Raw genomic sequence first — 72089 nt, forward strand, 5'->3', positions numbered from 1 at the left:
AGAAATGAAGAACCCCAGGGTTAGTAGAAGGAAAGAAATCTTAAAAATTAGGGCAGAAATAAATGCAAAAGAAACAAAGGAGACAATAGCCAAAATCAACAAAGCTAAAAGCTGGTTCTTTAAGAAGATAAATAAAATTGACAAACCATTAGCCAGACTCATCAAGAAACAAAAGAAGAATCAAATCAACAACATTAGAAATGAAAATGGAAAAGTCACAATAGACAACACAGAAATACAAAGGATCATAAGAGAATACTATCAACAACTATATGCCAATAAAATGGACAACTTGGAAGAAACGGACAAATTCTTAGGAAAATAGAACTTTCCAAAACTGAACCAGTAAGAGATAGAAAATCTTAACAGACCCATCAGAAGCACGGAAATCAAACTGTAATCAGAAATCTTCCAACAAACAAAAGCCCAGGACCAGACGGCTTCACAGGCGAATTCCACCAAAAATTTAGAGAAGAGCTAACACCTATCCTACTCAAACTCTTCCAGAAAATTGCAGAGGAAGGTAAACTCCAAAACTTATTCTATGATGCCATCATCACCCTAATACCAAAACCAGACAAAGATGCCACACAAAAAAGAAAACTACAGGCCAATATCACTGATGAATATAGATGCAAAAGTCCTTAACAAAATTCTAGCTAACAGAATCCAACAACATATTAAGAAGATCATACATAATGACCAAGTGGGCTTTATCTCAGGGATGCAAGGATTCTTCAACTTTCACATATCAATCAATGTGATACACCACATTAACAAATTGAAAGATAAAAACCATATGATTATCTCAATAGATGCAGAGAAAGCCATTGACAAAATTCAACATTTATGATAAAAACTCTCCAGAAAGCAGACATAGAAGGAACATACCTCAACATAATGAAAACCATAGATGATAAATCCACAGCAAATATTATCCTCAAAGGTGAAAAATTGAAAGCATTTCACCTAAAGTCAGGAACAACACAAAGGTGCCAACTCTTACCACTACTATTCAACATAGTTTTGGAAGTTTTAGCTGCAGAAATCAGAGCAGAAAAAGAAACAAAAGGAATCCAGATGGGAAAAGAAGAAGTAAAACTCTCACTGTTTTCAGACATGATCCTATACATAGAAAACCCTAAAGACTCCACCAAAAAATTACTAGAGTTAATCAATGATTATAGTAAAGTTGCAGGATATAAAATTAACACACAGAAATCCCTTGCATTCCTATACACAATCAGATAAGATCAGATCAGTGGCTTAGTCGTGTCTGACTCTCTGCGACCCCATGAATCGCAGCACGCCAGGCCTCTCTGTCCATCAACAACTCCCGGCTTTCACTCAGACTCACATCCATCGAGTCAGTGATTCCATCCAGCCATCTCATCCTCTGTCGTCCCCTTCTCCTCTTGCCCCCAATCCCTCCCAGCATCAGAGTCTTTTCCAATGAGTCAACTCTTTGCATGAGGTGGCCAAAGTACTGGAGTTTCAGCTTTAGCATCATTCCTTCCAAAGAAATCCCAGGGCTGATCTCCTTCAGAATGGACTGGTTGGATCTCCTTGCAGTCCAAGAGACTCTCAAGAGTCTTCTCCAACACCACAATTCAAAAGCATCAATTCTTCGGTGCTCAGTCTTCACAGTCCAACTCTCACATCCATACATGACTACAGGAAAAACCATAGCCTTGACTAGATGAACCTTTGTTGGTAAAGTAATGTCTCTGCTTTTGAATATGCTATCTAGGTTGGTCATAACTTTCCTTCCAAGGAGTAAGCGTCTTTTAATTTCATGGCTGCAGTCACCATCTGCAGTGATTTTGGAGCCCCCAAAAATAAAGTCTGACACTGTTTCCACTGTTTCCCCATCTATTTCCCATGAAATGATGGGACCAGATGCCATGATCTTCGTTTTCTGAATGTTGAGCCTTAAGCCAACTTTTTCACTCTCCTCTTTCACTTTCATCAAGAGGCTTTTTAGTTCCTCTTCACTTTCTGCCATAAGGTGGTCATCTGCATATCTGAGGTTATTGATATTTCTCCCAGCAATCTTAATTCCAGCTTGTGTTTCTTCCAGTCCAGAGTTTCTCATGATGTCCTCTGCATATACGTTAAAGAAGCAGGGTGACAATATACAGCCTTGATGAACTCCTTTTCCTATTTGGAACCAGTCTGTTGTTCCATGTCCAGTTCTAACTGTTGCTTCCTGACCTGCATACAAATTTCTCAAGAGGCAGATCAGGTGGTCTGGTATTCCCATCTCTTTCAGAATTTTCCAGTTTATTGTGATCCACACAGTCAAAGGCTTTGGCGTAGTCAATAAAGCAGAAATAGATGTTTTTCTGGAACTCTCTTGCTTTTTCCATGATCCAATGGATGTTGGCAAGAGAAATCAAGGAAACAATTCCATTCACCATAGCAATGAAAAGAATAAAATACTTAGGAATAAATCTACCTAAAGAAAAAAAAGACCTATATATAGAAAACTATAAAACACTCATGAAAGAAATCAAAGATGATACAAATAGATGGAGAAATATACCATGTTCATGGATCAGAAGAATCAATATAGTGAAAATGAATATACTACCCAAGCAGTTTATACATTCAATGCAATCCCTATAAGCTAGCAACAGTATTTTTCAGAGAACTAGAACAAATAATTTCACAGTTTGTATGGAAATACAAAAAACCTTGACTAGCCAAAGCAATCTTGAGGAAGAAGAATGGAACTGGAGGAATCAACCTGCCTGACTTTAGACTCCGCTACAAAGCTACAGTCATCAAGACAGTATGGTACTGGCACGAAGACAGAAATATAGATCAATGGAACAAAATAGAAAGCCCAGAGATAATCCATGCAGCTATGGACACCTTATCTTTGACAAAGGAGGCAAGAATATACAATGGTGAAAAGACAATCGCTTTAACGAGTTGTAATGGGAAACTGGTCAACCACTTGTGAAAGAATGAAACTGGATTGGAACACTTTCTAACACAATACACAAAAATAAAATGGATTGAAGATCTAAATGTAAGACCAGAAACTATGAAACTCCTAGAGGCAAACATGGGCAAAACACTCTCTGACATAAATCACAGCAGGATCCTTTATGACCCACCTCCCAGAGTAATGGAAATAAAAGGAAAAGTAAACAAATGGGACCTAATTTAACTTAAAAGCTTTTGCACAATGAAGTAAACTATAAACAAGGTGAAAAGGCATCCTTCAGAATGGGAGAAAATAATAGCAAATGAAGCAAATGACAAAGACTTAATCTAAAAAATATACAAGCAGCCCCTGCAGCTCAACTCTATAAAAATAAAAGATTCAATCAAAAAATGGGCCAAGGAACTAAACATTTCTCCAAACAAGACATACAGATGGCTAACAAACACATGAAAAGATGCTCATCATCACTTATTATCAGAGAAATGCAAATCAAAACCACAATGAGGTACCATCTCAGGCCGGTTAGAATGGCTGCTATCCAAAAATTTACAAACAATAAATGCTGGAGAGGGTGTGGAGAAAAGGAACCCTCTTACACTGTTGGTGGGAATGCAAACTAGTACAGCCACTATGGAGGACAGTGTGGAGCTTCCTTTAAAAACTGGAAATAGAACTGCCATTCGACCCAGCAATCCCACTGCTGGGCATACACACCAAGGAAACCAGAATTGAAAGAGACACGTGTACCCCAATGTTCATCACAGCACTGTTTACAATAGCCAGGACATGGAAGCAACCTAGATGTCCATCAGCAGACTAATGGTTAAGAAAGTTGTGGTACATATACACAATGAAATATTACTCAGCTATTAAAAAGAATGAATTTGAATAAGTTCTAATGAGGTGGATGAAACTGGAGCCTATTATACAGACTGAAGTAAGTCAGAAAGAAAAACACCAATACAGTATATTAACACATACAAATTCCATATGGAATTTAGAAAGATGGTAACAATAACCCTATATGCGAGATAGAAAAAGTGACACAGATGTAAAGAACAGAGTTTTGGACTCTGTGGCAGAAGGTGAGGGTGGAGTGATTTGAGAGAATAGCCCTGAAGCATGTATATTACCATATATGAAATAGATCACCAGTCCAGGTTTGACAAATGAGACTGGTTGCTCAAGGTTGGTGCACTGGGATGACCCTGAAGGATGGGATGGGGAGGGAGGTTGGAGGGGGGCTCAGGATGGAGAACACATGTACACCCATGGCTGATTCATGTCAATGTATGGCAAAAACCACTAAAATATTGTAAAGTAATTAGCATCCAATTGAAATAAATAAATTAAAAAAAAATGAGAACATTAACAATTTTAGTCTTCTTTCCAAGTTTGCTCATCACTGAACTTTGTTAACCATGTTATAATATTTATACTATGCAAATTTATTATATTAAATTAAGCTTGCTAACTTTAATCCTTAGTACTATACTTAAGTAAACTCAAGGCTCACATGATTTCTAAAATCTTTGTTTATTCTCCTCTTAACTGCCTGGATACTCAATATTAAATGTTGTTTTTCTTTTTATTTCCCCAAGAAAGGCCAGTTGGTATTATCTTCTATGAATTCTTACATATTTGAAGGTATTTGCCTATTTGATTCATGTTTAAGTGACACATTTTCTGCTTGTGTAATAAAGTTTCTTGATATATAAAGAAGCAAGAGAAAAATTCAAATATTATAACATATACCTTGATGATGTTTTACAAAAAAAAAAAAGTAATAAATATCTAAATGACATATTTTCTAGCAATCCAGAAGTTCCCCATTCACCTTTCAGTCCACACCTTCACCTATTGAAGAGAAACACAATCTTCACATAACGGTGCATGTTTAACTGTTTTGGTTATTTTTGAACTTTTAAAAGTTAATCATATAACATATACCCTTTTGTATCTGCCTTTTTGTTCTCAATATTCTGTTTGTGAGATTATTCCATACTGCCACATGGAGTATATATAGTCTCATTGTTGCATTGTGTTCCATTCCATGAATATTATGTAATTTTCTTAAGAATTCAGCTGTTTTTGATTATGTGCATTGTTAATAGTTTGGGGCTTTTATGAATCATGTAGCCAGAAATATTTCTGCACGTATCTTTTAGTGATCAACCCACTCCAGTACTCTTGCCTGGAAAATCCCATGGACTGAGGAGCCTGGTAGGCTACAGTCCATGGGGTCACAAAGAGTTGGACACGACTGAATGACTTCACTTCACTTCATGCTAACCATAAGAGTAAGATAACTCTTTAGTCATAGAGTATCTATCTAACTTAGTTGGTACTGCAAAACATTTTCTAAATTAGATGAACTAGTTTATTCTTATTTGTGAATAGGTTGTAGGTCTTTTTTTTTTAAGTTTAACTATTCTCTTGGTTTGTCTAGTCAAGGCTATGGTTTTTCCTGTGGTCATGTATGGATGTGAGAGTAGGACTGTGAAGAAGGTTGAGCACCTAAGAACTGATGCTTTTGAACTGTGGTGTTGGAGAAGACTCTTGAGAGTCCCTTGGACTGCAAGGAGATCCAACCGGTCCATTCTGAAGGAGATCAGCCCTGGGATTTCTTTGGAAGGAAGGATGCTAAAGCTGAAACCCCAGTACTTTGGCCACCTCACGAGAAGAGTTGACTCATTGGAAAAGACTCTGATGCTGGGAGGGATTGGGGGCAGGAGGAGAAGGGGACGACAGAGGATGAGATGGCTGGATGGCATCGCTGACTCGATGGATGTGAGTCTGAGTGAACTCCGGGAGTTGGTGATGGACAGGGAGGCCTGGCGTACTGCGATACATGGGGTTGCAAAGAGTCGGATATGACTGAATGACTGATCTGATCTGATCTGATTCTCTTGTTAAGGGTACCATTGTTCATGCATAATAATTTGCATTTACAAATCCCCAAACTCCTCTCCCTTGACAACCATGTCTGTTTTTTATGTCTGTTAGTATGTTTATATTTTTTATATAAATTCATTTATGTCATTTTTAGATTCCACATGTAAGGGATATCATATGGTATTTGTCCTTCTCTTTTTAACTACTTAGTATGATAATGTCTAGGTGTATCACGTTACTTCAAATGACAATACTTTATTCTTTACTAAGTAATATTCCAATGTATATATGTATCACTTCCTTATCTGTTCATCAATTGATAATCATTTAGGTTGATTCCTTGTTTGGCTATTGTAAATAGTGCTGGTATGAACATAGGGATGTATGTATATTTTCAAATTATAGTTTTCTCCAGATATATGCCCATAAGTAGGATTGCTAGATTATATGACAACTCTTTTTTTTTTTTTTTTTTTAGCTTTAGAGGAACCTCCATACTGTTTTCCATAGTAGCTGTACCAACTTACATTCCAACAGTGGAGGGGAGTTTCCATTCCTCCACATCCTCTCTAGCACTTGTTATTTGTATACTTTATACTGCTAGCTATTCTGACTGCTCTGAAGTGGAATCTTATTGTAGTTTTGATTTCCATTTCTCTAATTATTGGTAATAATGAGTGTCTTTTCAAATGCCTATTGGCCATTTCTATGTCTTTGGAGAAATGTCTATAAAGGTATTTTGCCATTTTTAAAAATTGTTTTCTTTTTTGTTGTTGTTGTCGTTGTTGCTATTGAGTTCTATAAACTGTTTAAATAATTTTGAAGGTAAGCCCTTGTCAGTCAAATCATTTGTTTTTTTTTATCAAAAACATGCAAACATACATTCTTATTATAACTTATTAGAGCCTAATATCAATGCCTCTCACCGTTTCGCAAACAAAGCAAGAATCTAGAATATTGTATCTTTGTTGTTGTTGTTGTTCAATTGCTCAGTTGTGTCCGACTTTTTGTGACCCCATGGACTGTAGCACATCAGGCTTCCCTGTCCTTCACAACTTCCCAGAGCTTGTGCAAACTCATCTCCATTGAGTCAGGGATGTCATCCAACCATCTCATCCTCTGTTGTAAAGTTCTCCTCTTTCCTTCAATCTTTCCTAGCATCAGAGTCTTTCCTAATGAGTTGGCTCTTCACATCAGGTGGCCAAAATATTGTAGCTTCAGCATCAATCCTTCCAATGCATATTCAAGATTGATTTCATTTAGGATTGACTGCTTTGATCTCCTTGTAGTCCAAGGGACTCTCAAGAGACTTCTCCAACATCAAGTTCAAAAGCATCAATTCTTTAGCACTCAGCTTTCTTTATGGTCCATCTCTCATATCCAGTGATTTTGGAGCCCAAGAAAATAAAATATCACTGTTTCCATTGTTTGCCCATCTGTTTGCCATGAAGTGATGGGACCAGATGTCATGATCTTATTTTTTTTACATGTTAGTTTCAAGCCAGCTTTTTCACTCTCCTCTTTCACCTTCATCAAGAGGCTCTTTAGTTCCTCTTCACTTTCTACCATAAGGCTGGTGTCATGTGCCTATCTGAGGTTATTGATATTTCTCCTGGCAATCTTGATTCCAGCTTGTGCTTCATCCAGCCTGGCATTTTGAGTGATGTACTCTGCATATAAGTTAAATAAGCAGGGTGACAATATATATCCTTGACATACTCATTCCCCATATTTATATCAGTCCATTGTTCCATATCTGGTTCTAACTCTTGATTCTTGACCTGCATACAGGTTTCACAGGAGGCAGGTAAGGGAGTCTGGTATTCCCACCTCTTTAAAAATTTCCCACAGTTTGTTGTGATCCACACAGTCAAAGGCTTTAACATAGTCAGTGAAGCAGAGGCATATATTTTTCTGGAATTCTCTTGCTTTTTCTATGATCCAGTGGATGTTGGCAATTTGGTCTGTGGTTCCTCTGCTTTTTCTAAATCCGGCTTGAATATCTGGAATTTCTCAGTTCACTTGAACTTGCTGAAGCCTCTCTTGAAGAATTTTAAGCATTGTGCATTTATTATGTATTTTAATACAACATATACTTTAAATCTCATAAGAATATTAGATGTGAATATATATGTGTGTCTATCTGTATGTGTGTGTGCTCTACTTACTTCTGAATGTACGCTTTTCCATCTGCTATTGTTTTCCTTATGACTAAAGAACTTCCTACAAAACTTTTATTATTTTGTTTATTGGAGTTCTCCAAGTTCTATATCCCAATTTTATCTTTCTAAATTTTTATATTTTGTTTCTTATATTTTCCTTTATTTAATGACTTGGAATTTTAGGCTTGTGCTGATTTATTTTTTGTAGTATATTAGAAAAAATCTTGTGTTTAAACTTTCTTTTGTAATATTGTGTTTCATTTTTGCTCATTTGAAAGTACTGTGTCCTGCCTTACACTTTGCTCCTTTTAATATTTCTTTTAGAGCTTGTTATAAATTCAATCCTTGTTCTTTGGTGGTGTGCTAGTCATATTTAATTAAATGAGGCTTATACTTAGGTGTGGAGAAGGCAATGGCAACCCACTCCAGTACTCTTGCCTGGAAAATCCCATGAATGGAGGAGCCTGGTAGGCTGCAGTCCATGGGGTCGTGAAGGGTCGTGACTGAGCGACTTCACTTTCACTTTTCACTTTTATGCATTGGAGAAGGAAATGGCAACCCACTCCAGTGTTCTTGCCTGGAGAATTCCAGTGATGGTGGTACCTGGTGGGCTGCCGTCTCTGGTGTCGCAGAGTCAGACACAACTGATATGACTTAGCAGTATGCTTAGGTGACACTCTAATTATGACTTTGGCTGCAAAATCGATTTATTTAATGATAAAAGATAAAGAAAGGGCAGACTCTTAATGAAAATATACACACAATTGTATATTTATGTAGAAAAGTTCAGTAAAATATCTATTTATATGATTTGAATTTTCTTTGATTCAATAAGAGTCAGGAACCATTCAAAAAATATTTCCATCAGTTTATATAATATAGTATATCACAGTAGTTTTCCAGCTTTTTGATGTTAGTACAATTTTTACAATCTTAAATATTTTAAAACTATTATTTAAAATTCAAAATTTATTTTGCAGATTAGCATACATATGGCATAACATTTTATAGCCACATATGTCACTTTTGTACCTTGTTAAAGTGGAAAAAATGAAAATAGTCCCAAATACAGCCCAAGAATTTTGCTATTCTACAACATATAAAAATAAGAACTGATGTCTAAAACACTATTTAATTTGTTATATGTATGTTTATGGTTTTTATAAATACATATATTTTATATATAAATAAATGAACATCATATATATTACACAAAATATAAATACTTATTATACAAATATAAGTACATGTAACTGTATATATTAAATATACAGCTATCTTCTATAAGTATAAATATATATATATAAATTATGCTTAGTAACTAAAGCATTAACATTTTAGCTTACTTGGAAGTGGAAGTGAAGTCGCTTAGTCTTGTTTGACTCTTTGTGACCCTGTGGACTGTAACCTATCAGGCTCCTCCAACCATGGGATTTTCCAGGCAAGAATGCTGGAGTGGGTTGCCATTTCCTTCTTCAGGGGATCTTCCCAACCCAGGGATCAATCCTGGGTCTACTGCATTGCAGGCAGACGCTTTACCATCTGAGCTACCAGGGAAACCCCTTAGCTTACTTAAATATTACCAAAAGATTATTATATTCAATAAGTGGTGCTATATTAAAAAAAATGGACAATTCCATGTAAAAGAATGAAATTAGAAAATTACCTAACACCACATACAAAAACATTCAGAAAACTAAGATCATGGCATCTGGTCCCATCACTTCATGGCAAATAGTCAGGGAAACAGTGGAAACAGTAGCTGACTTTATTATTTGGGGCTCCAAAATCACTGCAGATGGTGATTGCAGCCATGAAATTAGAAGAAGCTTACTCCTTGGAAGGAAAGTTATGAGCAACCTAGAGAGCATATTAAAAAGCAGAGACATTACTTTGTCAACAAAGGTCTGTCTAATCAAGGCTATGGTTTTTCTAATAGTCATGTATGGATGTGAGAGTTGCACTATAAAGAAAGCTGAGCATGGAAGAATTGATGCTTTTAAACTGTGGTGTTGGAGAAAACTCTTGAGAGTCCTTTGGAGTGCAAGGAGATCCAACCCATCCATCCTGAAGGAGATTGGTCATGGGTGTTCATTGGAAGGACGGATGTTAAAGCTGAAACTCCAATACTTTGGCCACCTGATGAGAAGAGCCTACTCATTTGAAAAGACCCTGATGCTGGGAAAGATTGAGGGCGGGAGGAGAAGAGGATGACAGAGGATGAGATGATTGGATGGCATCACTGACTCAGTGGACAGGAATTTGGGTGAACCCTGGGAATTGGTGATAGGGAGGCCTGGCGTTCTTTGGTTCATGGGGTCGCAAAGAGTCAGACACGACTGAGCGACTGAACTGAACTGAACATACAAAAATAAACTAAAAATGAATTAAAGACCTAGATGTAAAACTAGAAACCATAAAAACTCCATGAGAGAACATAGGGAGAACATACCCTGACATAAATTGTGAAAATATATTTTTGAATTTGTCTCCTAAAGGAAATAAAAGTAAAAATAAACAATGGTATGTAATTAAAATTTTTTATATAGCAGAAGAAACAGTTTTAAAAACAAAGACAGCCAACTGAATAGGATAAAATGTTTACAAATTATATGACTGATTATGGTTTAATATTCAAAATATAGTAATAGCACATATAACTCAACATCAAAAGAAAACTCAATTCAAAATTGGGCAGAAGATCTGAAGATTTTTCCAAAGAAGAAATGCAGATGGCTAACAGCCATATGAAATGCTCAACATTGCAAATCATCAGGAAAATTCAAATCAAAACTACAGTGAGATGTCACCTTACTGTCAGAATGGCTATAATCAAAATGAACATAAATAGCAAATATTGATGTTAAAGTAGAAAAAAGGAATTCCTCAGACACTGTTGATGGAAATGTAAATTTGTTCAACCACTGTGGAAAACAGCATGGAGGTTTCTCAAGAAAACAAAAGTAGAATTACCAAATGACCCAACAATTTCATTTTTGGTATTTAAAATGATACATGTACTCCAGTAGTCACTGTTGCTTAGCAGCTTCAGTAGTGTCTGATTCTGTGAGACCCTATGGACTGTAAATGCACAGGCTCCTCTGTTAATGGAATTTTCCAGGCAAGAGTAATGTAATGGGTTGCCATGCCCTCCTCCAGGGGATCTTCCCAATCCAGTAGTCACAGCAACATGATTTACAGTTGCCAAGTTATGGAGCATTCTAATGTCCATCAACACATGAATTGATAAAGAAGATGTGGTATATACATACAATGGAATACTACTAAGCCATAAAAAGAATGAAATCTTGCCATTTGCAGCAACATGAATGGATTTTGAGGGCATTGTGCAAAGTGAAATAAGTCATACAGAGAAAGACATATTATATAATATCACTTATATGTGAAAACTAAAAAAAATACAGCAAAATAATGATTATAATAAAAAAGAAGCAGACTCATAGAGAGCAAATTAGAGGTTATCAGTGCTAGAGGGAGGGCTTCCCTGGTGGCTCAGAGGTTAAAGAGTCTGCCTGCAATGCAGGAGACCTGAGTTCAATCCTTGGGCTGGGAAGATCCCCTGGATAAGGAAATGGCAACTCACTCCAGTGTTCTTGCCTGGAGAATCCCATGGACAGAGGAGCCTGGTGGGCTATAGTCCACAGGGTCGCAAAGAGCTGGACATGACTGAACGATTTCCCTTCACTTTAGTACTAGAGGAAGGAGGGAGGGACAGAACATGGTTAAGGAATTAAGAGGTACAAACTATTATGTCTAAAATAAGCTCAAGGATATACTGTAAAACAAAGGGAATATAGTTAATATTTTATAATAACTATCAGTTCAGTTCAGTCACTCAGTGGTGTCTGACTCTTTGCTACCCCATGGACTGCACCACGCCAGGTCTCTCTGTCGAACACCAAATCCTGGAGTTTACTAAAACTCATGTGCGTTAAGTCAGTGATGCCATTTAACAATCCCATCCTCTGTTGTCCCCCTCTCCTCCCGCTTTCAGTCTTTTGCAGCTTCAGGGTCTTTTCTAAAGAGTTAGTTCTTCTCACCAGGTGGCCAAAGTATTGGAGTTTCAGCTTCAGCATCAGTCCTTCCTGTGAATATTCAGGACTGATTTCATTTAGGATGGACTGGTTAGATCTCCTTGGCGTCCAAGGGACTCTCAAGAGTCTTCTCCGGCACCACAGTTCAAAAGCATCAGTTCTTCCGCACTTAGCTTTCTCTATAGTCCCAATCTCATGTCCATACACGACTACTGGAAAAACCATAGCTTTGACTAAACGGACCTTTGTTGGTAAAGTAATGTTTCTGCTTTGTAATATGGTGTCTAGGTTGGTCATTACTTTCCTTCCAAGGAGTAAGCGTCTTAATTTCATAATGAGGTCACCATCTGCAGTGATTTTGGAGCCTGCCAAAATAAAGTCAGCCTCTGTTTCCACTGTTACCCCATCTATTTTATCATAAAGTGATGGGACCAGATACCATGATCCTAGTTTTCTGAATGTTAAGTTTTATGCCAACTTTTTCACTCTCCTTTTTCATGTTCATCAAGAGGCTCTTTAGTTCTTCTTCACTTTCTGCCATAAGGGTGGTGTCATCTGCATATCTGAGGTTATTGATATTTCTCCCAGCAATCTTGATTCCACCTTGTGCTTCATCCAGTCCAGCATTTCTCATGATGTACTCTGCATATAAGTTAAATAAGCACAGTGACAATATCCAGCCTTGATGTAGTCCTTTCCTGATTTGGAACCAGTCTGTTGTTCCATGTCCACTTCTAACTGTTGCTTCCTGACCTGCATACAGATTTCTCAAGAGGCAGGTCAGGTGGTCTGGTATTCCCATCTCTTTCAGAATTTTCCACAATTGTTGTGATCCACACAGTCAAAGGTTTTGGCATAGTCAATAAAACAGAAGTAGATATTTTTCTGGAGCTCTCTTACTTTATTGATGATCCAACAGATGTTGGCAATTTAATCTCTGGTTCCTCTGCCTTTTCTAAAACCAGTTGGAACATCTGAAAGTTCACAGTTCACATACTGTTGATGCCTGACTTGGAGAATTTTGAGCATTACTTTGCTAGTTTGTGTGATGAGTGCAATTGTGTAATAGCTTGAACATTCTTTGGCATTGCCTTTCTTTGGGATTGGAATGAAAACTGACCTTTTCCAGTCCTGTGGCCACTGCTGAGTTTTCCAAATTTGCTGGCATATTGAGTGCAGACCTTTCACAGCATCAACTATAAATGCAGTATAACTTTTAAAAATTATGGATCACTATATCGTACCCCTGTTACTTATATAATATTGTGCATTTCTAACTCAATAAAAAAGAAAAATAAATACTTATTAATTTTAGTCTAAATTTTTAAATTAACTAAGGAGTGATCTTAGAAATTTTCTAGCAAACATACTACAAACCATAATTACTATTATAAAGACATTTTGCAGAATAATGACTCAATCTTATTGAACATATACTTCTACTTTTTCACCATCCTACATATTATAAACTTAATATACATACTCCACACTGATAAACATAAGGAAAAACTGTTTTCTAATAAAAATTATTAATATGCCCTGGGTTATCAGGAGACTTATTAGAACTTGCATTTTCATATAAAAAAGTTCTTGGGGTTAAAATTTCTAAGAAAGTAATTTTTATATGTCTTATACTGTAAAAGTGTTAAATATTAAAGTTTAATATTCTTAAATTAAAATATCTCCAAATAGGTTTATTTTCAATTTTTCTTGAAATATTAGACCTATACCAACTCTATTGTTTACAAAGCATTTAATACAAAACTACTTGAATTTGAGCCTTTATAATCTAATTTAGTAATAATTTCTCAGATTAGGATAATGTTTCAACTCACAAGATAAAATGATAAAGACCCATATCAATTCGGACCTAGGGACACAGGACTTATGCCATTACATTTTAAAACATCCATAGCAGATCGAAATAATTACAGAAACATAACTCTTTTATCCAGATTTCAAAGCCGTATTTTCCCTTCCAGGAGGCATGGGCATTGTTTTCCCAATTGATTTGTTCTCCCATATAGAAAGCAATTTTAAAAGATCACCAAGCAGGATTCTCTAGTAGCTTTCACCCAAGAGATAACATACATCCATCATTCATTCAACACAGACTAGACCACTAAGAAATTAGCTCATAAAAGCAGAATCCTAATTTGTGCTGCCACCAGATAGGAATAATTTTTCAATCCTAAACAAATCAGAACTACAACGAAACTTGGACTAGAACTGAAACAAAATGTAAAACAACCCAAAATGAGGAAAAATAACAGAAAGAGAGAATCAAGGACTTAACAGTCCTAATGCCCCTTGGGAATTACTCTGGGAGCCAGGATGAGATGAGCCATCAAGTACTATTCTCAGGGGACTCAATGTAATCTTTTCTGGCAGGCAAGTCTACTCTGCAGAATTTACTAAACTGTTGAAGAGTAATATTCTAGAGTTAAAAGCAAGACTCTTTATATAAGTATAGAATAAGAATATTTCAACAATTTTATTAACCTCATTCATCAATAAGGGAACCAATAAAATGATAATACTGATTCAAATGTTAATTCAAGGAAGAGAGATTTATATCATCAAAGGGTTCTTGAAAAGTATTTGATAATAGAAATAAAACTGTCCTTTAAGCCTTAAAAGTGAAACCCTGAGTCCTTTAGGCTTATCTTTTCCACCTGACAGAAACCTGTAAGTTAACATTTAATTTCACAGTTACAGGGATCTAATAGAATAGTAAATAGCAAAATAAAACACAGGTGCATTCTCCTAGATAATTAAATAATTCTAGAGTGAACCTATTAAACAATGACATTGAGAGGACATGCTGTCATCTGCTTGCTTTATTTCCAAGTTGTGGATATTTCTTCACTTAACAAAACTAGTGGTAAAAAGAATCTTGCCACACATAAAAGGCTTAAGCAAGGTCACTCAAACACAGAAAGCAACTCATTTTAATTTTCACAATTGGGATATTATATTACATAAGTGAAAATAGTGTACCTAGTGCCAGCCTGTATCTTTTCATTAAAATGTAAATCACTAGTTATGTCAAAATGTAAACAACAACTTATTTTACACAATTACATATACTCCTTGTCCGTTTCCTTGACTCAGTAAAATGGCACACACACACAAAAAAACAGGTTGGGTTTTATGCCCACCTTACTGATTATATTCCATTTTGAGCCAAAGTATAAGAAATATAACTGCTTACTGGGTTATATTTTAAGGACCTAGATTAAGTACATAACTATAAAAATAAACAGCTTATATATTATCAAAATATGTGACCATGTCCATTTATGCATCTCTATGCTAAAGAATTGTGTAATCAGTTGAATTTCAGAAGAGATACCACCTTTAGATCATATTTAAACAGAACCTAATTTCCCAAATTGAGAAAAACATCCTGAACAGATTAAAAATAACTTTCTATACCCAACACATCTCTTTCCACACACATAAATGGCATTTTAAACACCTGCTGTTGTGAATGATCTTATTATCACTAACAGCCTAACCTAGGAATGGCAGACCTTCCTGTTCAAATAGTCCACCTGTTTTTAATTAGTTGAACCATCAATGTCTACCTATAGCAAGCCATTTGAAGTTATAATGGCAGCTGCTGTAAGGGCAGAACTTTAATTTAACCAATCACATGTTTCATTTTCCAGCCCTATCTATTACATATATAGTCTATTACCCACTATGCAATAGCAAAATAGGTGTTTCCAGAGAGATTCCATATAGTTGTAGGATAATTTATATTTTATGCAATATTTAAAAGATTCTTTAAAATATAGAAAGAATAGGAACTGTTCACTTATGAGATAATTTTTATATTTATTTCATTTATTTCTATTATATGACATTTCTAGATTTAAACAGATGCCAAGGCAAAAGAATTTGGAAAGAGAATTATTTTATCTTAAGAAATTTTTTAAAGTGGATACATGTTTTGAATATACAGGCTTAACGAATGAAAAAAAAAAAGCAGTGATTAAAAGGAAGCAAAATTTTAAAAGCAAATAAAAGTCTCCATGAGAGGATCCATCTTTTGGATATATGGCTATTTTGGATATGCTGCATTGGCAGGAAGATTCTTTACCACTGAGCAGGAGATACCAGAGAAACCAGTTTGATCCCTGGGTCTGGAAGATACCCTGGAGTAAGAAATAGTAACCCACTCCAGTATTCTTTCCTGGAAAATTCCATGGACAGAGGAGCCTGTGGGCTAAAGTCCATGGAGTTCAGAGTCTGACATGACTGAGCATGCATGCACTTCACCACTTGGTTATCCTGCTGTGCAAGACCACGAAAGAAAGAGAATTAGCTCTAGGAAGACAGGTGAAGCCAATCAAAATTTTATGTAGTTTGCTGCAGAAAGGGAGGAGAAGACAATGGCACCCCACTCCAGTACTCTTGACTGGCAAATCCCATGGACGGAGGAGCCTGTTAGGCTGCAGTCCATCGGGTCACCAGGAGTCGGACACAAGTGAGTGACTTCACTTTCACTTTTCATTTTCTTGCATTGGAGAAGGACATGGCAACCCACTCTAGTGTTCTTGCCTGGAGAATCCCAGGGGTGGGGGAAGCCTGGTGGACTGCCCTCTATGGGGTCGCACAGAGTCAGACATGACTGAAGCGACTTAGCAGCAGCAGCAGAAAGGGAGGGCATACTTCTGGGGACTCTTGAGAGGCTCTGGAAAGGGAGTTGGCTGTGTGGTGGATGGTTCTAAATGGGGATTAGGAAAGTGAGGAGCAGTTCTAGATTGGATATGATTGAGTAATGACTGTGTGTTTGCAGTTAGCAATAATATTCAGAGGTGCTGACACAGAAATAATATCTAAAGTTGTAGAAGTGGATGAGATAATTTCCATGGAGAATGACTGATGATAATGAGGAGAATTCTGAAGACTAACCTCTGGAGCATTTCACAGTGAGAAAAAGACATCTAGTAAGGTAACAGAAAAACCAATACACTGATGTCCTGAAGACAGAGGTAAGAAGTTTTTGTAAAAAAAATAATAATTTCATTGTTGTCTGTAAATATTGATGGAGTTTGGAGCTTTATCAAAGTAGGTAAGAGTAAGAACAGAGTATATAGGAATTTGGCCACTGGAAAAAAAAAAAAAAAAAGGCTTGACTACATTTTCTGTTGTTGCTGCTGTTTTCTAAAGAATAATAAACACTTTCGTATCATGCTTAAGACTTTTAATTTTTTCCTCATTCAGTTATAACAGTTATAACCATGAGGTTTCTGCTGTTATTCAATGTATATGCTATTTTTCAGTATATTGTCCCAAGTTATGATTACTAATTGAATTGCAGAGCTCAGGCTACTGTTTCTGTTTTTAGTTGTGGCTTTTATAACTATATTTAACTGAAATTGCAAACCAACAGTATATCATCTCTAGCAGCATATTAGAACTATGTGTGGAAATTTTTAATTGGGGCACTGGCCTCAAAATCAGGAGTTCTGTATTAATTCTATCAATTCATTGATTTCATTGGATGAACTTGAGTGCATCCGCAGTCCAAAACACAGATCTAGATATTTCTACAAAACATCTACAAAAATGGTAATTGGACTATCTGATTTTCTAGAGTTCAGTTCAAGAAGAAACCTTAGAGTTTCTGAACCAGAATTTCATAGAATGGAGTTCATTAATATTGAATTTTAAATAGCTTCTTGCATCAATTTTAATCAAATAAATATTGAAAACCAACAGTGTAGCAGACTGATTCTCAAACATTGCCACTGTTGAACATTAGAAGAGAAGATTTTTAAAATTTTGATGCCCAGGTTACACCGCATATCAATTAAATTGAATGTTTAGGGATGGAAATCAGGCATTAGTAGGTTATAAAGCTTCCCAGCTGATTCCAATGTGCAGCAAAATTTTGAGACCACTGACTTAATGATGCAAGCTCAGCAGAAAAGTGATACAGATTATATAAACTGGTAAAGATGAAATTATCACATTTGAAACATGAAACTACTGTTTGACATTTTTGACCTATGTAATGACAGTTTCATACAGTTTAAATTAAAATACAATAGTTTCCATGAATATTCTGCAGAACCAATGTTTTTACTTTTCACTGAATATTTTAGACTATACCTTTCTTTTGGAGAATATAAACAGTAAGATTTGCAGACAGAAGAACAACTTACATAGAATCCATTGTTTTTAACCTGATTTTTTGGGAAGTCTTGAAGTTTTGTAGAGCAATTTGATGTTACTATACCACCTTTTTGGAGAAGGCAATGGCACCCCACTCCAGTACTCTTGCCTGGAAAATCCCATGGACGGAGGAGCCTGGTAGGCTGCAGACCATGGGGTCACGAAGAGTAGGACACGACTGAGCGACTTCACTTTCACTTTTCCCTTTCATGCATTGGAGAAGGAAATAGCAACCCACTCCAGTGTTCTTGCCTAGAGAATCCCAGGGACGGGGGAGCCTGGTGGGCCGCCGTCTATGGGGTCTCACAGAGTCAGACACGACTGAAGCGACTTAGCAGCATACCACCTTTTCCATATGCAGGTGAAAACAATGTCTGTTATCTTTCTTTATCTTTTATCTTTCTCTTTTCCAGAGCTTGAATTTGTTTGTTCAAGTTTAAGTAACTGCTCTGGTTATTTGGGACATTCTGAACAGTTTGTCCTGGGATTAAAAATATACATTCCAAAGTTGAATTCATGGCACATAAATTAACTGAGCTCAGGAAAATTGAAAATGATGAGAATTGGTTTAGCCAAATGTTACATAAATTTTCCCCTCAGCGTCCTTTTGATAACAAATCCAAAGATGACACTCCTGCTACAAACCAGCCCTGAATTGGTTAGCATAATGAAGATGATTTTATTTAAAAAAAAAAAAAAAAAAGTCTCTCCACCAGCAGTACCTTAGCTCTCCGATACGCTGGCCCAGGTTCATTTTTTTCCTGGCTATGAAGCAAATGGAGGTTGCATTTGTTGTATGGAAGGTACTGATGAGACAGGGATGAAATAAATCTAAAGTGGAACTATCATAGGCCCATTAAGCATAAATTAGGTTTATGTATTTTTATTTTTAAGTGATTTCAACTATTAACTATAATACTGAATTAATAAATGCAAATATGTTAACAGAAGAAATGTAAGATTTAATTTGACTGTAACCCTCAAAAAGTATTTATGAAAAACTGTAATACATGCATATTTTATGTAAAGGCTTATTTTCTTTATTGGCATTTAATGGTTAACTATAAATTCTCATCAATACATGTATACTTTTAGATACACTACCTGAGCATGAATTAGGTCTTTAGTTTTTTTCCATATAAATTGTGAGATGCAGAAATACAAGCAAATGGGAAAAAAAGGATGGGGAATCCAACTGTTTAATGATTTAAAGTACACATTATATAACCATTGTCCCTCCTTCAATGATTTTGAGCTTTTTTATATAACTCAGGCTCCTATTTTTGTTCATTACTTTGTTTCAATAACTTTGGAATCCTATTCAGTTAAAATTCAATTTTTATTACATCCTTTTTACACATGAATATGGTATTTTCTGTTCATACAGATAAAACATTTAAATAGTCATTTCAAATGTGAGGTATGCATAGAAGCATTGCTTCATTTAGTTCAATGTATTTTTATTTAAAAAGATTTGAGATTTGTTTAATGTCATAATATATGTAATATATTGTTTTTAGATAATACTAGAAGGCACTATAAAACATGTTTTACATATTATTTCATTTAATCATTTAACAGTTGTGTAATAGGATGGTTATTAGCTCTAGCAAGACTCCAGTTAAGACTGGAAGTCAAATCTACATACTTAGTCCAGGTGTATCAGGTAAGTTCAAAAAGCCAGCTTTGCACATCTGTTCACGTGACTTGAATGGCTATGCTTTCCCACCACGAGAGAAAATAGAACATTTATGAGATGCGTATAGGGAGATTCCAGACATAAATTGATGATTGAAGATGTATAACTTGAGGTAAAAAAAGATAAGTAACTTTTGATTTTTAAGAAGTCTGAAAAAGATCCAAATGTTAAATCTAAATCTTTTAGTGACAATAACTCCTGTGTACATGTGTAGCAATTCAGCATAAACTGTTTTATTTAATATGTCTGTTTGGTCTGTACAGTGGCTGATGTGCTATAGTCAATCAGAACAGAACCTTAAGTCATATACTATTAGGTGAATTTGGTCAACAAAGTAGTTCTGAATTTGGAACTCATTTTTGATAACCTGATATGGACATTAAAGGCAGAGAGAGAGAATGCTAACTTTATCTGGATCATAGACCTAGTTTACCCTTGTTTTGCCAAAACTTTAAACATGTAGCATCTGGACAAAATAAAACTTGCTGTGAGGCTTCATCTGGCTATAAGGAGAAGCATCTGGAGGAGTTGGCAAATGCTGTCCTATTCCTTCATTAGCAACACCTGCCTTTTCTGTATCATTGAACTTGTGGATGTCAAATAATCTTGAAATCTTCTTCATTCCTGGGATCAGATGTTATAGTAACATACACTTGCAGAGGCCAAGCAAAGAACTTTGCTTAGAAGGCATCTTTCTCAGATGATACAAGTTACCTAAAAAGGTCTTTCACAGGCTGTAAGCAGATTTGAAAGAATGTAATTTATGAGATTTAAAATAAGATCAGTCCATGCAAGTAGAGTAGCTCTGTGTTCTTTTTTTCCCCATTGCACTAATGCATAACTTCTCCATATGATAAAGACTTAAATAGAGGTCACTAGGTGGATCAGATGGTAAAGCGTCTGCCTGCAATACAGGAGACCTGGGTTTGATCCCTGGGTCAGGAAGATCCCCTGGAGAAGGAAATGGCAACCTACTCCAGTACTCTTGCCTGGAAAATTGCATGGATGGAGGACCCTGGTAGGCTACAGTCCCTGGGGTCACAAAGAGTCGGACATGACTGAATGACTTCACTTTCACTTTCCTCCAGTGATATGTGGAAACATGACTTCTATGTTCTTTTATTCATTCATATATTTATTTGTTCATTCAGTATTTACATAGTGCTTGCAGTAGACTAGTACTATGCTAGTGGCTATATATATATATATATATATATATATATATATATATATATTTGAAGAAGACCTTTATTACCCATGACCTATTCAGTTTGAATTCAAGAAAGGGAAAACTGACTGTGTGGACATAAAAAATAAAACAATTCCTGATTACTAACTACTATTAAGAAGTTAATAAAGATTAGTTTGTGAAAGATGATTATTAAAGGCCCTTCTGAAATATGACATTTGAGTTGAAGTCTACATAAGATTAAAGTAACCTTATGCAGGAACTGAGACATAAGGTTAGAGTTCCTGAGGAGAAAAAGAATTTCTTTTTTATGAAGAATTGAGAGGAAATTAGTGAAGGTATAATATGATAGAGAGGGAGATAAGGGCTATACTATCAAATGAAATTGGACAGATGGTTAGAGACCATCATGACGGGTGGTATAAACCTGGTTAAGGCATTTGTGTTTCATTGTGAAAGCAATAAAGAGCCATTGAAGTTTATCTGTTTGTTTTTTTTAAAGAAGTGAAATTAGTTGGTTTATATTATGAAAACGCTACCACGGTTGCTGTGTGGGCAGTTTACTCTTTGGCTCATGAATGGGCCAGGGAAACATATTAGGAAGCTATTTCAATAGTTTAGATGAGACATGTGGTGATGGTAGTGGAGATAGAAGAGAATGGATGTGACATGTACATTTAGGGGAAAACTGAAGGAATAGGAAAAGCATTTACTAAGGGGGTAATAAGCCTTTAGCAAAAGAGAATTTTTAAAATTTGAATGTCAAAATTTTAGTATTAAAAAGGAATATCTTAAAATTTGACTTCCACAACTAGAAAATAATTTATGTAGTATTCAGCACTTTCCACAGTAGGGAAAGGCTAGATAAATAAGGATGGGAAGCAGAGGAAAAGTTCCAGTGATGCTGTAGTTTTGAGGATATCCCAAGGTGTTCAGAAGTAAATCAGTTTGAGGGCTCAGAACTGAGTTTAAGGGAAGCACAGACTAGAGAGGATGATGTGATTAGTACTGGAAAGTAGTTGCCAGAAGGATAGAAAGAGAAGCAGCAAAGTATTGTGCCACAAAATCCAAGAGAGAAGAATGTTTCCTTGTAGATGGAGTGGTCAGTTGTCTCAAAAGCTCAGACAGTAAAGAATCCACCAGCAGTGTATGAGATCCAGGTTCCATCTCTCGGTCTGGAAGAGCCCCTGGAGAAGGGAATGGCAACCCACTACAGTATTCTTGCCTGGAGAATTCCAAGGCAGGAGCCTGGCAGACTACAGTCCACAGGGTTTCAAAGAGTCAGACATGACTGAGCAACTAACACTAAAGATGAAAGCCTGTGTTTAATAAATACAATTTGTTAGTGTAATTAAAAAAAATCCTTATTTCACTGTTTTACTTAATTATAAAATATCTCATTAGATACTATAGTAAAGTGTCTTGCTTAGAAATTCTGCAGAAAAAGAAACATAAAGGCTTGATAAGATATTAATCTAAGAAGCTTCCCTTATGTATAATAGTGCAGTTACATGATAACCACGTTTCAGCAAATTAATTTTCTAACCAAATTTCAGAGATTAAAAGAGAAAAAAAAATTGTTATAGAATAGTATAATATCTTTGTCAAATAGTTTCATTTAAAAAACATAGGGAAGGAAAATCATAGCTTATTCCCTTGTTCTCTTGCTATGCAGGACAAAAGAGAAATGGAAATGAAAAGAGATTTTCAAGCTCTGTTACTATGTGAGATATAAGATAGAAATGAGGATTGCATATGGTATTAAAAGACAAACTCTCCATTACTAAAGATTTAGCTTCAAAGAAAAGGAACTTATCTATAATTTCAGATCAAGAATAGGCTTTTAATTACATTTTATGTATTTGTTCTATGAATTTTAAATGCACTAATAGAATTCTTGATAATCTACTGAAAAATCTGGCATTTTTCGAAGATGTCCATTGAAACTCTCCCTTGATTAGTATCGTGTAACCATGAGACTGTGAATCAAACCATAAATCTACAGCATGTTTAATTTAAAACAAAATTTGTACTTGGTAAAGAATAGAAAGTGCAACTTTCATTTCTATATAGTGCTGTGCATAATTTAAAACAACCTTAAGGCAGTTACAACACCTGAAATTAAATAGGAAATAAAATTACTCCCTGAGGTTGAAGCTAGACATGCATTTAAAAATGAGTACACAAATAGTTTATACTATTATTGTGTACATTACTCAGGAGCCGTGACCTCATTACAAATCTTTTACTATATTTCTCAGACTATTACTTTAACCTCTTTGAGCATAATGTTTCTACTATATCTTTATGTTACTCTTAGATATTTTACATGGAAAATATGACAAGTTGCTATTATAGCACATATGTTGGTTCCCTTTAATGTGGCTGAAGTACTAGATCTATTGGGAATGTTATAAAATATCATTAATACAAATTTTTAGTCAGCGAAGAACATGTGGTGAAGACATTTTTGTTGTTTTTTGGTAATGTTTCTGGGTTCCATAATTTAACAAATAAAGAAATGTCTAATATATGCCAGGTACCCATCTAGGTTAAGATCAGATCAGTCGCTCAGTCGTGTCTGACTCTTTGCGACCCCATGAATCACAGCACGCCAGGCTTCCCTGTCCATCACCAACTCCCGGAGTTCACTCAGACTCACGTCCATCGAGTCAGTGATGCCATCCAGCCATCTCATCCTCTGTCGTCCCCTTCTCCTCCTGCCCCCAATCCCTCCCAGCATCAGAGTCTTTTCCAATGAGTCAACTCTTTGCATGAGGTGGCCAAAGTACTGGAGTTTCAGCTTTAGCATCATTCCTTCCAAAGAAATCCCAGGGCTAGGTTCAAGGGGTCTATTAATATTAGTAAGCAAAATAGACAGATAGCCTCACCTTTATTGAAATTATTGACCTATATATGTTAAGAAAAATATTTGAATAAAAAATAAAATCAAGAAAATAAGTGGAATAAACCTTTCAGTGTCTGATTCATCTTTTCCTGTCTGTGTACATAATCCAATATAGACATCACATGGATGAATACTATACATATAAAGGTCTACTTTAATTTAAGCACCAACAGGAAAACACATCTAGATCTTAAAGCTTATTGTATAGGTTTGCCGCTGTTGCTGCTAAGTCACTTCAGTCGTGTCCGACAGTGTGTGACCCCATAGACGGCAGCCCACCAGGCTCCTCCGTCCCTGGGGTTCTCCAGGCAAGAACATTGGAGTGGGTTGCCATTTTCTTCTCCAATGCACGAAAATGAAAAGTGAAAGGGAAGTCTCTCAGTTATGTCTGACTCTTAGCGACCCCATGGACTGCAGCCTACCAGGCTCCTCCGTCCATGGGATTTGCCAGGCAAGAGTACTGGAGTGGGGTGCCGTCGCCTTTCTGCCAAAACCTGTGCTGAGAGAAACATTGATGAACATGACCACTTGTGCATGTATTTTACAGGCTGAAAAGGGTAAAACAGACATTCCTTTCACACACACACACACGTTAGTTCGATGGAGCAAAGATACGTGGTAACTGAAAGATATAAGGAGTTTGGGAACTCTGAGTGCATGTGTGTGTGCGCGCCCATGCTTAGTCACTCAGTTGTGTCCAACTTTTCGTGACCCTTTGGACTCTAGCCTGCCAAGTTCCTCTGTCCATGAAATTCTCCAGACAAGAACACTGGAGTGGGTTGCTATGCCCTCCTCCAGGGAATCTTCCTGACCCAGGGTTCCAACCTGCATCTCCTGTGTCTGCTGAATTGCAGGCAGATTCTTTACCTGCTGAGCCACAGGGGAAGCACTAATAACTTAAAAGTCTTGAGTACAACTCTTCCATGCGCCCCAACTTTACCTCCGTTCTGATTCAAATGTAAGCATTTTTGAACCCTCCTCTCCATATTCTGCTCTCTATATATTGCTTTGTGCTTTATTTTGTCTCAGGCAAGTTCCCATTGCTTTTATCCTTCTAAAAAAATCTCTACTGTTCCCTCTGGAACTGGGCTGAACAGTGAAACAAAAACAGCTACATCCTTGACCCCTTCAAATATGTTTCCTCTGATTCCTAGCCTTCTTAAGGAAATATGCTTATTGTCCTAAACTTCACCAATATCAGGTATGGCAGATGGGATACCAAATCATGCTATTAGATCATTCAGAGTCTAAAACCTATTTATCCCGGGTTGTCTGGCTATACTACCAGCTTCTCATTTCTTTCTCTAATTCACTGGAGACAAGAAGGCATTAGTTGCATTACTCTGTAGCTTTTGAAGTTTCTGAGAAACGTCTATGACCCACCAAAAGTTTAAAAATCTTAATTCTTTGACTTATTCATTCTTAATAACCTTCAGCCATTTATAATGAATGGAAACTGTGGTCCTCAGTCTGTAGCTTCCGCTTGCTTCTCTTTGTGAGTTTGCTATACCATCATTCACCCTGCTGTCTAAGCAGATACCTGGTACCTCTTTGATACTTCTCTTTCGTCTTCTCACATTCAATAATCCATTTCCTAAAAATATTTTAAATCTAAGAATTTATTTCCATTTATTCACTGTTCCTACCCTAGACCATGCCATAATTGTCATCACTAGTTTTGGTAAGGCTACTATTAAAAATACTAAGGAAAGGAAATTGAGTAGTTAGTAATATTAGTTACCAATCCTTCTATTGTATTGAAAATATTGGGCTTTATGTGATTTTTTTTTTCAAAAATTAGTCTTTGGGGGTATTATCATGGTTTCCTGTCTTCCAGGAAAGTACTATATATAACTTGATAGCAATTACTTTCACCTGCAGAGGTTACCAAAATATTTTTGAAGTGTTTTTCCATGTTGTTTAATCAGAGATTAGCAATTATGAAACCTTAAGCATTTGTATTCTCCAACATAATAAAATATAATTATAATTTTTTTTTGCTCAAGAAGCATATTATTTACTGTCTTTCACCAAGCTATTCATATTTAACTGAACAATAACTTGAAGTATATGCCAGACAATCCCAAGATTCAATTTTATGCTATCATGAATGCAAAAATGCTGGTATCTGTATCAAATCACTCTAGATGTTCAGATCAAAGTCAACCTAAAAATTATGGGGTACAAATTACATTAAGGCTTTTACCTAAATAAGTCTGTGACTATATAGCATTCATGATTTTGGAATGTGTGGGTTACGATTGAGGAAGTGGCCACTCAAATTTTAAAATATGATGGAGATCTCAGCCTTAATTGCTCCACATGTGGCTGTTTTGCTGTTGGCACGGAGTACAATGCACCTTTTTGCAGGCTCTGTTGCTGCTTCAAGAAGAGTGATAGTAAGTGCTTTTCTATCTCTGTTATATTACAAAGCACCAAAAATGTCATCATATATAGGTATTTTGCCAATAACTCATTCTTCTTTCTCTCCAAGCACAGAATTTGTCATTAAATTGCTATCGGTTTTGCAAACTTCTTGGCATAATAAGACCATTTTTTCCTAAGAGTAGTGATTTCTTGTGGTTTTGAGCTCTTCCTCTTTAAAAAAAAAAAAAAAAAAAAAAAAAACAAAATCCATCAATTTGTGTTGTTAAGCATCATTGTGTCCTTGTGCTTCTGGGAGAAAAAAGTGCAACTGATATATCAGAGATTACTGTATTTTATTAAAAATGATGAAAAACCTTTCCTTTGTTTGTTTCACATTACAGTTTGACTAAGTTTTATTTAAAAAAAAATTAACTCTATCCTGGAGCCAAACAGATAGTCCCAATTTTTTAAAACGCCAATTTGCAAATATTTGTCATCATATGTAGTCAAACTTCATTTTTTACTGCATATGCAAAACCATTTACTTGACCTGGAATACTGTACTTTATTATTAACTCCAAAATATGTCTCAGGAGTCAAAATTATTGCCCAAGATCTCAGAGCCAGAATATGACAGAGGATGGAATGAAACCCAAGTCCCTGAACAGTGTCACTGTTTTTCCCTCAATTCTGCTGTCCAGCATCCTAAAGGATTAAAGAGTTTTCTTAAATCTCATCATAAATATTGCATGGATAATAAATTTAAAAACCTGACAGAAGATTTTAGATATAATCTATAGTATTTATACTCAATAGGATCAAAGCTATTGAAAATTTAGCTTGTTTGCAGTGATAGATATATTAAAATATCTTTTTTAGCACTAGGAAAATCTTTTAAGGAAATATATTAGAGAAAAACATGCTGCAATTTTAGATTTTCCATTATTACTCAGGATATAATCTTGACTCTCAGCTATTATGTAACAGCCTCTATTCTTTTAAAATTTTAAAAGACAGTATTCTTTGACTCAAACAATATTATGAAATTATTGTTAACATGTTACCATTTAATAATTTTTTCTCTCCATATAAATATAAATTGTAAAATCTTTGATAGGAAAACTGGACTACTTTCACAAACTTTCATGTTATCTTCCTCTCCTGAGTGAGAAGTTTATTAAAGATACAATTCACTTTTCAACCTTTTAGGAAGTTTATGATCTCTTGAAAAAAGTAGTTCTTTAGAACAAATCAGTGTTACTCTACTTTACAGTTTGAATAATATTTTGTATCATTTTTACTTTGATTATTCAATTATCTTTTCAATAAATAGTCAATAATATAAACATTAGTTTATCTTAGACAATACATATCAAAGAAATTAGGTTTCTGGAATACACTTAAATGTGGTAAAATATTTTAAGATTTACTTGAATATTCTTAGGTATTCCCCCTGTGAAATAAAGTTTTTGAAAAATACAGATAGATACAAACTCTCATATCACTCTCTACCTCTTTTGTGAAACAAGATTTTCAATAAATGTTCAATATATATGTTCTACAGAATGAATACATATACCACACCACATATATTTATGTATATCTCTTTTCCACCTGGCTAGTTAATTAAATCCTTAACTTTTCTCTAGCACCCAAATGATCATAGAGTTTTTCACACATATTAGACATCTGGAAACTTCAGTTTAGTTCAGTTCAGTCGCTCAGTTGTGTCCAATTCTTTGCGACCCCATGAATCACATCACACAAGGCCTCCCTGTCCATCACCAACTCCCAGAGTTTACCCAAACTCATGTCCATCGAGGTGGTGATGCCATCCAACCATCTCATCTTCTGTTGTCCCCTTCTCCTCTTGCCCCCAATCCCTCCCAGCACCAGGGTCTTTTCCAATGAGTCAACTCTGCATGAGGTGGCCAAAATACTGGAGTTTCAGCTTTAGCATCAGTCCTTCCAATGAACACCCAGGACTGACCTCCTTTAGGATGGACTGGCTGGACCTTGTTGCAGTCCAAGGGACTCTCAAGAGTCTTCTCCAACACCACAGTTCAAAAGCATCCATTCTTCGGTGCTCAGCTTTCTTCACAGTCCAACTCTCACATCCATACATAACCACTGGGAAAATCATAGCCTTGAGTAGATGGACCTTTGTTGGCAACTTAAGAATGAGTATATGTGAATAGAAATGTTGTAAGATATAAAATATTCTCATTACCCATCTCTTCCCATTTATATTTTATTATGTAATAGCCAATTTGATATTCAAGGATATTGAAGATATGTTTCATACTAGACTTCTTATTTAAATTAGATTGCAATTTAGACAATTTAAACACATTACAGCAAAAAAAGATATGTATACAGTCACATTAGTAAGAGAAAAATCATTCATTACTAGATGAATATGATTTTTCTTCCCTCACTTTTTTTTCTTTGTATGTACTAATTTGTCATCATTTCTAAAACTGGTACTGAATTAGCTGTAGAATGAGGCTAATAAAATTTGTTAACAAAAATATTCTCTAACCCAACTATCAAGTTTAAAAGAGCAAATTAACCCAGTTTATGAATGTAGCATAAGAGTCATGGCACCAACCGCCTATTGTACACATTTCTGAGACATTGTTCTAGTATAGTATTGGCCTGACAAGTTTGTAACATTCCATTTTATCTATTGACTACAATTTTTCATGTAAAATTATATTTCTGGGTTACATTTTCTTTCATTTCTACATAAAATTCTACTTTTCTATTGCTTATTTAGCTTTTCTTTCATTCATATATAGTTTAACATATGTAAATTTTTTCTCTAGTAAGTTTTGCAATGCCTGTTTTATTTATATAACTTTGTATGATACTTTCAGACTAATAAAGACTTAATAGGAAAATAAACTTGAAATTTAAGAACAGATAACATTTTTAACACCTCTATTGAAATCTTTGACATATAAAAATAGTGCATATTTAAGGTGTACAACTTGATATCTTGATATAGGCATACATTGTGAAAAGATCACCATAATTGAGCTAAATAACTTATCCATTACCTCCACATAGTTATCATTGCATGTGTGTGTGTTAAGCAGATTTATTTTAAAATATATCCTTTTAGCAAATTTCATATATGTGATAATGGATTTAAATAACACATACAAAATGCCCAATTTTTTATAACTACTTAGCATTATGTCTTACTTAGTCTAAATTTTATACATTTTGTTTTTGTGTGTGATTTCTTGGATTTTTAATTTAGATTTTGCTGTATGTATTATGCTTCTGTAATTTAGACTTAGATATTTTGATCATTAGGTAAATTATTTTTAATGTTGCTAGTTTTGCTTAAGGTTTACAAAATTCCTATAGCTATTGCTGTGAAATGACCTAAACCAGTTTGATCATGCACAATTCTTAGGTTCGTTTCAATAGATAAAATCACCTACCAAAAAGTTTGAGCATGGGTAATTTTACCAGCTTCCCTGGTGGCTCAGACAGTAAAGCATCTGCCTGCAGTGCAGGGGTGGAGAAAGCGGTGGCACCCCACTCCAGTACTCTTGCCTGGAGAATCCCATGGGTGGAGGAGCCTGGTGGGCTGCAGTCCATGGGGTCACGAAGAATCGGACACAACTGAGCGACTTCACTTTCACTTTTCACTTTCATGCATTGGAGAAGGAAATGGCAACCCACTCCAATGTTCTTGCCTGGAGAATCCCAGGGACGGGGGAGCCTGGTGGCTGCCATCTATGGGGTCGCACAGAGTTAGACATGACTGAAGCGACTTGCAGCAGCAGCAGCAGCAATGCAGGAGACCCTGGGTTCGATCCCTGGGTTGGGAAGATCCCCTGGAGAAGGAAATGGCAACCCACTCCAGTACACTTGCCTGGGAAATCCCATGGACGAAGGAGCTTGGTAGGCTACAGTCCATGGGGTCACAAAGAGTGAAACATGACTGAGCAACTTCATTTTAATCTTACCAGGAGAAATTTTTCCTCACAGACAGGCATTTATTAGTTATTTGTTTGCCTGTGACAGAAAGTAAAGAAGAACTAAAGGGCCTCTTGATGTTGATGAAAGTGAAAGAGGAGAGTGAAAAAGTTGGCTTAAAGCTCAACATTCAGAAAACTAAGGTCATGGCATCTAGTCCCCCATGGCAAATAGATGGGAAAACAGTGGAAACAGTGGCTGACTTTATTTTTCTGGGCTCCAAAATCACTGTAGATGGTGATTGCAGCCATGAAATTAAAAGACGCTTACTTCTTGGAAGGAAAGTTATGACCAATCTAGTTCAGTTCAGTTCAGTCGCTTAGCTGTGTCCGACTCTTTTTGACCCCATGAACCACAGCACGCCAGGCCTCTCTGTCCATCACCAACTCCTGGAGTCCACCCAAACTCATGTCCATTGAGTCAGTGATGCCATCCAACCATCATTTTTGGGCTCCAAAATCACTGCAGATGGTGACGGCAGCCATGAAATTAAAAGACGCTTACTCCTTGGAAGGAAAGTTATGACCAACCTAGAAAGCATATTCAAAAGCAGAGACATTACTTTGCCAAGAAAGGTCCATCTAGTCAAGGCTGTGGTTTTCCTGTGGTCATGTATGGATGTGAGAGTTGGACTGTGAAGAAGGCTGAGCACAGAAGAATTGATGCTTTTGAACTGTGGTGTTGGAGAAGACTCTTGAGAGTCCCTTGGACTGCAAGGACATTCTGCAGGAGATCAGCCCTGGGATTTCTTTGGAGGGAATGATGCTGAAGCTGAAACTCCAGTACTTTGGCCACCTCATGTGAAGGGTTGACTCATTGGAAAAGACTCTGATGCTGGGAGGGATTGGAGGCAGGAGGAGAAGGGGACGACAGAGGATGAAATGGCTGGATGAAATCACTGACTCGATGGACGTGGGTCTGGGTGAATTCCGGGAGTTGGTGATGGACAGGGAGGCCTGGTGTGCCACGATTCATGGTGTCGTGAAGAGTCAGACACGACTGAGCGACTGAACTGAACTGAACATCATATCATCTATGCTGAAATAGTTTAAATCATCCAAATATAGCCTAACAGCTGTATTTGTCTTTTAAAAATTAGAAGTAAATTTGTAGAATAAATAATCAGAAAAGTAGGTCTTCTAAGCCTTCTTTTGTGCATATCGTACTTGTGCTTTTGTTTACGTCTGTTTTCTCAGCCTTTTATGGGAAGGAGTATATCTAGCCTCTGTATTTAGGCACCTTATCACTTATGTGCAGTGTTCCTAGCCCTCTTCATTGTCCACTCCCGTGATATCATCTTCCCACCTTAAGGTCACAGCTAGCAGTTTGATTGTGCAGAGTCCCTAGCTGAAGTTTTAGTGCCTAGCAAATATTTTCCTAGTGATATCTACAGAACTGAGGTAGATGTTTTTCATTAATTTTCTTTTATGATATTACTTTTCCTGCTTCCAGTGCCTGCCATGTTTATTTTTCTTATTCATGAAGTAAAATAGGGAAATGGTTAAATAATTAATCCATAGATTTTTTTTCTCTTTATCGATGCCATAACTTCTGTTACCTGTCTGATCATCATCATTACCTCTAATATTTTCTTCTTTTTACATTTTTCCGTTGAATTCTTGTTTTCTTTTAGCTTACTTTGTTCAGTTTCTTTTCATTGCTTTATTCAAATGTCTAATCCTTGTCTATTTGCTCATATTTAAGAAAGAGAACAAAAAGCCTGTTAGAAGTTCTGTTCGAAATCTTACCATTAAAAAAAAAAAAAAAGAAAGAAATCTTACCATCTGCTGTCTCCACTTAACTAGTGTTTTTCATAGAATTGTTGATCTAAGTATGCTTGGGTATTTTCCATAGGAGTTACAATACTCCCCTGAAAATAATCTTGCAATTTTTCTCTAAATAGTATATAATTTGATTAACTGATTATTATTTGATTAATGGTAGAGGAGAAAGTCTGGTTGTCTCACCATGCTTTACTTGATAGTAAGCTTTGAAAAGCATTATAAATTATATTTGTTTAAATTTATAGTATCTCTCAGTGGAATAGTTCAGATTATCTACCTTCCTATGTCAAAAGTATAGTATATTGTCTGATAAAATATTGAAAGTGATACAATTTGATTATTTAATAATATACCAATTTCAGCAAGATTTAATAAGTCAATATAAATCATTTATTATACAGTAATGAATGAGAATTTTGATGTCCAGATACCACAATTTTGGCACAAAGAATGTAGATGTATCTTCATATTAAACTGTTACTCTTAGTGAGGAGGTCCTTAAAAAATTCTGCATGTTGTAGGTCTTAAGAAAAAAGTCTGATTTTGAAATAATTCATGTTCATTATTCACAGCAATTTCTTTTTTCCAGTTTAAATAGAAAACCATTATTTTTTATATAATATTTCCAAGAATAGTAATACCAATTATTTACCTAGAAAGGAATACAAATTCAAATGATGTAATTGATTTAATTCTTTCCATTTTATTTGTTAACTGAGTCCATAAGTATATATTAATTTTATGCCTAATATATGCAGAGCATTTTGCTTCGTGCTAGGCTTTCAGAAAATGCAATATGATCTAAATACTTGAGGTGCAGTAATTAAATACCAATTGCATGATCACAGATAAAAACCCTCATAGAAGAATATCTGTAGGAAAAAAAGTTTTTTTTATTCTTTTCTATTCTTTAAAACTACAGTTGACATCTCAAAGCCCCACCCCCACTAAAGTATCATATCTTTCTCTATCATAAGTGTTTTTTTGATTAAGTACATAACACAGTAAGCTGAATTGAAATTTTAAAGCCACAATATTAACCTTCATCAAGGGAATAATTTATGATGAGTTTACTTGCTAAATTTTTCTGTATCTAAAATAGAAAATACCTGATAATTTCAGGAACAGAAGAACAAAAATCACAGAGGAGCTAAATCAACAAATAAGTTTGATCCACATTATTATGTTCAAATAGCTCATATTAGTGAGGTTTTCATGAGACAAAGTAAAGGTGACTGTATTTCAAGTTCATTTTTTCCATAAGATAAAAGTAAATGCTATGAAAGGAAAGATATTAATGAATTTAACAATTCAGTTAGAATTATTCACAAAGCACAAGGGGATTATGTAAACTTGAAGCTCCAGGAATTTGCCAAATATTGATGTAGATACTGAATTTCCCACCTAACACTTGCTGAAGGAGTCAATCCAATGATATATTAATGTCAACAAACTTTTAACATGACTCAAGTAGACAGCTGAATTATAGTGATCTGAGATATATAAGGGAAAACGTCAATTTTCTAGGAAATTTTGAGAAACATCTTAATTAATTGAAAACAGTTTTCTTCTGTGGTCTTGAACTATCAATTGAAGCATGACAATCAGAAAAGTGAGAGTATTTATTAAAAGAACAAAGAAGAGTGTGTATAAGGACAATGATGTTTCAATGTTTCAAACGAGTGTTGAATATTCCCTTTGAGCAAATGCTCAAAGTTTTGTGGCTGAAACCTCAGGTCTGCAAGGAGGAGAAGTTGTAAGCACAGTTAGAGAGGTGGGTGTATTCTGAAGACTTTTAAATATAAAGCTAAATAGATCTGTATTCAATAGGCACTCTGCTGCTGTGTGGACTACAACATGATCCGTGTGTATTTTGCAGAAAATAACTCATTTTGCATAAAATTGTGTTAGAGATGATGAACTAGAATAGAGATATGAGCTGCAAGGAATCCAGGCTCTAAATTAGGATTAGGAAAAAGATAATGCAGCCCTGATAGAGGAAGTAACATTGGGAATTGAAAAGGAAATGGCAATTATGGAAGTATTTCCAAGGTATAAGGTAGTGATTGAATGCTAAGATGCCTTAGCTACCAATTAGGCATGAGTCTTACTTTATTTTTTCAAAATTTGCTGGCGCTATCTCCTGGGAAAGATAAGTAAAGAATGCAATACAATTGTTTCTTTATTCTCTTCTGATACTTGTTTATCATTGGCTCATTTTCTCTCTATTGCATTGATGGAGATCTGTTTCAGACTGCTTGGGTTACGGAAAGCCATTAGAAAGTCATTAAATTCTCTAGACTAGAGATGCTACTTTATAAAATATGAACATTCAGCAAACAGGGAAATTATTAAAAATATCTTTCCGAAGATTTTATTGAAGTAACTTCCATATTTTATCATCCTTCAGAATCAGTTTCCTTCCAAAATGAAATTCTTATAGGGGAATTTAGAGGGTTACTTCTAAAGAGACCTTGGGGGAAAATAGAAAGTGAAAAAGTATCAGAGTGATTATTTTTAGCAAAATAATAAAAAGGAATTACACTGAACATAATTTTGTAAAGAATGTCTCAACTATCTCTGTAAATTGTGTTGATGCTTTGTAGCTGGTCTGTTTCTGTTTGTCTCTTTTGTACCAGCAGAGAGCAAAAATAATGACTCATTCTATTGAAATCATATATGCAAGTGAAAAGTTTACAAGAATCTAAACTTTTGAGCTAAAGTCATGTTCTTCTGATATTTAAAGCTTGGTGGTTTGGTGGTTTAGTCACTAAGTCCTGCCCAACTCTTATGACCCCACGGACTGTAGCCTACCAGGCTCCTCTGTCCATGGGATTTTCCAGGCAAGAATACTGGAGTGGGTTGCCATTAAGCTAAATATAGAAATTAAAGGGCACTTTTATTACTTTAAAATTGAAGGGAAAGTGGAAGTTACTCAGTAGCGTCCGACTCTTTGAGATCCCATGGACTATACAGTCCATGGAATTCTCAAGGGCAGGATACCAGAGTGGGTAGTCTTTCCCTTCTTCAGGGTAACTTCTTTCTAAAATTGAAAGAGAAAACCATTAATGACAGTCCATTTAACTTCTGGTTGATACTGTGATTGAAATATAATAAAATATATTTGTCTCAGTCTTGAATCTGTGCTGTAAAATACAATAAATATTTTACATACTCAGTATTGTATTTTACTGTTTTTTTTTTTTAAATCAGCCTTTTTGAGACACTGTGTTTTAGAATTTAAGACATTTATCATAATGTCTTAATTGATAATGCATACAAAGTCCCAAATTACTCAACTTTTTTGGCTAACTACTTATAATATAACTGTTAGTTACTATGTAAATATTTCTTTATAAGATCTGGAGTTACCTTATAGGGTGATCTGTGATTGAAAGATTTATTTTAGTATATTTTGACTCTTGGAAAATGGATGTTATTAGCAAGGTATTCTCATTCTACTTAATTCTTATAAGGATAACTATTGTCTTATCTAGAGGATGAAATGTATGGTTTCATCTGTCTGGGGAGACAGTAGAAATGAAAATGGAGAGGGTGAAGCCTGCAAGTTGTATGAGACTAACTCATTGTCTTTTTACCTAGATGGCATTAATGTGTATATACAGATTGAGGTTCTCAGTAGCTAGGAGAAGTTGATTCATAGCTTATGAAAGCAGTTCCACTAACAGGAACTAAAGAATCAAGATATTTGCAGGTGAAAGCATGAGACTTTTGTAACAATATTGGAGACTTCTTCTTTTTTTTTTTAATTAGTCTGAATAGGACAGTTTACATGGAGCCTAAGAGCAGAAATTTCAAGGTTACAAACAGGACAGATATTATTCATCACATTGATGCTAACACTTCTACACTACTTTGATTTTAGTATTTTCTTTTTTTATATATTCAAGCCAGCTTAGCATCACACGTAAAATATACTAGTTAGGGTAATTGATGCTGTCTTCTGTAACAACTCTAAAATCTCATTATATTAATACAGTAAAAAGCTCATCTGCAACTTTCAATTTAATTATTCCTGATTAAGATGACCCTCTTCCAGGGAGTGACCATGCGATCTAAAATCTTGCCATTTGGGGATACTGTCCCTCAATATGTGACCTTCAGTGTCCCCAGGAAAGGGAAGTGAAAGATCATGCTTAAGAGATTTCTTTTTTTTTTTAATACAGTATCAGATAAAGAGAAGGCATACATAATTATATGTTGTATTCCTCCTGTAATATACTAGTTGCAATTATTTTGTGCCCTATCTAAATGCAAGGATGCAGGGTAATATTGTCTTCTATGTTTAGCAGGAAAATGAGATGGTCTTTTAAACAAATAGTATTGTCCCACTGGCAACAAGGAACTTGTGTCCAGGTTGCAGATGGTAAGAGGTGAAACTAACACCTGAGAGTTAGCACACCAGTGGCAAATATGTAGTAAAGTGGACAAAGTCTAAAGAGAATGTAAAGAAACAAAACTAGAGGTTTGTTTTAGTTTTTCTGCTCTAAACTTTAAGCATTCACTTAAAGACAATTTTACATAAAAGTCTAACCTTTTATTTGTTTATATCTAGCTTTTTTCAGGAGGCTTTGTAGTTCTTGAATCACTTTATCCTCCAAAGAAATAAGAATTTCTTAATAAAATTGAAGGGCATACTTACAAAGTGAGTTTTTCCATGATGTGTTATTACACATGAAAATGTTTTACAATGGAAACATTTATATTTGACACACAATATTTGTATCAAATTTTGGAAGTTAGATTTATTTTTCAAATAATATTTTCAATGGCTTACATAATCTTTTTTATTTGTCAGCTGTGATATTCACTTTTTAAGATTAATGTATTAAAGATGTCCAAGTTACATCACTTAATATCTTTTTGATTATCTTTTAGATTTAAAATATGACATTGTGTTAATTAAAGTACTGGAAAAGTTAAAGGAAATTTAATGATTCCATAGGGATGTATATGTTCAACAATTTTTAATAGAAGATCACATGTGTTCTCAGAGCAGACAACAGATAACTTATTTTTGAATTTAAACACAGAAGAAACAATGTAATCAACATAATTGTGAACTTTTAAATTAGACTAATTTTTCATTTTAGAGATAGTTCATAATTCTTATCATGAAAAATTTCATTGCTTGTAGTCTGTAATACTAAGTAAATTTTAAGTGTTTATGAGTCATTGCTGATCTCTTTGGGATATTTGGTACAATGATTTGTGTAGATTTGGGTCATTTTTCTGATGACTTTTACTGCTCATAATGGTAATTATGATGGCAATTTTATGTGTTAACTAGACAGCCACAGGGTGTCCATCATTCTGGGTGTAACAACGAGTTTCTGGATGAACTCTGGATGAAAGTTATTAAAGTTTTAATAAGTATACTGAGTAAAGCAGATTGTTCTCCCTAAAATGGATCAGTTTCATCTACTCACTTGAAGATCTGAATGAAACAAAAGGGCTGTGAAAAAGGGTATTTCACATGGCTGACGGAGTGAGCTGGAACACTGGTCTTCTCTCCTTGTATTGGAATTTATACCAGCAGTTCTCCGGAGTGACCGGTTTGCTGACTGTTGCTACTGAGACTTTTCAGCTTCCATGAGCAGGTTTCCAACCCATGGAAAACATATATATATTTACATCCATGCTCAAACTACCACACAATTGCAGTCATCTCACACAGTAGTAAAGTAATGCTCAAAATTCTCCAAGCAAGGCTTCAGCAAAATGTGAACCGCAAACTTCCAAATGTTCAAGCTGGTTTTAGGGAAGGCAGAGGAACCATAGATCAAGTTGCCAACATGCTCTGGATCATCAAAAAAGCAAGAGAGTTCCAGAAAAACATCTATTTCTGCTTTATTCACTATGCCAAAGCCTTTGACTGTGTGGATCACAATAAACTGTGGAAAATTCTGAAAAAGATGGGAATACCAGACCACCTGACCTGCCTCTTGAGAAACCTATATGCAAGTCAGGAAGCAACAGTTAGAACCTGACATGGAACAACAGATTGGTTACAAATAGGAAAAGGAGTATGTCAAGGCTGTATATTGTCATCTTGCTTATTTAACTTATATGCAGAGTACATCATGAGAAACACTGTACTGGAAGAAGCACAAGCTGGAATCAAGATTGTCGAGAGAAATATCAATAACCTCAGATATGCAGATGACACCAGCCTTATGGCAGAAAGTGAAGAGGAACTAAAAAACCCCTTGATGAAAGTGAAAGAGGAGAGTGGAAAAAGTTGGCTTAAAGCTCAACATTCAGAAAACTAAGATCATGGCATCTGGTCCATCACTTCATGGGAAATAGATGGGAAAACAGTAGAAACAGTGGCAGACTTTATTTTGGGGGGCTCCAAAATCACTGCAGATGGTGATTGCAGCCATGAAATTGGAAGACACTTACTCCTTGGAAGGAAAGTTATGACCAACCTAGATAGCATATTAAAAAGCAGAAATATTACTTTGCCAACAAAGGTCTGCCTAGTCAAGGCTATGGTTTTTCCTGTGGTCATGTATGGATGTGAGAGTTGGACTGAAGAAAGCTGAGTGCCGAAGAATTGATGCTCTTGAACTGTGGTGTTGGAGAAGACTCTTGAGAGTCCCTTGGATTTACGGAGATCCAAGCAGTTCATCCTAAAGGAGACCAGTCCTGAGTGTTCATTGGAAGGACTGATGCTGAGGCTGAACTCCAATGCTTCAGCCACCACACGCCAAGAGTTGACTCATTGGAAAAGACTCTGATGCTGGGAGGGATTGGGGGCAGGAGGAGAAGGGGATGACAGAGGATGAGATGGCTAGATGGCATCACCGATTAGATGGGCATGAGTTTGAGTGAACTCCGGGAGTTGGTGATGGACAGGGAGGCATGCTGCAATTCATGGTGTCGCAAAGAGTCGGACACGACTGAGAAACTGAACTGTGAGAGAGTCATTTCCTAGGCAGGTTGATAAGCAGTCTAGGGGTCCCTAAGGAGAGAGGGGTCTGGAATTCTCAAGGAGGAAGAAAGGACAAACTTTTTTTTTTCCTTCTCTACATTCCTTAGGATTATATAACAATAATGTATCCTGCCTGAGGACAGTCTCTGGATTAAACCTGGCTAATTCTGTAATCTTAAAATATAAATTATGGGAGTAGACCTGGTCTTTACAAGGATGTATCCTCCCTGAGGACAGTCACTGGATTAAACCTTCTGGCTAATTCTGTTATCTTAAAATGTAAATTATGGGAGTAGGTCTGGTGAGGTCTTTACAACCTCCAGACATTATTTGGATTCATTGGAGAGTATATAACTTCATTGCTAACACTAGCAAGTGGGTACTCTTTCTACCCCCTTCTGATGCCTATGTCAGAAGCTTTCTCTATTTCCTTTATACTTTAATAAAACTTTATTACACAAAAGCTCTGAGCGATCAAGCCTCGTCTCTGACCCCGGATTGAATTCTTCTCCTCTCAGGGCCAAGAATCCCGGTGTCTTTGTGTGATTCAACAACAACCTTTCAACTGAACTGAACAATAATTTATATTATAATAATATATCTATTATATTATTATTAATAAATAATATAAATAATAGTTAATCTGTTATATATAATATATAAATTATATATTATATAATTTATTTAATATTTAAATATATAATTATAATCATATAATTATAACATTATTATATTAATATATATATTATATTATAGTATATATCATTATAATAATATTATAATAAAATAATAATAAATAATAATTATATTAATACAATTGATATAATTATATTAATAAATAATATAATTATATCGTAATATATAATTTATTTAATTCATATAATTTAGGTTATAAATATATAATTTATATTTAATTTATATTATAAATTATATTTATAATAATACAAATGATATTTATCATTATATATAATAATATATATTTACATCCATGTCCTTTCATTCTTTTCTTCAAGAGAACCTATACTAATACATATTGATTCTAATACTGGTTCTAGATAATTAGAATTTTAAAAGGAATTTTCAGAATTGGTCCTGGGGTCTGTAATATAATTAGATTTAAAGACGTTTATGACTCTAATTTCAGTAGTAAAGAGAGCATTGATAACCCATGGTATTATCTGGTAATACAGAGTATCTTCAGTGCATACCCTAATCAAACCTTATAAGCAGTTAGGAGCCATACAATATTTTTTAACATTTTTGCAAACTAATGAATATAACAAAGTTTCTTCCTTTGAGAGTGCTTAGTCAGGTCAGACTCTTTGCAACCCTATGGACTATAGCCCACCAGACTTCTAGGAGTATTCCTAGTAGTATTGCCTAGGAAAATTCCCTAGAATTTTCCAGGCAAGAATACTAGGGTGGGTTTCCATTTCCTCCTTCAGGGAATCTTCCTGACCAAGGGACCAAACCCACGTCTCTTGAATTTCTTGCATTGGCAGATAAAATTCTTTACCTCTGAGCCCACCTTACTGGTTGCTTTTAAGGTACCTGGTGAAACAAAAGAATGAACTCAGGGTTGGAATTGCCAGCTCAGGTACCAATAAATGACCTGAAGACTCCTATATTGTCCTGAAGGAAACCCTTATCTCCTGTAACCACAGGGTGAGATGACTGAAGACCAAATGCAGAATATCATCCTGTGACTGGGGTTAAACTTATAGCATAAATTGGACTCCTAGGCTTGTAGGATATTACTGTTAAAGTAAGTAACACCTCATTCCTGAAGGGATTGCAGACATTAGTGCTACCTTCAAGGATTCGGAGGTAGCAATTCCCATTATATCTACATTCTGCAAACTTATTTGACCTATGTAGAAGATAACTGGATATTGGAGAATGACACTGTATAACTGAAATTTAACCAGGTGGTGATTTCAATTGCAGATGTTATTTCATTGGTTTAGCAAATTTACACATTTCCTGGTACTTGGTATTCAGTTCTTGATTTGACCAGTAACTTTTTATCCATCCCACTACATAAGACCAACCCAAAATCAGTTTGCTTTTGCCTGACAAGACCAACATTACACCTTCACTGACCTACCTCAGGAGTATATCAACTCTCCAGGTTGATGTTGTAATTTAGTTCGTAGGAACTTGATCTCCCTTCACTCCCATAGACTATCACACTGGTCCATTACACTGATGACATTATGCTGACTGGACCTAGTGAGTGAGAAAAGCAAGTGCTTTGATTTATTGTTCAGATATTTGCATGCCAGAAGATGGAAAATAAATCTGACAGATTCAGGAAATTTTTACCTTAGAGAAATTTCTAAGGGCTCAGTGGATGAAGGGGGAGCATGTGGAGATAGCTCTTCTAAGGTAAAGGATGAGCTGTTGCATCTGGCCCGTTCTATAATAAAAAAAGAGGTACAATGCCTAGTGGGCATCTTCAGATTTGGGAGGCAATATATTCCTTACCTGGGTGTGTACTCCATTTCACTGCTGAGTAACCTCAGAAGCTGCTAGATTTGATTGGATCCCAGAAAAGAGAAGGCTCTACTATAGGTCCAGGCTGATGTACAAGCTGCTCTGCCCTTGGGTCACATGATGCTGCAGATCCAACATTATTCAAAGTGTCAGTGGCAGATGGAGATACTTCTTGAAGCCTTTGGCAGGTTTTAGATGTGAACCACAGAGCAGGCATTTAGATTTTGGAGCAAAGCCCTGCCATCCTCTGTAGATAACTACTCTTATTTTTGAAAAACAGCTCTTGGCCTACTACTGGACCTTAGCTGAATTCTTGACCACTGATGATCAAATTATTATGTGAACTGAGCATCTCATCATGAATTGAGTATTAATTGACCCACCAAACCATAGAGTTTGGCAAGCATAGCAACATTCCATCATCAAATGTAAGCCGTTTATACTTGACCAGGCCTGAGCAGGCCCAGAAGGCACAAGTAAGTTACATGAAGAAGTGGCTCAAATGCCATGGCTCACATTTCTGATTCACTTCCTTCCCTCACTCAGCCTGCATCTATGGCCTCACCATGGAAATTCCCCACAATCAATTAATAAAGGAAGAGAAGACTTAGATCTGATTTCCAGATGGTTCTGCAGGATATACTGGCACTACAGGATAGTGGACAGTGATAGCTCCACAGCCCCTTTCTAGGACACTCCTGTAAAACCTGGTGAACAGAAATCCTTCAAGTAGGCAGGGTTATAAGCAGCACACCTTGATGTCCACTTTGCTTACACGGAGAAATTGCCAGACATGTATTTATATGCCCATTTAGAGCTGGGGCAAATGGTTTGGTTGGATGGGTAATGATCTGAAAGGAACATAATTGAAAAATATGATGACAAGGTAATTTGGAGAAGAGATGTATGGATGGTCTAAATGGAGCAAAAAATACTGATATTTCTGTTCTAGTCACCAAAGTGTCAACTTTAATGACAAAATGAATAGGGTGACATTTTCTGTAATTACCAGACACCCTCTTTCTCCAGTCACTCCTGTCATCAGCCAATGGGCCTATCAGCAGTGGCATAGATGTTGCAAGAGGGCATAAGAGGGCAGACACACTGAAACCACACTCACAGAAAACTACTCAGTCTAATCACACTAGGACCACAGCCTTGTCTAAGTCAATGAAACTAAGCCACGCCCGTGGGGCAACCCAAGACGGGTGGGTCATGGTGGAGAGATCTGACAGAATGTGGTCCACTGGAGAAGGGAATGGCAAACCACTTCAGTATTCTTGCCTTGAGAACCCCATGAACAGTATGAAAAGGCAAAATGATAGGATCCTAAAAGAGGAACTCCCCAGGTCAGTAGGGGCCCAATATGCTACTGGAGATCAGTGGAGAAATAACTCCAAAAAGAATGAGGGGATGGAAACAAAGTAAAAACAATACCCAGCTGTGGATGTAACTGGTGATAGAAGCAAGGTACGATGCTGTAAAGAGCAATATTGCATAGGAACCTGGAATGTCAGGTCTATGAATCAAGGCAAATGGAAGTGGTTAAAAAAGAGATGGCAAGACTGAATGTAGACATTCTAGGAATCAGCTAAATAAAATGGTCTGGAATGGGTGAATTTAACTCAGATGACCATTATATCTACTACTGTGGGCAGGAATCCCTCAGAAGAAATGGAGTAGCCATCATGGTCAACAAAAGAGTTCAAAATGCAGTAGTTGGATGCAATCTCAAAAACGACAGAATAATCTCTGTTCGTTTCCAAGAAAAACCATTCAATATCACAGTAATCCAAGTCTATGCCCCAACCAGTAACGCTGAAGAAGCTGAAGTTGAAGGGTTCTATGAAGACCTACAAGACCTTTTAGAACTAACACCCAAAAAAGATGTCCTTTTCATTATAGGGGACTGGAATGCAAAAATAGGAAGTCAAGAAACACCCAGAGTAACAGGCAAATTTGGCCTTGGAATATGGAATGAAGCAGGGCAAAGACTAATAGAGTTTTGCCAAGAAAATGCACTGGTCATAGCAAACACCCTCTTCCAATAACACAAGAGAAGACTCTACACATGGATATCACCAGATGGTCAACACCGAAATCAGAATGATTCTATTCTTTGCAGCCAAAGATGGAGAAGCTCTATACAGTCAACGAAAACAAGACCAGGAGCTGACTGTGGCTCAGACCATGAACTCCTTATTGCCAAATTCAGACTTAAATTGAAGAAAGTAGGGAAAACCACTAGAGCATTCAGGTATGACCTAAATCAAATCCTATATGATTATACAATGGAAGTGAGAAATAATTTTAAGGGCCTAGATCTGATAGATAGAGTGCCTGATTAAACTATGGACTGAGGTTCATGACATTGTACATGAGACAGGGATGAAGACATCCCCATGGAAAAGAAATGTAAAAAAGCAAAATGGCTGTCTGAGAAGGGCTTACAAATAGCTGTGAAAAAAGAGAAGTGAAAAGCAAAGGAGAAAAGAAAAGATATAACATCTGAATGCAGAGTTCCAAAGAATAGCAAGAAGAGATAAGAAAGCCTTCCTCAGTGATCAATGCAAAGAAATAGAGGAAAACAACAGAATGGGAAAGACTAGAGATCTCTTCAAGAAAATTAGAGATTCCAAGGTGACATTTCATGCAAAGATGGGCTCAATAAAGGACAGAAATGATATGGACCTAACAGAAGCAGAAGAAATTAAGAAGAGGTGGCAAGAATACACAAAAGAACTGTACAAAAAAGATCTTCACGACCCAGATAATCACGATGGTGTGACCACTCACCTAGAGTCAGACATCCTGGAATGTGAAGTCAAGTGGGCCTTAGAAAGCATCACTACGAACAAAGCTAGTGGAGGTGATAGAATTCCAGTTGAGCTATTTCAAATCCTGAAAATTGATGCTGTGAAAGTGCTGCACTCAATATGCCAGCAAATTTGGAAAACTCAGCAGTGGCCACAGGACTGGAAAAGGTCAGTTTTCATTCCAATCCCAAAGAAAGGCATTGCCAAAGAATGCTCAAACTACCGCACAATTGCACTAATCTCACATGCTAGTAAAGTAAAGCTCAAAATTCTCCAAGCCAGGCTTCAGCAATATGTGAACTGTGAACTTCCAGATGTTCAAGCTGGTTTTAGAAAAGGCAGAGGAACCAGAGATCAAATTTCCAACATCCGCTGGATCATGGAAAAAGCAAGAGAGTTCCAGAAAAACATCTATTTCTGCTTTATTCACTATGCCAAAGCCTTTGACTGTGTGGATCACAATAAACTGTGGGAAATTCTGAAAGAGATGGGAATACCAGACCACATGACCTGCCTCTTGAGAAATCTGTATGCAGGTCAGGAAGCAACAGTTAGAGCTGGACATGGAACAACAGACTGGTTCCAAATAGGAAAAGGCGTACGTCAAGGCTGTATATTGTCACCTTGCTTATTTAACTTATATGCAGAGTACATCATGAGAAACACTGGACTGGAAGAAACACAAGCTGGAAACAAGATTGCCGGGAGAAATATCAATAACCTCAGATATGCAGAGAACACCACCCTTATGGCAGAAAGTGAAGAAGAACTAAAAACCTTCTTGAAAGTGAAAGAGGAGAGTCAAAAAGTTGGCTTAAAGCTCAACATTCAGAAAACTAAGATCATGGCGTCTGGTGCCATCACTTCATGGCAAATAGATGGGGAAACAGTGGAAATAGTGTCAGACTTTATTTTTGGGGGCTCCAAAATCACTGCAGGTGGTGACTGCAGCCATGAAATTAAAAGACACTTACTCCTTGGAAGAAAAGTTATGACCAACCTAGGTAGCATATTCAAAAGCAGAGATATTACTTTGCCAACAAAGGTCCGTCTAGTCAAGGCTATGATTTTTCCTGTGGTCATGTATGGATGTGAGAGTTGGAGTATGAAGAAGGCTAAGCACCGAAGAATTGATGCTTTTGAACTGTGTTGTTGGAGAAGACTGTTGAGAGTCCCTTGGACTGCAAGGAGATCCAACCAGTCCATTCTGAAGGAGATCAGCCCTGGGATTTCTTTGGAGGGAATGATGCTGAAGCTGAAACTCCAGTACTTTGGCCACCTCACGCAGAGAGTTGACTCATTGGAAAAGACCCCGATGCTGGGAGGGATTGGGGGCAGGAGGAGAAGGGGACGACAGAGGATGAGATGGCTGGATGGCATCACTGACTCGATGGACGTGAGTCTGAGTGAACTCCGGGAGTTGGTGTGGACAGGGAGGCCTGGCATGCTGCGATTCATGGGGTCGCAAAGAGTCGGACATGACTGAGTGACTGAACTGAACTGATGCATGGTCTCAACAACATGGACTTCCATGCGTTACGACCTGGCTGTGGCTATTGCTCAGTGCCCAACCTACCAGCTGCAGATAGAAACACTGAGTTCCCAGTAGCATCTTTCACCAGGGTTATTAACTGACTGTTTATTAAAGATTAATTATGCTAGACCAAGTCCATCATGGAAAGAAAGAGTAGCAGTTTGTCTTTATAAGAATAGATGCTTATTCTGAATAAGAAGTTGTCCTGTATAGTGCTTCTGCCAAAACTACCATCCATTGATTAACTGAAAGCCATATCAACTTTTATGGATTTACACATAGCACTGCTTCTGATAAGAGAATTCATTTTGTAGCAAAAGAAGTTCAGCAAGAGGCTCATGTTCATGTAATTCACTTTCAATAACATTCTCCAGCAACTTGAAGCAACTGTTTGATAGAAGAGTGGACTGGCTTTTTGAATATTCAATTACATCGTGACTCGGTAGCAATACCTTATAGAGCTGGGACAGGGTTCTACAGAAATCCATGTATGGTCTGAATCAGTGCCTTATAGATAGGATTCATGGATCCAGGAAGAAGGGATGGAAATGGAAGTGGCACCACTCACTATCACCCCTAATAATCTACTAGCAAAAATTTTGTTTCCTGTTCCCACAACCTCATGCTCTGCTAGCCTAGAGGTCTTAGTTCTAAATGCATAAGTGCTTCTAAAGGGAGACACAACAATGATCTCATTGAACCAAAAGCTAATGTTTCTGTCCAATCACTCTAACCTCCTTATGCCTCTGAATCAATAAGCGAAGAAGGTAGTTACTGTACTGGCTGGGGTGCTTGATCCTTGTTGCAAAGGGGAAATCTGACTGCTACTCCACAATGAAGGTAATAAAGAGTAAATCTGGAAAACAGATTTCTTACAGTGTCTCTTAGCATTGCCATGATTAAGGTCACTAGAAATTACAACCCCAAACAGGCAAGACTACAAATCATCTAAGCCCTTCAGCAATGAACATCTTGGTTTCTCAAGTAAAAGAACAATAACCAGATGAGGTACTTGATGGGCCAAAGGAATAAAGAATGGGTATAGAAGGCGGTTATAAATACAAATTGGGATCATGTGATCAGTTATAGTGGAGAATGAAATGGCAACCTACTCCAGTATTCTTGCCTAGAGAATCCTGTGGACAGAGGAGCCTGGGGGGCTGCTGTCCATGGTGTCGCACAGAGTCAGACACGACTGAAGCAACTTAGCAGCAGATCAGTTATAGAAACTTGGACTATAAATGTCACAAGTATTTTTTCTGTGTGGTTTTGTTTTAGTGAATATGTTAGTTCCTCTTGAAAACACAGACTAATATAGTAATTAAAATATAGTAACAATTTAGCCAAGTTCTCATTGGAAAAACATTGCACATTATATCCACTTTTAACCACATATTTACAAAAAAGTTTAATTGCTAATATCAAGTTTTTTTGTGTGTTTTTCTCCTAACAAGCTTTGAGAAAAGCTGTACTCTGAGCCAGGTGACATTAGTAAATAATCTTAAATAATGTATTCTCCATGGTACTCTCTGCATTTGTATGAATTACTGTACATGATTACTTGTTTTATTTACTGTAAAATATATACTGAGCTGTCAGAGGATGCTCACATGAGCACCACAAAATAATTAAGATAGGTAAAACCATGTAGAAGAGTAAAAATCTCTACCAACCTAAGATGTTACCAATGCCAATCTACTTTTGGCACTTCATTATACATGTTCTTACAATTTTTGTGAACTAAGGCCAAGAGAATGTTATAATAATTAGACTCATGCCCAATGTAGTTGGATATGCATTTATTTTATACAAATCTCTTACAGCATAAGAATCTGTATGCAGTTCAGTTCAGTACAGTTGCTCATTTGTGTCCGACTCTTTGCGACCCCATGAATTGCAGCACACCAGGCCTCCCTGTCCATGACCAACTCCCGGAGTTCACTCAGACTCACGTCCATCGAGTCAGTGATGCCATCTAGCCATCTCATCCTCTGGCGTCCCCTTCTCCTCCTGCCCCCAGTCCCTCCCAGCATCAGAGTCTTTTCCAATGAGTCAATTCTTCGCATGAGGTGGCCAAAGTACTGGAGTTTCAGCTTTAGCATCATTCCTTCCAAAGAACACCCAGGACTGTATTAGTTTCTTTTAAAAGAACTCAGCTACTTAGAACCTTTAAAATGATGTTTTGTTTTCATTCTTTCATATTTTAGGAGGAAATAAAAGAAAATGAAAGATGCAATGAGGAGGACATACTATTCCTGTAATACTAAACAATCATTTTGAAAAGAAGTTTACTGATAAATATCTAGAACTCTAGTAAAATTGTATCCTTTTTCTCACCAATCTACTGTGAAAAGAATAGTGTTACCATCCATAACTTCGATATTTAAATATTATCAAAAGTAACATAAATAAAAATATATTAAAATGCCAAAATAACTTATGTGTACAACAGAAGATTTTATAAATTAAATGGCACAATTGGTTGAGAATGGAAATTAATCCTGGATCCCTCCAATATATGACCCAGCAATTTCTCTCCTTGTTATCTTCCACAGGAAAAAAAAATCTTACATGTGGTTGAGTGGACATGTCTAAAAATGTTTATTGGAATATTATCTGTGAAACAACAGAAAGTATACTCCATGAAAGCATAAATTTTTGTCTGTCACACAGCTGTATCCCCTATGACAAGGGACACAAAAAAGTCATGAATATTTGTAATAAAACTATATTTAACTATTTAAAATATTAATATAAGTTAGGGTTAGTGTTACTGACACTTTTTAACTGTGGTAAAAAAAATACATATACATGAAATGCAGCCAATTAATACATTTTCAAATATATTAGTACAGTATGAGTTAACTGTGTTCATTGTTGTGCAGTAGAGCTCTAGAACTTCATCTTACATAACTGAAACTCATTTTCTCCTCCAAGCCCATGGCAACAGGCATTCTATTCTCTGCTTCTATAAGTTTGACTACTGGAGATAGCCTGTGTAAGTGGAGTCATTCAGTATTAATCTTTCTTGCTTATTTCACATAGCATAATGGTTCATTCACATTGTAGCATATGACAGGATTTCCTCCTTTAAAGCAGAATAATACTCCGTTTTGTATATCTACCACATTTTCCTTATCTGCTCATCTGTAGGTGGGTATTTAGGTTATTTTCACCTCTCAGGTATTGTAAATAATGCTGTAATGAAAATCAAAGTGCAAATATCTCTTCAAAATCCTTCATTTTAAAAAATAAATACCCAAAAGTTGGATTTCTGAGTCACATAGTACTTCTACTTAAGTTTTTTGTTTTTTATAAGAGCCTCTGATGCTTTCCATAGCAGTTGCACCATTTGGCTTTGCCACCAACAGTACACAAGTGTTCCAATTGCTCAATATCCTTGCCAATATGTGTTAGTTTCTGTTTTGGGGGGATTTTTTTTTAATATATAATAGAGTCCTAAAGGATGTGAGATGTTTTGATTTTTTATTTGCCTGATTATTAGTGATGTTGAGCAGCTTTTCATGTACCTGTTGATGATTTGTATATCTTCTAGGGAAATATCTACTCAAGCACTCTCATTTTTTAATGAGTTATTTTGTCTTTTGCCATTGAGTTATAGGAGCACATTACACTCTAATTAGTGTTATGATTTTCAAATATTTTCTCTCATTCCTAAGACTGCCTTTTCACTCAGTTGATTGTTTGTTATGCAAAAACTTTTTAGTTTCATGTAGTCCCATGTGACTATTGTTAATTTAATTGCTTAAGTTTGGTGTCATATCCAGGAAATCATTAATAATACCGATATATATTAGGTGGGATTCTCTAAAGAAACAGAACCAATGCACTGAATGGGTGTATGGTTGGACAGATAGATGGATGAATAGGTGGATATAGATTTAAGAGATATTGGCTCATGCCATTATGAAGGCTGAGAAGTTCCACAATTTGCATTCTGTAAGCTGGAGAGCTACACAAACTCATCATACAGTCTGAGTCCGAGGGTGTGAGACATGGGGAACAGATGATGTAAATCTCTGTTTGAGGACAGTTAAAATGACATAAAATTCTCTAGCTTATTCAGTGAGGCAGGAAAAATTTCCTCCTCTCCTCTCTCTGCCTTTTGCTCTATACTGTGCTCAAATGGGTAGGGCAAGCTGCTTTACTGATTTCTCTAATCCACCTGTTAATCTCATCAGGAAACACCTTCACAGGCCCAAGGAAAAAAATAAGGATAGCCATGGCTACTCCAATTTGATATGTAATTAATAATCATACCATGTTATGAAGCTTTTCCCTTTTTTTCAAGTCTTAGGTCCTAAATTAAAAACTTAATCCATTTTGAGTTTTGTGTGTGTGTGTATGTGAAGTATGAGTTCAATCTTATTCTTTTGTATTCGAGGATCTAGTTTTCTAAGCACCATTCACTGAAGAGATGAACCTTTCTTCCATGCACAGTCTTGGTACCTTTCTGGAGGATCATTTAATCATATTTACATGTCCTCTCCTGGCTATTATTTTTAGTTTATTTTTATATTTATTTTTATTTTAGCCCTGTAATAAGTTTTGGACTCAGGAAGTATAAAACCTCAGTTTTTTGTTTTGTTTTTTTTTCATCTTCTTTTGACTGTTCTGGATGTTTTATGGTTCATATGAATTTTAGAAAAGTTTTATCTATTTTTGCAAAAAAATGACATTGACATCTTCATATATTGTTTTTAATTAAGCATTTTTTAAAACATAGGTATTTTAAAAATACTTGGTCTTTCAATCCATGAATACAGATATCTTTCCATTTATTTGCGTGTTTTTACATTTCTTTCAATGTTTTATAGTTTTCAGTGTACAAGTCTCTCACCTCCTTGATTAAGTTAGTTACTATTTTTTTTTTAATTCCTAATGTAAATAGAATTGTTTTCATAATGTCCTTTTTGAATCATTTGTTGTTAGGGTACAGAAATGTAACTGATTTTTGTATGTTGATTTTGTTAGCACTAGAAGTTTTCTTGTGGAATCTTTAGAGGTTTTAAAGTATAAGATAATGTTATTTGAGAACAGAGAGAATTCTACTGCCTCTTTTCAGATATGAATGTCTTTTCTTCTTTTTCTTGCCTAATTGCTCTAGTACAACTACCACTACTATGTTAAATATACTAAATAGGCATCCTTGTTTTGCTCCTGATTTTACCAGAAAAACTTTTAGTTTTTCACCATGAAGTATAATGTTACCTATAGGCTTTTCATATATGGCCTTTATGATGTAATTTCCTTATATTCCTAGTTTAAGCATTTTGATCATAAATGGATGTTGAATGTTGTGAAATGCTGTTCTGCATTAAGGTGGTTGTATGGTTTTGTCGCTCATTCTTTTGTTGTATCACATTCATTGATTCTTTTTTTTTTTTTGTATGTTGAACTCTGTATCTTAACTTAGATATTTGTATTGTCCTTTGAACATGCACTTGAATTCAGTTTGTTAGTATTTGTTGAGAATTGTTGCATCAATATTTACCATAGATATTAGCCTATCGTTGTTGTGGTTGTTTTCTTGTAGTTTCTTATTTCGCTTTGGTATCAGGGTAATGTTGGCCACATAACATGAGTTTGGAAGTGTTCCTTTATCTCAGATTTTGAGGGTTTGACATTCTTTAAATGTTTGATAGAATTCTGTAATGAAGATAACTGGTCCTAGGCATTTCTTTATTGAAAGGTTGTAAATACTGATTAAATTTTCTTACTAGTTATAAGTCTGTTCAGGTATTCTGTTTCTACATGATTCTTAAAAAAAAAAATGTATAATTCTATGAAGCTATTTCTTCTGGGTTTTCCAGTTTGTTGGAATAAAATTGTTCTACTTGTCACTTATGATCCTTTTTATCTCTGTGGCATTAGTTGCATTTTCTCATTTTTTATTTATGACTTTAAATATTTTACTCTTTATTTAAATATTTTGCATCTTCAAATTAAAAGATGCTTCCTCCTTGGATGGAAAGTTATGATCAACCTAGAGAGCATATTAAAAAGCAGAGACATTACTTTGCCAACAAAGGTCCATCTACTCAAGGCTATGGTTTTTCCAGTAGTTATGTAGGGATGTGAGAGTTGGACTATAAAGAAAGCTGAGTGCCGAAGAATTGATGCTTTTGTACTGTGGTGTTGGAGAAGACTCTTGAGAGTCCCTTGCACTGCAAGGAAATCCAACCAGTTCATCCTAGAGGAGATCAGTCCTGATTATTCATTGGAAGGACTGATGTTGAAGCTGAAACTCCAATACTTTGGCCACCTGATGTGAAGAGCTGACTCATTTGAAAAGACACTGATTCTGGAAAAGATTGAGGGTAAGAAGAGAAGGGGACGACAGAGGATGAGATGGCTGGATGGGATCACTGACTCGATGGACATGAGTCTGAGTGAACTCCGGGAGTTATTGAAGGACAGGGAGGCCTGGCATGCTGCAGTTCATGGGGTTGCATAGAGTTGGACACGACTGAGTAACCGAACTGATACTGATACTCTTCATTAGTCTGGATAAAGCTTAGTAAAGTTTGCTGGTAATTTGAGAAATCCTAATTTTTTAAGAATTCTCCAAACTGTTTTCCATAGTGGCTGGGTCAGTTTACATTTCCACCAACAGTGAAAGAATGTTCCCTTTTCTCCACACTCTCTCCAGCATTTATTGTTTGTAGACTTTTTGATGATGGCCATTCTGACCTATGTGAGGTGATATCTCGTTGTGGTTTTGATTTGCATTTCTCTAATAACAAGCAATGGTGAGCATCTTTTCCTGTGTTTGTTAGCCATCTGTATGTCTTCTTTGGAGAAATGTCTGTTTAGGTCTTTTTCCCACTCTTTGATTGGGTTGTTTGTTTTCCTGGTATTGAGTTATATGAGCTGCTTGTATATTTTGGAAATTAATCCTTTGTCAGTTGTTTCATTTGTTATTATTTTCTCCCATACCGGGGGTTGTCTTTTTACCTTACTTGTAGTTTCCTTTGTTGTGCAAAATCTCTTAAGTTTAATCACATCCCACTCGTTTACTTTTGGTTTTATTTCTGTTACTCTAGGAGGTGGTCACAGAGGTTCTTGCTTTGATTTATGTCATTGAGTGTTCTGCCTGTGTTTTCCTCTGAGTTTTACAGTTTCTAGTCCTACATTTAGGTCTTTAATCCATGTTGAGTTTATCTTTGTGTATAGTGTTAGGAAGTGTTCTAATTTCATTCTTTTACATGTAGCTGTCCAGTTTTCCCAGCACCATTTATTGAAGAGGCTGTCTTTGCCCCATTGTGTATTCTTGCCTCCTTTGTCAAAAATAAGGTACCCATACATGCATGGGTTTATTTCTGGGCTTTCTATCTTGTTCCATTGGTCTATATTTCTGTTTTTGTGCCAGTACCATGCTGTCTTGATGACTGTAGCTTTGTAGTATAATCTGAAGTCAGGAAGGTTGATTCCTGAAAAATCAACTCAGTTTCATATATTTTTAAATTAAAAAAAATATTTTTATATTTCATTTAATTCTGCTCTTGCTCTAATCTTTATTATTTCATTCCTTCTGCTAAGTTTTGGCTTAGGTCTTCTTTATTACTTGAGGTGTAAAATCAAATTATTTGAGGCCTTTCCTCTTTTTAAATTGTTGGTGTTTATTGAGATAATTTTCTTCTTAGTACTTTTTATTGTTGTTGTTGTATCCTATAATATTTGATGCATTATGTTTTTGTGTCTCAAAACATTTTATAATTTCTTTTTTGATTTCTTCTTTGACTCATTGGTTATTCAAAGTGTAGTGTTTAACTTCCATATCTTTGTGAATTTTTGAGCTTCTCCTCTGCTATTGATTTTAGTTTCATTTTACTGCAGTTGTAAGACATACTTGATATAATTTCAATCCTCTTGGATTTGTCGAGGCTTCTTTTGTGACTTAACATATGACTGATTCTGGAGAATGTTCTGTGTGTTTTGAGAATATGAATTCTGCTACTGTAGGATGAAATGTTTCAATGTACCTGTTAGATCCATTTGGTCTATAGTGTTGCTCAAGTCCTCTGTTTCTTTGTTGATCTTCAGTCTCACTGATGTATTCATTATTGATGAGGGGGAGGCGATGGGGTGAAATCTCCCACTATTACTGCATTGCTCTGTTTTGTGGTTCAATTTTGTCAATGTTTGCTTCATATGTTTGTGATATCTGATATTGGATGTGTGTGTGTGTAGCATTCTTGTGAATGGACCCTTTTATCATTAAAGTCCATTGTTGGTTGGTTTGTTTCTTACAGCCCACTCCCTGTTCTCTTTTAGTTACCATCTTTATGAAATATCTTTTTCCATTCTTTCACTTTATTCCTTGTATGTTCATAAATCTAAACAGAGTTTCTTTTAGTTTAGACAATATATATATAGTAAGATCCTGTTTATTTACCCATTCAGCATATCTGTGTATTTTTAACCAAGACTTTTAATTCATGTAAGTTTAGAGTAATTATTGACTGGAAATGACTTACTATTGTTATTTTGTTATTTTCTGTATGTGTTGTTTCATTTTCCCCTTCTTTACTCTCTTGTTGCCTCTTTTGTGTTTTGTTGATTATTTGTAGTGACATGTTTTGATTCCCCTCTCATTTCATTTTTTGTATACATTCAATTTTATGTGTAGTTATCATTGCAATTGCATCAAATATCCTAAAGTTATAACAATCTATTTTAAATTGAGCAACTTCAATGTCATATATAAACTATACTCATATTTCTGACCTTTTGCTATTTTGTCATTGTTGACACAGAGGGACTCTGGTAAATGTCATCAATTTCCTACCAGTTTCAGTGTGGCTGATTTTGTGCTTGCCTGAGTGGAGGAGTCTCTTAACTGGCTTCTGAATTTCTTACAAGGGGAATCAATCTGCATATTGATGGATCAATGTCTCCATGGGAGAAGGATACTTTGGAGTTTCCCATGCTGAATTTGGAGTCTCCCATCTTGCAGAATTATGCTCTGGTTCACTTTTAAATGAAACAATAACCTAATAAATTTCAGATTTACATGAATACTGTATGTATGATTATATTGTGCTTTTAAGAGAATATATTTGTTTGTTTTTGTATACATATTAGGCATATATAAACATATTTATGTATATGTATGTAATCAGGTTAAATAAAATACACTGTTTAAACTATTTTTGCCTTTTCTCTTAACTTTTTAAAATGTGGCTAATAGAAAATTTGAAATTACATGTCACATTTGTTACTCTTATGTTTCTATTAGACAGTGCTATTACAGATCCTTCAAATTCAGTGTACCCATATTATACTCATGTTTTCTGTCTTTACTGTAGGAAAGCAAATTCCTCCTGAACGAATCTTTATTTTATTTATAAATTATCACTAAAAACAAAACAAAACAAAAAGCTATACACTCAGATAGCTTAATGAAACTCTCTTGTGTGTTTCTACCACTAAGACTTCTCTAATACTCACATCCTCTAGAGAAAAAATTTAAAAGTTTAAACTTTTTAAAAGGAGGAGTTGTCCTTTTATTGTCTTGTACGAATTCCTTTACTTTTTTCTCTTCCCTACCCATGATCATAAGTACTCAAATGTCTCTTACATCACTTCCTTTTCTTTGGCTAAGGGTGATTCTCATTCATTAAAAGACAAGATGTGGTATGCAAGACTTGAGCTAACTGGCATTAGAAAGTTCCTAGTGAGCAGAGGAATATAATAAACTTTAAGTAAATGAAAGTTCTATTCTTTCACAATGCACAACATCTGCATTTCTTTTCCTGAAATACATATGAAATACCTGCGTATATGATGGTTTTGAAATACAGTTGACCCTTAAATAACACAGGGATTAATTTTAGGATAATATGTAGTCCACTCTCTGTATCCACAGTTCCTCTGAATGCACAGGTTCAACCACAGATCATAAGTACTATAGTATTTACAGTTGAAAAATATCCACATATAAGTGTAATTCAAACCCACATTGTTCAAGTGTCAACTGTATTAAGGCAAAGTGGCAAGAGAAGGCAGGAGGACAAGATCTTGAAAAGCATAACAATGTTACATATTTTAATCACTAATCTCAAATATACTAACACTTAAACCTACACCTTTTTTTTTTTTTTTTTAATTTTTACCATGGCTCTATTTCTCATTATCTCTTCTTAATCAACTTTCCTCCTTCAGTGTTCACTCCTTCCTTAATCCATTAACATTTCCCATCAGAATCTAAGACATTATCCAAAATATAAATCTGATTTAGACATTAACTCACTCCACTGTTTAAATCTTTCTTAGATCCCTGTAGTCTTCTATACAGAATTCCACAAGAACAAAAAAGTATCAAATATGATATGACCACAGCTTAGTTATACAACCTTACTTCTTACCACGTCTCTACCATTCCTTTCTTCATAAACTCTCTGCTTCAGTCAGAGTAGAATCTAAACATTTTCACAGGTGTCATGCCCTCTCTCATCTTTGCCCATGTTACTTCAAAACATTGTTTCCTTATTCTGGTTTTCTAACTTTTCTTCCTCTTCTGAAGTCACCTTAGATCCGATTCCCTCAAAGAAAATTAGAACTCATTATTTTGGGACTTCAAATCTGTATTTGCTTTACAATCATCCATCTCTCTCTTTTCCAGAGATTTGCATCCAAATTTACATGTGTGATTTAGAGTTTAATGGAGAGGAACAGTCTAGATCATTTAAGAACTCATGATTTCAGGGATAAGAAGGAATTGAGCTTGAGTAGTTTACCTTTTAGGTGATTGAGTTTTGGCACGTTTTGCCTCTAGGCAGAACTGGCTTTTCTTTTGTCATTCAAGCCTTTGTGATATATAGAATTATCCTGTTTCACTTTTTAACACTATGCAACATTCTTGCCCAGAGAAATCACTGACTTTGTTTAGAAAGATCTTGAGATTTTACAAGGGTTTCAAGTGCTATATGAAGCTGCCTTTGACACTTCCTCTGCCACTCCTTCTGAGTCACTTAAAGATACAGTCTGAAGGGAAGATTTGTGACTTCTGTTCTAAACCAAAATGTGTGTTATCTGTGACCTTGACTAGGAAATATTCTTTAACCTTTCTTTAGGAGAAAAAGACAGGGATTCCTGACCTGGTCTATGATGTATATTTATATCCAAGAAAGGAATTCAATTGTAAGGGTTTTTCTGGTAAAATCAACTAAATTTTGAGCACATTTTCCATTTGAATTTTTTTCTGTTTATATAGCAGTTAGTTTTGATAATAAATCTGAAGAGCTATGAAACTGAAAGTTAATGCTGGACCTTGAGTGCACATACAGTTAGAACTAAATTTTTTTTTATGGAGGGAAAACAGGTAGCTAAGAAGTTATTATAGATTATAGTTGATTGTTTTAAATTTAGGATAGATTTCTACATTGTAAAAATAAGTCAAAAACTGAAAAATTATTCCATGTTACAAATTTAAAGACTAAGGCAATAAAATAAGTGCAATCTTTAAGGCTGAGGTGGATCTCAGTCCTGAAAAATAAACATTTATTTTTCCTTTTGCAACAAAGGGGATTAATAGGACAATTAGTAAAATTTGCAGGCAGACTCTAAATTAGATATATCACATAACTGATAAATTTTTGATTTTGATAATTGTATTATGGTTGTGTAAAAATTATGCACATACATGATTTGATATATTTAAAGGTAAAAGTGCTACATGATTGTAACTAACAAATGTTTCAGAAAACTGTATGTTTAGGTGTGTATACTGAAGGATTCTTTGGGATTAGAAAAATAAAACAACAGTCTCAAAGGCCCTTGCTGAATCATCTAGCTTTGGAGAAAACAAAACAGAACTTTAGGTCCCACCCTGATGTTCCAGGCCAGTTGTATCTATATGGGACTTTTTACACGCTATCCAGACCCTTCCACCCACTACACCTGCCCAGAAGACTTATCACTCCCTGCCCAACTACAAATGCCATCTCAACTAAAGAATATCCAAAATATTAAAGTTTATTATTAAAGCACCTGATTAAAGTTTTCCTTATTGCTTCCACAAACCTCCCTATAAATATGAAGCCTCCCTGATCCCTCTCAGTGCTCATCCTGGTCCTTAGGCCGACTGTCACCCCTCCTTGCCTGGATGAAGGTAAGCTACTTCTGTTGAGGTTGTCTCTCCTTTTCTGCCTCGGCCCCAACTATACCTTACATACACAGAGAAAGAATTATAAAATAGTGAAAATGTAAAACATTAACATTGGGGAGTTTGAGAGAAAGGTGAATAGATGTCCTATTTTTGCAACTTTTATAAAACAAAATTTGGATAAAATGTTGCAAATAAGTTGAATGTATGAAAGGTATGTAAAATTTAATAATAAATCATAGCATTGTTTGAAGTAAATTTAATATTATTTGTTTCTCATTAAATGCTATATTATATACTTTTCCATAACATTGAGGTTCCTGACATTGTACGGGGCCAGTGACCAAGACCATCCCCAAAAATAAGAAATGCCAAAAGGCAAACTGGTTGTCTGAGGAGACCTTACAAATAGCTGAGAAAAGAAGAGAAGCCAAGGCAAAGGAGAAAAGGAAAGGCATACCCATTTGAATGCAGAGTTCCAAAGAATAGCAAGGAGAGATAAGAAAGCCTTCTTCAGTGATCAGTGCAAAGAAATAGAGGAAAGTAATAGAATGGGAAAGACTAGAAATCTCTTCAAAAAATTAGAGAAACCAAGGGAAAATTTCATGAAAAGATGGGAAAAATAAAGTACAGAAATGGTATGAATCTAACAGGAGCAGAAGATATTAAGAAGTGGCAAGAATACACAGAAAAACTGTATAAAAAAAGATCTTCATACTCAGATAATCATGATCATGTGATCACTCACCTAGACTCAGACATGCTGGAATGTGAAGTCAAGTGGGCCTTAGAAAGCATCACTATGAACAAAGTTAGTGAAGGTGATGGAATTCCAGTTGAGCTATTTCAAATCCTGAAAGATGATGTGAAAGTATGCCAGCAAATTTGGAAAACTCAGCAGTGGCCACAGGACTGGAAAAGGTCAATTTTAATTCCAATCACAAAGAAAGGCAATGCTAAAGAATCCTCAAACTACCACACAATTGCACACATCTCACATGCTAGTAAAGTAATGCTCAAAATTCTCCAAGCCAGGCTTCAGCAGTATGTGAACTGCGAACTTCCAGATGTTCAAGCTGGATTTAGAAAAGGCAGAGAAACCAGAGATCAAATTTCCAACATCTGTTGGATCATTGAGAAAGTAAGAGAGTTCCAGAAAAACATTTACTTCTGCTTTATTGACTGTGCCAAATCCTTTGACTAGGTAGATCACAACAAACTTTGAAAAATTCTTAAAGAGATGGGAATACCAGACACCTGACCTGCCTCCTGAGAAATCTCTATGCAGGTCAAGAAGCAACAGTTAGAACCAGACATGGAAAAACAGACTCTTTGCAGATCAGGAAAGGAGTACATCAAGGCTTTATATTGTCACCCTGCTTATTTAATTTATATGCAGAATACATTGTGTGAAATGCTGGGCTGGATGAAGCACAAGCTGGAATCAAGATAGCTGGAAGAAATGTCAATAACCTCAGATATGCAGATGACACCATCCTTATGGCAGAAAGTGAAGAAGAACTAAAGAGCCTCTTGATGAAAGTGAAAGAGGAGAGTGAGAAAGTTGGCTTAAAACTCAAGATTCAGAAAATTATGATCATGGCATCTGGTCCCATATCTTTATGGCAAATTGATGGGGAAACAATGAAAACAGTGACAGACTTTATTTTCTTGGGTTCCAAAATCACTACAATGGTGAGTGCAGCCATGAAATTAAAAGACACTTGTTCCTTGGAGGAAAAGCTATGACCAACCTAGAGCATATTAAAAAGCAGAGACATTACTTTGCAAACAAAGGTCCATCTAGTCAAAGCTATGATATTTCGAGTAGTCATGTATGGATGTGAGATTGGGACTATAGAGAAAGCTAAGTGCGGAAGAATTGATGCTTTTGAACTCTGGTGGTGGAGAAGACTCTTGAGAGTCCCTTGGACCTCAAGGAGACCCAACCAGTCCATCCTAAGGAAATCGGTCCTGAATATCCACTGGAAAGACTGATGTTGAAGCTGAAACTCCAATATTTTGGCCACCTTATGTGAAGAAGTGACTCATTGGGAAAAACTCTGATGCTGGGAAAGATTGAAGGTGGGAGGAGAAGGGGATGACGGAGGATGATATGGTTGGATGCCATCACCGACTCAATGGACATGAGTTTGAGTAAGCTCCGGGAGTTGGTGATAGACAGAGAAGCCTAGCATGCTGCTGTCCATGGGGTCGCAAAGAATCAGGCATGACTGAACGACTGAACTGATATACTTTTTTATTTTTTAGATTAACTTTTTAGGAAACTTGTATTCTACTCTTCTATCAAAACAATGTTCTGTTATATAATATCATATCCTATCATATCATTTAGGTATCATCTCTGACAGCTCATCTTATGTTTTAGTTAACTATAAAAAAACTAAAAAAAAAAACTATAAAAAAATTATAACTATTAGGTTAGCTGTAATATATTGTTACCTGCTCAGTCATGTACTCTTTGTGACTCCCATGGACAGATTCCTTTCTCAGGGGATCTTCCCAATCCAGGAACTGAACCCAGGTCTCCTGCAATGCAGGCAGATTCTTGGTGAGAGATCACATCAAATATCTCTTTTCTTGTTTGTTAAATGAGTTTCTGAGTGTGTAGTGCAAGGAGGATTGATACTGAATACCCCACAAAGTTAGCATGTTGCTGCTGCGGCTAAGTCGCTTCAGTTGTGTCCGACTCTGTGCAATCCCATAGATGGAAGCCAACCGGGCTCCTCCATCCCTGGGGTTCTCCAAGCAAGAGTACTGGAGTGGGGTGCCATTGCCTTCTCTGACAAAGTTAGCATAGAACACTGCAAATAAGGCTAAAAAACAGAGGACCTGAATGTTCAATTTTGTTCAGTTATAGCAGTGTGAAAAGTTTTGAACTGTTAATATTTTTCTGTTAAACTCAACTTTAATCTTACAGAGGACCTTGATTTTATAAATTAATAAAATTATATATGTATTGATTTATAAATTAATTTATTAATTATAAATTAGTAAAATTAAAAATATTAATTACCAATTACAATTTTTTTAGGCATCAATATTATTAATACCACCTGCATAAATAGTCAGATAAACATATTGTAATATTATATTTGTATATAGAAAAAGTTACTCCAAATGAATCCATCCATTGATAATAGATATGTCAGTGATGGGTTTATTTTTATTAGAAATGATTCTATTCTCAATACTTACACTATAATACAGCAATGTAACTCATGCAAATCAACAGTTAAAGTGCATGCATACATGCTCAATCACGTCAGTCATGTCCCACTCTTTGTGATACCAAGAAACATTGCTTTCCAGGCTCCTCTGTCCTCGGGATTTTCCTAGCAAGAATACTGTAGTGGATTGCCATGCCCTTTCCGGAGGATTGTCCCAACCCAAGATCAAACTCTTGTGTCTCTTTCATCACCTATTTAGCAGGTGGATTCTTTACAGTTGAGAAACTGGGGAAGTCGAATATAAATAGATTATTTTTAGGTTAAGAAATAAATATGAGTTTTTAGATTTAAAATGAAGGCAAATAACTGATGCAGAATTGAGTGATGATGCAGTAAATAATACTACATTGAGAACAGTAAAAAAAAAAAAGATGCTGTAAGAATGTTGCAAATTTACTGCAGCAGAGAAAAATACAGCTATTTGTTATATAAAAATTCTATAGTAATAAAATGAATGATATTCATTATAATTTCAACTTATATATAGTGAATTTGATGTTTTTCTTTCATCAATTAAAAGCAAATCTGTTGGCTTGAAATAAAAATTTAAACAATTTTTTAAAAAGAATCTGAGCTTGTAACTTTGACCCAGCTTTTATTCTTGCACAAAAAGAAAGTCAATTTTAAATGAAGAAATGGCAAAATAATCTTTCTGAAATTTTGTTAGGAATGATGAGGAACAGACTAAATGTTGCATAAAACATTAAATATCTTCAGTTAGCTACCAAACAATTGATTGCAGGATATAAGACTTTTCTAACATCTAAGGTTAGTTGATCAAAATTCAGGAACTTGCACATACTTTTTCTAGCTTTAAATCAGCCAGATAATGTGTAAATGAGACACTGCCCAGCTAGTACCTTGAGTTGTCTCAAGGATTTCCAAATTTATGAAGAAATATTATAAATTTGCTTTTGTATTTTGAAATACAAAATTTGTGCCATAGTAGTTTTTACATATGTTACCTGTCAAGGAGTTTTAGATAGATAAAACAAAATTTGTTTCTATCTTGACAGATGGTACTCTTTCTGTTAGGCCAAAAATGAGAATTTATTGGGATTTCAAAACAAGAGATTAACATTCCTCTTCCAGTTTTATTCTACTCTGTGATATATTTTGAATATATTTGTGCTCAGTTATCTGCAGCAGACTCTTAGAAAAGTGTAATGGGCATAGTTGCTTAAATCTTTCAGTGTATATATGCAAATGTTATGAATCATCACCAGTTTATGGAAGTGTAGAGATAAATAGAAGACAATGAATTTAATGATCTTGTGTTCTTTGTCAATGCACATTGGTTGTCATTTAAGAGTCTTACAAAGAGTTGCTGGTTCTGTGAATTCCAATTCAAAATTTCCTTGAAACAAAAGGAATGCTTGCCAAATATTCAACAATCAAGACAAAAAAATCAATGTGATTTGTTTTCTCACCAATATCACTTTGCATACAGATGAGCTCCAAAAAGAGGAAAAGCCTATTTGAGAGCTAGATAAATAATTTGAAAATTTATGTTCAAAAGGAAACATTCAGAATATAAATCAATAATAATGATTTATTTTATTAATTTAGATTTGTATGCAGATTTTAATTTTAAATGAAATACTTCTTTAATTGTAATTAGCAACATTATATTAATTTTTAATCATGACATACTTAGGATTTTGATTCAATTCATACACTTTATGTCAACATTTTTTTTAATTCAGTGTTTATGATACTAAGCTGACATGAGTTCGTGTCTGAGAGGTGTAGTTTAGAAACTGATATACTTTTGTCTCACAGTCATATCCATTCTTCTAAAAAAATTTAAAAAAAAGCATTCTTATCAAAATGAGTATGAAAACCAAAGGAAAATAATTTTTGGTACTTTTATCAGGCATTAGAAGTAAGTTTGGAACAACTTGGGTATATGAATCTATTTTTATAACTGTAAATTTTATAAAATATATATACAGATCAAGATTTCAAAAAAAATTTAGTCTCTGAAATGACATATGATATATATGTAAAATATACATCAGTAGCTTTCTATGACTTAAGCATAAAGAAAAGAATACAAAATATCACAGTAATTTTATAATTGAATGAGTATCAAAATGACATATAAATGACATGTGTAGCTCCCACTGTATTTTTAATCAATGGCATTGCTCTAGACCATGCTCAAACTAAGAGAATTATTCTAGCTAATATACTCTAAAGAAGCTTTCTTGAAACTAAGTGATAACATCATTTTAAATTATTCCTGCCCTGTTGAATGGGCATGTAACAATATTGCCACTGTTTAATTTAAAGAGATCATCTTTATTTCTTTGTAGTGAGCATGTGGGTATGGTACTACAGAATTTCCTTAAAACTGGTTTGGTTATTTTAAAGTATATACCTCTTTACCTTCACTACCTGTATATGAGACTGGTTATGATTAAAAGTCAACATAAATATTCGTCTTTGAAAAACTAAAAATATAATTTTAAGAAAACAATATGAAATAGGGTTTGTTCCTGGTTCTTAAAAGAAATTGAGAATTCTACATTTGCAAAATGAAAAGTGTTCTGGTAATTGTTTATTAATAGTTGGTAAATAAGAATATAGTAAGTTTTAACTGTTTCTAGGAACAGTATGTGGCAGCTAAAACGATGATATTATTTAAATCCAAAGGATACAGATAGAATACCACTGAGTAAATATTTGCATAAAATATTCAAAGAAAGTATTACATGAAGGTGTATTTTTCTATTTTATGGTTTAATGTTACCTTGTTTTTCACATTTGCATATACTACTGTCACAAAAGTGACAGTGAATTGGCAGACAGGCACAATAAGAAGTCAAGGAAGCATGTTTCCATAACACAGAAGATTCAGTGGAAGTGGGACCAGAGTGGTACTCTGTATCAGTGGAAAGTTTTCTAACTTTATGTTGTCATAAGGGAACTTTACCTGCTTAGGTAAAACTTAAGTGATATTTCTTTTATCTTATTCAAGATATTAATTTACTCATGTTTAAGCCTATTTATCTATCTTTGACTCCTCTGAACTATTTTGGAGATGTTTTGCCTGCTTGACCAGTGTAAATTATCATTGCTAACAGTCCCAGAATTTCTGCAGTATTTTTTGAACATACTCACCAGGCAGTGGCTTAGAGGGTAAAGCATCTGCCTGCAGTGTGGGAGACTCAGGTTCGATCCCTGGGTCGGGAAGATCCCCTGGAGAAGGAAATGGCAACCCACTCCAGTACTCTTGCCTGGAAAATCCCATGGATGGAGGAGCCTGGTAGGCTACAGTCCATGGGGTTGCAAAGAGTCGGACAAGACTGAGTGACCACACTTTCACTTTCTTTCACCAGGCAGGACTTGGTTTCAACAGTTTCTTAGTATTTAGGTGGTGGGATGGTAAGAAGGGAGGGGCTTCCCAGATGGCACTAGCGGCCAATCTAGGAGAGGATGCCAATGTAGGAGAGGATGTAAGAGATGCTAGGTAGATCCCTGGGTCAATCCCTGGGTTGGGAAGATCCCCTGGAGGAGAGCATGGCAATACACTTTAGTACTTTTGCTTGGAGAATCCCATGGACAGAGAAGCCTGGAGGGCTACAGTCCAAAGGGTCACAGAGTTGGGTGGACTGACTGAAGCGACTTGGCACATGCATGGTAAGAAGGGAACCAATAACACTGGATTTAAATAGCTTGTATTGGATTCAAATACATGGTGAGAGGATACTCTTTGTACTCTAAAGGGGAAACAGTCAATAAGATCACTCATTAGTGGCCTTTTATTTCTGCATACATTTTAACCTAGGGTCAGTTTTACACATTTTTAAAAACATAACTGGTTCCAAGACTTTTAGCATTCAAAGGTAATTAATAACTCAATGAGACATTTTTCAAGTAGAAAATAGACACATATTTCAAGTCCAAAGAATCTAGGCAAAACAAAACAAAACAAACAAAAAACCTCTATACTTAATTTTTTACTTTCTATGGAAAAAATCTCAATTTAATAGATTTGTCTGCCTAATACTATCTGATTACTGTTTTACAAAGGGACTATGTCTGACAAGATACAATCCTTTACCTATCAGAAAGTCTTTAAGTGTTGGCAAGCATATTAATAGGAAATATTTTGAAAATAAAAAATGCAGCCTAAATATGAAACAGAATATATTACTTCATTCTTTATTTTTTGTTTAAGTTACTGAGAATAAGCTGATATGTTGACGCAGACAGTTTTGTTTGAAGACTATGGGAGAAAGAGTGCAGCTTAATTGACTAACATATCCACTGTATATATGAAGTGAAGTGAAAGTCACTCAGTTGTGTCCGACTCCTTGCTACCCCATGGAATATACAGTCCATGGAATTCTCCAGGCCAGAATACTGGAGTGGGTAGCCTTTCCTTTCTCCAGGGTATCTTCCCAATCCAGGGATTGAACCCAGGTCTCCCATACTGCGGGCAGATTCTTTACAATCTGAGCTACAAGGGAAGCCCACTGCTATATATAACAGAGTTGAAATCTGAGGGAGCACCTATTTTTCATTCTTTTTGGAAAACACATATTTAATTACTAATTCTTATCATTTCAATAAGATCTTTCCTATTTGGAGTTCAAGGGCTAATGTCTCTGACATCTTTTCCAAAAGAACAAATAGAGGATTCCCTGCTTTTTGAAAATTTGCTTTGTGACACTGCTTTTATCAGAGACCTACATTAGTGCCCATTTTAACTAACTGAAAGAAATGTGAAGAGAATGTTCACAGAGAGTGAAAATCCCATTGTTTTGTTCTGCAGTGAGCCTTTTTAATTTGAGGGTCCAGGGTTCAAGTGTCTGTTCGAGAGCAGTCCTAGGCTTTTGGTATCCAACTCTGACTCCACCTCTGCATGTATTTCCGCGGAGGAAATGTGTAAATAACTCTCATGCAATGCTGAGCTGAATACGTGTGACCTCTACATTAGAAAGGAGGAAGCTAACGTTTAAGAAGAATCTTAGGGTACATGGCTTTGTACCAGAACAAACAAGTTTTTGTTTTGCAGTGAGCCTTTACTGACTCTTCAGCCACTCTTAGGATCAGCCAGAGGTCAGTTCACTTCAGTTCAGTGGCTCAGTAGTGTTCGACTCTGCGACCCCATGGACTGCAGCACATCAGGCTTCCCTGTCCATCACCAACTCCCGAAGCTTACTCAAACTCATGTCCATCAAGTCGATGATGCCATCCAACCATCTCATCCTCTGTTATCCCCTTCTCCTCTTGCCTTCAATCTTTCCCAGCATCAGGGTCTTTTCCAATGAGTCAGTTCTTCGCCTCAGGTGGCCAAAGCGCTGGAATTTCACCTTCAGCATCAGTCCTTCCAATGAAGAGTAGCGCCAGCCAGAGTAGCGCCACCAAGCTCCTTCCCTGGGAACTACACTTAGTATCGTAGCATCAAGCTATAATAGCTTTGAGCTATGTCTGAGCATCTGTGCTTTATCTTGATTAATTCTGTGCATCCTTAGCAAGTTGTGTTCTAAGTAATTGCTTCCTTGATGTACATCACTTTGCCTTTGAAAGTTTTCATTAAAAGACTTTACTTTCAGATAATGGTGAAACCTGTATTAAGGCTTTAGTTTCTGCAAGAGTTGTTAGAAGGATCTTGAGAAAAGCTGCCCTTTCATGCCAATAATAAAATGAGATTGTTATATGAGTCTCTTGTAGTATTTGGCCTTATCTAATTAAAATAGGGTAGAATCTATCTAGAAAGTTAATATTTGCAAATCCACAATATGGCATCAGAAAGTTGATGTCCTCCTAAATGACTTGAAGTCATTGTTATTAAAGTCAGTGAAAATATCTTAAGCCATATGAGTTTGAGAATCTCTGAGGGCTTGGCTAATTTTAGTCTTCAAATTACATCATTTATTCTACCTATCCTGAGTATTAGGTGTAGAGCAGACAGTGGATCTTTTCAAAAAATGATGAGTATTTATAAAGCTATTTAATAACAACTGCATGAAAATGGATGTCTCTGGCACTGCAGAGATAAAGTTAGAATTACCAGTATTGTCAGAGTCAAAACTCTTCAGCAAGGAAAAGATTCAATCCATACTGTGATTATGAAACATTGTCCAGGAAAAAGAGGTATAGTTACATGTAACCATGAAGGGATATTCAAAGGAAACATGAGGTTTAGGTTCTTGTCCATGTCTTAAATTTATAATTTTACCAACATTTCCAGGAGACATGGACCAAAAACATCATCAGCAATTTTATTGAAGTTTTATGCACAGTGGTGATTGAGTGGAATAGCCAATTTGTTCTCCTAGTTTTGGGCAAATTTTCTTTCAAACTTCTCTAGCACTATTAAGTGGCCATCTTGAAAATGCCAACAACAATTATACTTGTGTAACTTGAAAACAGGTATTTCCCGGTGTCTCTTTCTGATGGTAGAGCTAATCACTGGAATTCTCTAACTGCAGTTTTGAAACTTTCCAAAAACTTGGTCTCTTGAGTTATGGAGTCATGTTTATGAGTATGAGTGAGGGCTATTTGCCTGGACATGAAGTTTAGCCTTCCTTTAGTCTTCATATATTTATTTCTATATATTTGTTTCATATGTGATGGCCTAGTAAATATCTTTGAATAAAGTAAGATTTTTATTTTCTTAATTTATGATCTTTCTAGTACTCCTCATGTTTTGCAGAGTTCTGTTTCTGTTGAGCATCATACTACCTTTGCCTGAAGAACTTCCTTTAATGTATATTTTAGTGCCAGGCAATAAGCAGTGGAGTCTCCATTTTTTTTTTTTTTTTTCTGGGAAAAATACAAATTATGTCCTCATTTTTGAATGACATTTTCACTGGATGGAATTCTGGATTTTACAAGTATTTTTTTCCTAACACTTTAAAAGGTCCTTTCACTATCTTGTAGCTTTCATAGATTTTGGAAACAAGTCAGCTGCAATTATTTACTCTTGTTTCTGTCTATGAAGTTGCCTTTAAAAAAATTCTGTCTGCCTTTTGTATTTTCTCCCTATTTTTTGGATGGCAGTAGTTTGAATATGATATGTTTAGGCATGAGGTTATTTTTTTTTTTTTCTTTGTTTGGTTGGATTGAATTCATCCCACTTGATGGTTTTTGAGTTCCTTGAAACTATGGTTTAACATCTACATTAATTTGGAAAATTCTCAAGTTGTTACTTCTAAAATTTCTTCTATTGTATTTGATCTCTGTTCTCTGTCTGGGATTGTAATTACACATATGTTAGAATATGTCATGTATTTTCACAGCTGTTTGATCTTTGTTTCTCTTTATTTCTTTGCTAATCTTTATTTCTCCTTGTGTTTCAAAATGGTAATTTTCTTTGACTTTTGTTCATGTTGATGATTATTATATTTGCTATGTTGAATCTACTCATGGGTCCATTGAAAGCAGTCTCCATTTCTAATTACTCTTCCTGTTTTCTAACAATTGTTTCCAGGTATTTTCCATCTCTCTGCTCATATTATTCATCTTATTATATACAGCATTTATCTTTCTACTATATTTAATATAGTGTTCATCACAGTTTTGTTATTTTCATCAAAAAATAGTTTGACATTGGGTCGAGTTCATCTTAGTTCAATTCTGTTGTAGGTTTTCTCTGTTGATGATGTTTGCATATGTGTGTTTTCTTGGGTTTTGATGTCCGTTAGGTGTTTATTGGCTAGGTCATTAGACTTTGAAGATTATACAGTTTTTGTTTAAGTGTGGGAGCAGCCTTATTTTCAGGTTTTCACAACCTAAATGAAAGCTGGAAGCACCTACAGTCTCCTTAGGAAGAAGTTCAACCCAATTTTCTCTAATAGTTGATTTCTAATAAAGTAGTTACTAAGTTGAAGAATCCGTTTTTTCTAAAAAGTATTATAAAAAATTATGGACTACTTTTCTTTGCCCCAGCTAAGCAACATGTACAGTTAAATTAGATGAAGTCCACCATAGAAAAGATTTTGCCTCTGATAAAGGATCATGCTTTTAGGTCATGGTATATTGTGTCTGACAGTTTCACATTATAATTATTTTGTGACTTATCAACAACTGAGATAAAATCTTGATTTTCTATAAATCTTTCTAATAGATAAATTTAAAACAAAAGGATTTCTCAGGTCAAGACTAACTAGATGTAAGTTTCTTCACTTCTTTAAATGAAAAATTTATAACTGAATTTAAAGTATAGCAGTGATAAATTAAAATTGTAAGGGAGAAAATTAATAGGAAAAACCCCTGTTTGCTGAGAAGTCTTCTTAGTTGCATCTGCTCTTGCAAGATGGGTAAGTTTTTTGTCCTTCAATCAAGAGAAAGGCTCTGGTAAGCTACTGATCTCTAATGATGTCCATAACGATGAGTTGCTGCTGCTGCTGCTCCTAAGTCGCTTCAGTCGAGTCCGACTCTGTGCGACCCCATAGACCACAGCCCACCAGGCTCCCCCGTCCCTAGGATTCTCCAGGCAAGAACACTGGAGTGGGTTGCCATTTCCTTCTCCAGTGCATGAAAGTGAAAGTGAAGTTGCTCGGTTGTGTCCGACTCTTAGCGATCCCATGGACTGCAGCCCACCAGGCTCCTCCATCCATGGGATTTTCCAGGCAAGAGTACTAGAGTGGGGTGCCATTGAGTTAGACTTGACTAAATTGATTTTTGTATACATATATGTGTGCGTTTATGTATTTTTATATATGTGTGTGTTTATGTATTTTTATATATGTGTGCATGTGTTTTAAAGATCACCTCAGTTTTAAGATTTCTCAATGTTCACCCCTATTTGGCTTTTAAAAAATCACGCAGGACTTTGAAGTCCTCAGTGTCCTTATTTAGAAATTGGGAAATTTAGGAGGACTCCACAGTAAACATCTGAAGCACAGTTATGTCTTCTTGACTATCTTTATATAATAGTTCTGTTGTCAGTGCTATAAATGAAAAAAACTTCTTTGGTTTAGGTGTTAAATATGGATAACACTTGTTTATAGACTGGTAAGGTAGCGTGTTTGAGCGCAGAATGTAGAGTTACTTATTTTTTCTGAAATTATGAAATTTGTCTATACAAAACTCCTTGCTTGTTTCATTTATAGAAAATTACTTAGATGTATATATTTGCTTGCATTTGTTCCTTTTAAATGTGAATTTTTTCCATCGTGTATTTTTAATATATAAATATGTATACAGTGTTTTATATATATATATATATGTCTGTATAATACTATTTTTCCACTTTTTTACTCACTATAAAGTTCCATTTGACTTGCTGCATGTATATAATTATTCTTCTGATTATTGCACAGTAATCTGTGATGTGCAAATATCACATTTTGAATATCCAGAAATCCAGTTATAGAAACCCAGGCTGTCACTTCTTTATCACCATCACACAATAGTGTTGTGAGAAACATCTGTTTCTATATATATCCCTTTATTTATCTATGTGAGAATTATTTGTGGATGTAAACTGCTGTTAGCGTTATTAGCTTCTACTATATAGGAATACTTAATTCGGCCAAACACCAACATGTGCTCTTCAAAATGGCTGAATCCATTACATTCTCATCACCAATAAACAACCTTTTCCACTTACATCTGTACTAGCACCTAGAATATCGAACTTTCAATATTTAGCCAACTTAATAGACATAAAATGTCTCTTTAAATTTGCTTTACTCTGATTACCAGTGATATGGAGAATCTTCTCATATTCCAATTAGCCTTTAGGATTCTCTCTTTCATAAATAGAATTTTGTGTATAATATTCAATATTTGTCAATAAAGATCTCAAGGAAAGTATTATTTTATGCTTATTGGATTGAAAAAGTCTCTTTCATTTTCTACAAATAATTGATATTTATTTTTCAGTTCAGTTCAGTTGCTCAGTCGTGTCCCACTTTTTGCAAACCCATGAATCGCAGCACGCCAGACCTCCCTGTCCATCACCAACTCCTGGAGTTCACCCAGACTCATGTCCATTGAGTCAGTGATGCCATCCAGCCATCTCATCCTCTGTCATCCCCTTCTCCTACTGCCCCCAATACCTCCAGGCATCAGAGTCCTTTCCAATGAGTCAACTCTTTGCATGAGGTGGCCAAAGTACTGGAGTTTCAGCTTTAGCATCATTACTTCCAAAAAAATCCCAGGGCTGATCTCCTTCAGAATGGACTGGTTGGATCTCCTTGCAGTCCAAGGGACTCTCAAGAGTCTTCTCCAACACCACAGTTCAAAGGCATCAATTCTTCAGCACTCAGTCTTCTTCATAGTCCTACTCTCACATCCATACATGACCACAGGAAAAACCATAGCCTTGACTAGACGGACCTTTGTTGGCAAAGTAATGTCTCTGCTTTTCAATATGCTGTCTAGGTTGGTCATAACTTTCTTTCCAAGGAGTAAGTGTCTTTTAATTTCATGGCTGCAGTCACCATCTGCAGTGATTTTGGAGCCCAGAAAAATAAAGTCTGACACTGTTTCCCCTGTTTCCCCATCTATTTCCCATGAAGTGATGGGACCAGATGCCATGATCTTCATTTTTGAATGTTGAGCTTTAAGTCAACTTTTTCACTCTCCACTTTCACTTTCATCAAGAAGCTTTTTAGCTCCTTTTCACTTTCTGCCATAAGAGTGGTGTCATCTGCATATCTGAGGTTATTGATATTTCTCCCAGCAATCTTGATTCCAGCTTGTGTTTCTTCCAGTCCAGCGTTTCTCACGATGTACTCT

General features: G+C 35.6%; 1 long non-coding RNA gene across 1 annotated transcript; it reads left to right on the forward strand.

Moving 5' to 3' along the window:
* The first annotated feature begins 15798 nt into the window (after positions 1-15798).
* On the forward strand, positions 15799-55046 carry LOC147379452 (uncharacterized). Its single transcript, XR_015133165.1, has 3 exons — positions 15799-16563; positions 16922-17071; positions 54785-55046. It is a non-coding gene; the product is annotated as an uncharacterized LOC147379452 (long non-coding RNA).
* Positions 55047-72089: the final 17043 nt, after the last annotated feature.

Source organism: Bos grunniens, chromosome 1 (genome assembly GCF_055505025.1).
Source record: "Bos grunniens cultivar Pamir isolate PY7600 chromosome 1, Bosgru_T2T1.0, whole genome shotgun sequence".
Taxonomy (NCBI): domain Eukaryota; kingdom Metazoa; phylum Chordata; class Mammalia; order Artiodactyla; family Bovidae; genus Bos; species Bos grunniens.